We start from the raw sequence: 72089 nt of genomic DNA on the forward strand, positions 1-72089 counted from the left end.
TGCTGAATGTCACTGTTGTTGTTTAGAGCCCATGGATGCACATGGTACTGTATACTCCAAAGCCATCTGAAGGAGTTAAGTCTTAGGGGATCCCAAAGTGGGCACTTGGAATTACTGAAAACTTTTGACTTTAGCTTTCTCTGCTGCAGTTTTCTGTCTTTAAAAGAGGTATAATAGTACCTATGTGTTTGAAACCGTTGTTATAAAAATAAATGCATGAATGCTTATGAAGGACTTGAAATACAGTAGAGATGGAAATGCTGTTGAGAAATTAACAGCTCACTTGTTACACAGAAGTTACAGAGTAGGTATTAAATAAAGCATCAGTTCATATGCTGAAAAAGGAGTATAGGCTAACGTTTCATTTGAAGATCTTCTTCCACTCTCATGGGGCAGGAGGGAAGAAAAAACATTGAAAACAATAAAGACTGTAGATATGGTTTAGATATGAAATGTCTATTTTCAGCCTACCAGGACAATTTATCTTGTGCGTCAATTCCCTGTAGTCATTTCTGGTGGAGGCATCTTCCCCTCATTTCCATGTTCCCTACGTTCAAACATAATTTGCTTGGAGGACTCCCAAGCTCAGGAGAGATGAGAAGCTGTGTCCATGATTAATCCCTGCCTATTTGTGTAAAAGGCCATGATAAAAAGAAAGGCTGTGACAACTACTCTAACACTTGGCATGCCAACCCTGACTTCCATACTGCCAGAGCACTCCCTGAAACTGCGCAAGAATCAGGCTGCTGCCCAGTCTCTTGCCCAAGAGCTGATCTGCATCTCTGCAATAAATCTGATGCTGTTAGGAAGCATGTGATCTACTGTCAAGTGCAGAATATAAAGAGATGAGGTGTGCAATATATCTGGACAGGAAGTAAGCCACAATATATGCTCTTTCCTTGCCATGGGCAGAATGTACATAGCCTTCTCATCTGTAAGGGTTAGCTCTGTTGGCATAATGTATTGGAAATATGGACTTTCTGATTTTTTCACTTTACTAATTTAGTTTAAATTTTTATATGCAATATGCTTTTAAAGATAGTATGGCTGTTTGCCCATAAGAAAAGTACAAATGAAATTATGGAAGGAATATAAAAAAAGTTTTGAAAACAGCAGACACTCTGCTTCCCTCAGGGTTGTTATTGCTGAATACTGTAATGTCTGTATTCTTTCATATTTGCTGCAGCAGATTGGATTTATAAATACTCCCACTGTCTTTGATTGCAGTTAGATTGTTGTGTTGATTAGATGAATTTGGCAGGCACACAGCAATAAGCAAAGTACAAGCTGAGCAATAAAATGGATAGCAACATTTAATTTAAAAGATGTTTTTGACTAAAATCAGTAAATTAAACTTATGAAACATACGTGGATTATGTGCTGTGTAATTTGAACCGTGTTGGCAATAGGCAAATTAAAAAAAGTAATGATTTGTTGTAGATAACTAATAACATTACAGATTAAATTTATGTAGATGACAGAGAGGCTTAGAACTATTTCTAGGAAAGAATTTGTTATTTTCTCAGATTACAAGTAAGGAAACTGAGGCATAAGCTGCAGCATAAAATATGCTTAATGGTCACTTGATGAGTCCAGCAGTTGAGAAAGACCATGAATCCTAAGAAATACCATTTTTTCCCTTTTGCTTTTAGCCTTAAGTTTAGTGTCTAATGCAAATTATAGAAAGTAAGGCTATTATATTTGTAATTGAACACATGGTGGTAAAATCCTTATTAAGGCAGTTGCATTATTACATTCTATTGCTATGAATATATCTCAGTTCTAGGATTTATTTTAATAGGGCTTTTTGGTAGAGGGTTTACCATCCTTATTACAGTGAAGGGGTCAAATTATGACCTCCATTTTATACTGATGTCAATACAGTGAACTTCCTTTGAATCAGCCCTACCATTTCCAAAATTAGCACACTATGTTTGTACCACATGAATTAAGATCTGTGATCGAATCCTCTGTCATTAAAAACTTTAGACATTTCATACCAACTGAGATGAGAATTAGGTCTTGTGCATATATTAAAAGCTATAAATTGCTTATTTGTTCATCCTGATTTTGGTAATGTTTGGGGAATTGCTGCTTAGAACACAAAATGGGCATGTCTGTCCATTTTACAGTGAGATGAGTCTTTTTTGTATGATCCTGGAAGGGATATGCTGGTACTGCCCTAGGCTATCTCCAATCTCTTGCAGGAAAAAGGCTTTAGCTAGTGTAACAATACCTAGAAACTGTTAAATACTTAGGACAAGTTATTTTAATGTGATACTGGTGTTTTGCATTTTCTGGCAAACCCTTAGTGGAGAGTTGATATAACAAACATGAGACAGACAGAAACACCACAGTGTGAAGAGAATTCAGAGGAAGTAAAAATGTGTCTTCAATTTGTCATCAAAACAGATTGCACACCCAGGGAAGAGGAAGGGAAGGGGACAGGATGTCAGTCTTCCAGAATTATTATCAGCTAGTCTTCCACAGTCTGCTTAATTTTTTTCCTGCTATATATTGGTCCTGCATTGAGTGACCTCAAAACTAAGGAAGTGTGTGGGGGGTAGTTGATGACATCTTTGTACATCTTGCTTTCTACTTCAGTTTTAGTATTTGAAAAGTCTGCAAAAGCTTGTGAAGGCCAAATTAAATTTAGAATAAGGGTAGTTTTCTCTTCATGTGTGAGAAGTTTTCCAAACTGTTGGAAGTATTAAAGAGTATGACTGTTAAAGGGAATGGAAGCTAAAAAATCAGTATCAAACCTCAAACTTTTGTGCAGTGGCTTCCATTTGATGTCTGTCTGACCTAGATACTGATTGCTCTGGTGGTGACTGAAGTGGGAACTTCCAGATCTGTAAATGTCCGTATCTGTCAGTAGACACTCAGCTTGTATCATATTCACATCTTTTGTGGATTTAACATACCACATACATTAAATGATAGGTTGATTTTGTCTGATAAAACCTCCCATTTTGACAATAATAGACTTGCACAGTGCAAGTTTAAACAAATGAAAAATCTGAAGAGCCCAGGTTATGCTGAAGTTAAGTACCCTTCCTCAGGCTGTCATTGTCATAAGGAGAAATTCAACCATCAACTCCAGCAAGTCTGAGTACAAGCCTCCAGCATCAAGATATAGAATTTCAAGCCGTTGATATCACATCTGCCATGAACGTTAATTTCACTTGAAGAAAAAAGTACCAGTATTTTCTTATCGGTAACTGGAAATTTTATTATATAGAAATGTCCAGTCCTCAAACGTTCAATAATTAAGTGGAGCTGTGCAAACTTAGAATATAAGTGAAAAGTGCCTTTCTTGGAGAGTGAGCCATAAACCTGTTAAAGTAAATGGAAATATTCCTGTTTATTTAAGTGGACTTTGGATCAGAGCCTGCACAATCACCTGAGAAGAATTTGCTACCTGGCTTTTTCACTGAGAAGACTTAAAAATGCAGCATATAGTGTACTCAGCTGGCTACCTGACTGCATTGAAGCTAATAAGCGTTGCAGTTTTGTGTTCAGGGCTCATTATTTTAAGTCATATTTTAATTAAAAAGGAATGTGAAATAACTTAGTCTGTTTTGGGGGAATAGACACTACTTTCAGTGTTTTAAATACCATCTCATAGGATTAGAGCTCAATGAAGTGTGCTACCATAAAAGCGATCATTAATTTTTGAGCTGATTCTTGATTACTAAGGCATCAAAGTGAATATTCTTAAATCGCTGTTTAAAATTGCACTTTATAAATCATTAGAGTATCTTGATAAAATTTCTCTAACTAGCACTGCAGAGGACTATCAATTAGCTCATTTTCTGTGACACCTTTACATAACCTTTAAGTCATACACTCATGGAGTAGCACATATTTCATGAATACTTCTCCTAAAATGAATGTGCATATTCACATAGCAAGGTTACATGCGAAATTTTCCTATACTCCAAGAAGCCTATGATTTTAAGATCTCTTTAAGTATATAACTTAAAATCAGACCTAACAATGCATTTTCAGAATGCTAAAACTATGAACAACTTAGTTTTATTATCATATTACTGTTTTGATAATCAGAGCCGTTCCATCTAGATCAGTGGAGGAGTCTACTCTGGGAAAGGGATTCACCATTTGACTTTCAAAATTAATCTCATTTATCTCAATCAAAAATGTATAGATAAAACTTGTCACCTAGGCAGTTTGAAAATGCTTCATGTGTCCCTTTGTTTTCTGCCCTTCTAGTCTTTCAGTAAAGCTTACTGTGACACATTATGCTAGGATCCTCAGTATGTTCTATCCAAAAGAGCATGAGCCCCCTAAAACCTTTTGAACTTTTCCAGGTGAAGATATTTCCATTGAAGCTCTTACCAGTGCTCTGTTTAGCTGTTACACTACTTCCACCAAAATATACGTATATCATAGGATTCTCATGACAATTCAAAAGGCCAAATTAATTCTTAATTAATTCAAAGAATCTGCCAAGGACAAATAATGTATTTTAGTACTGGCTACTTTCTTATTTCCTGATACTGTATTTAGAGTCTGTTGTTAGGTAAAGTCCTTGCTTGGACAATTAGACAGGTCATAGTTTTGAACTATAGTTTTTCATTAAAACATTGCTTTTGTTGGGAGGCTTATTTTATGGGGGGAAAAAAGGATTCCTTTTTTTTTTTTTTTTTTTCAATCACTGTGTTTTCTTATTAACACATTAGATATTGAATACTGGAATAAATATTAAGCTGAAGTGTGTCACATGCTGGATCCTATAAAGTGAGAAGACTTTTAAGATTTAAATACTTTGTTTGCCTAAGCAGTATTAAAATCTAAATGTTCATCTCATTTTGGACTAGTAGTAGCAGTGAGGAAGGCTGTGCCAGTCATAGAAGAAAGTCAGTGAAGGCAGATTTTTTTTTTTTAATTCCATTCCCTTCCCCCCCAGCCCAGGATTTTAGTTTAAGGTCTTCAGGTCATGATGTAGATTTGTGATAGCTTTAATAGAATGGTTTTTATTTGTTTTACTGTAGAAATGTAGTGATGTTAGTCTATTACCTTTAGCCACCTTAAGCAGGAATCTTTCTGAATGCATAATTGAATCCTACCACTTACCATTTCATAGAATTAATGATTCATATCCATATTCAAGGAAAAAATCAATAATCATGCAGCCTGATTGCAATCCAGAAAAAACATGCATGTTGTTAAAATTTCATTGGACATCTGGACTCTTGTCTGTCTACATCCCTTCCACTATATTGCTATTGATCTAATGTGGTATCATTGTACTCTATGTAATATCAAGATTCAAATTTGCTGAGACGAGTAGGTTTAATTGCAGCATTACTGAGCTGTTGTGAAACCTCTGGCCGGCCATGATAATCTAATGCATGTCTTAAATGACCCAAATTAAAATACAACGGCAACCAAGTACTGGGCACAGTCACCCTTATGTTAGTGTACTATTAGAAAGATTTGACTCTCAAGAACTCAGATTAATTATTCTCATTTATGTTGAGGGGGAAAGTTGCTAGTGACTTCAATGAAAGCCCCAAGAACTACGTTATCTGTGTGCACTTCAGAAAACTCCACATGAAGTCCCACACAGTGTCAAACTGTTATTTTTAAGATCTGGAGTTTTAAAATTAGCTATAAACTTTCCACTGCAAAAAAATGTTGATGACTTTTTTTGTAGAGTAAAGAATAGAATAAGTTAGTAAATGTTATGAGGCCAGTGCAGGACAAGTATAATATGTCTGAAAATATTTGGTGCTTGCGGAGTAATTATTTAATATTTAGGACCATGCAAACAAAGCAAATTACTTTTGACCTTTCCTTGAAATCATCTGACTGATTTGCATTGATGTCATGATAACATACTTCAAAGGTTGATGCCTGTGAAAAGTCCAAGGACACATACCTTGTGACTCTACAGCATGTTGCTGGAGGCCATTCCAGTTGTTCCCATTGTGATGTGGGGAGTCTTCTACATCATTTATTTTTTAACTGTTAATCTCCAAAGACTTTTGTTTGCATTTGTTTATTAAATTGCAAACTCAGCTGTGAAAATGGTTTTTATGGTGTTATTTCATTATGATTCCATTTAGAATTGGAGCTGGGCACATACATGATAAATATTTTTCTTTGTGGAGGCACACATTGTTGGAGGGCCATTGAAATAACATGAAACTGGAATTGTTTGTTTACGAGATCAGATTCATTCATTACTTTGGTGAGGAGCTGTGAAATGTAAATCTCACATTCCACTGGACAATAACAGCACCAGCTTGAACTCATTTAGAGGTGTGATATTCCATTCAAAGGACGGCTGTTAATTTTATTGACCAAATTTTGGAATTGACGTAGCATTGATATTCAGGAATGCTTCTGAATTGCTTTACTTCTATGGCATTTTGCTTATCTTTGGGAAGGAGAGGGCTTTCAAACTTTATCTAAGAGTATTTCTATATTGGAAAAAACATAGTTTTATTGTTATTCTTTGTTAACATTCTCCCGTTTAACATTTTATCATCTTTCTCAGAAAGTGTGTGTGTGTGCCTGTGTGTGTGCAGGGTTATAAGGAATTAATATAATAATAGAACTAGTGTTCATTTTCTTACATAGGTTTGCACTTGTGTACATTTTACGCTGGTATAATTTAATTATTTTATCAAGGTTTTGATCAATTAGAGAAAAAAGTTTTAGTACTGGTGTATAAACTTTGTAAAATAACACTTTAAGACATTTGAAGTAATATTTAAAAATTATTTTTAACTTAGTGACTGAAACTTCAATGGTTTAAGGAATATTATGGAATTGAGTAAATTCTTTAGGCAAGACTTTAAAGCCCAGCCTGATTTATAATATACATGAATAAGATTAAAAGCAAACAAAAACTGGAGGCTGACCTTATTTAAAATTGTTACCAATTTCAGCTAAAATTATTCAATGAGACTAATGACTCAGTATGAAATATTTTAAATGTATAGGATATTTAACAAGTGGGTATTACACATTTTTCTAAAATTGCCAGCTTTATTCCTTTTGGTTTTCATTTAGCACCTAAAAACCAGGTACTCAAAGCCTCTAATTAGCTAGAAACAAGAGCTGTAATACTATCTATACACCTATGTCTTGCCACTTCCAAGTATTTTTGCTTTATGAAGGAAAGGAATAAACATCACTATCTACGGAGCTCACTTGTCAGATCTTAAATAGGAAACCCATCAGATACATTTTGTGACTGCTGAATTTCCTTTCCTATGTTTTGTTACTGTGTATAACATGCTGCTGTTTGGATGTGACATTGATACAAGCAAAGTAAAATCAAAGAAAAACTATCAACTGCTACTGCCCAAGTAGCCAATAGCAGCCTGAGTTTATCAAGGGATTTGATACAGTGCTAACCTTGATGTATTCCAGATAATATGTGTCTCATATAAACATTAGTAATATGGATCCTTGATTATTTGGAGAGAAGAGTTGCAGCTGGATCTACCTTGTGTGTGGATCCTTATTGTTAAGTTTTTCCTTTTTTTTCTTTTTTTTTTTTTTTTTATCTTGAGAAAGAGAATATTTACTAATGTTTTTGGGGAAAAGAATGCAAGTTTGGAGTATTGAACAGTGGCATATAAAAATATCAATGATGTCACAAAAGCTCTGACATGAAGACATTTTATTGTTGATGAATTGCAAGAACCATCTGGGTACTATTCTAATGATTCAGAGACCTCTGTATGGATGGTACAGATGCTTCTTTTGTTATTGATGTGATCTTGTAAATAGTTAAAATATTTACCAAGGCACCTCTGAGCTGAAGCTATACCATTTTATTATTTATACCTTTTCAGAGGGACAAAAATGGAGGTGTCCACTAAATGTGATGGATTAGGCTTATAAACAGCCATTATTGCCATCAAACCTCACATGTCAGCTCCCCCTTTTGTGTCTGTGCATTTCTAAGCTAACCAGTGATCCATGCATAAGATAGAAGGTTAAGAATGTGCAGAGAGAAAGGGGGTTGACTCCAAGCAAGATGTATCTTCTGCTGATTAGAAATACAGCTGTAGAAAGGGGAGAGAAAAGAGTTTTTGCAACATGACACTCCCCTTTTCATTTCACACATTCACTGTTTAGAACCTGCAAATCACTAACTAGCAGAGTCACTTTGCTGTTTCATGTAACTTAGTGCAGCTGCCTTTTGTTTTCCCAAGATAAAAATCAGGAAATGCAAAAAATTAAGCAGGACCAGAGAAGAGAAATAGCAGAGGGAATGAGAGGAAAAAGGTTGAGCAAGTGACTTCACAACTTGTTGACAGAGCAAAGTACCATTTTGTTATAATTAAGTATGCTTTAAAAGCTAGACAGAGGGGAAAGCTAACGAACAGAGTTTATTCAATATAATCCCTGTCAATACCTTGAAGTGGAAAAAGTCATTCCTACTCCTAATGCGCATGCAAAAGGAGGAATGACCTTCAAAACTAGTAATATATCTTTTAAAAATGTTTTCCTTCTTTCTGAAAATGTAGAGCAACTTTTTCAAATGGGCATACTGTGTCACATGATTTTTTTTCCTTTTTCTTCATGAAAAATTATTTTTATGCTAAAATCTTTATGAATATGAAAATTCTTTTTAAACTTCAAATTAACAAACCCACTGCATTGAATGTTTCTTTTTGGTCTAATAGTTCAAAGTAATGTGCTGTAATTCAATTGTTTGTGATTTATTTCTTGTTATTGTTAAAATTGTTTAATATGGCACTATGTAGCTGCTGAAAGAGGAGAACTGATTAGAAAAATCACATTTCATGTTTTAGAGGAATCATGCAAGTTCAATGGTGATTTATTTAGGCTTGTTTTCATGTTACTACATAGCTAAATTGTCTTTTGTATTAACCAGAAACTGATTGTAGCAAACTATTAGGTAATTCTTATGCACAACTGAAAACCATAGAGTTGTATACTCATGGGCTACCAAAAAAAAAAAAAAAAAAAAAAGAAAAAAAGGATAGAAAATGCTTGTCTCCTAATATATTGTTTGAGAATTTCAAATGCAATCCCACTGTTAGAGCAGCTGAGAACTTTAACAGTGAATTTACAATACTGTCCCTTAGAAGTAGGTGGTGAGACTGGAAGTTATGTTTCAATCGTAAAATTACATCAAATGGTATTTTCTGATATTAAACTTTGGGTTTACTTTTATTTATAAAATACTAACAATGGCCAGTCTAGCAGTCAGATGCATTAGTATGCTGGTGCACTGACCATCTTGTCTCTATAAGTACTGTGATCTGAATTGCACAACCAATGTGGCAAAGGTCCAGATTTCAGTTGCCACTCCCACTGGGAAAGAAAAAACCAAGCTTGTACACAATTTATGTCTGCAGTTGGTTCACTGTATACCTTGAAAAAAATCTAGTCAAGAGAATGGCATTCAAACTCATTTTGGTCAAATGTAATCTGTATCTGCAACATTCAAAAATGCTTAAAGAAAAAGACGGAAGGTTTTTTTCTAAAATTTATTATTACTTTGAAGGGGACATACAAATGTAGATGCTTTTGCATGCAATAATCCAGTTCTACTCTTCTGCCTTGCTGTTAGCTAGCATCTCCCACAAGAGAAAAATAACAGTAAAATGACAAATGCTCAATAAAATTGAATCTAAAGTAAAGGGAATATTCTCATCTCTGACCTCACAGTTTATACAAATTTCTGCAGGTTTTGAGCTAACTCTCTGGAATTAGCACTTGGGAATGTGAAATTAACTTACTCAAAGCAGAGAGTATGGGAAGACTTTCAAGACGCAGCTAGTCTTAATTAGTGTTTTTATTTTTGTGGGAGTTCTGCTTGATAGCCTGATAGCTAAATAGGGAAAAAAAGGTAAATGCTATGCCCCTTGAATCAGATTTTAATTTAGGTTATAGTCAGATAACAAGAATCACAACTGTGCTGTTTAAGACTGTATTACTAGTAAAGCTCTAACTTTATTCTGTACTCATTCTGTTTCTGCAAAACATGTAACGATGTTCTCGAATACCCTTCAGAAGGCCCCAGTTTTGTGGTGATTACCTGCAGGTAGTTCCATTTGGTTTGTCTTCTGTTAACATCAGTGATAGGATACAGAAATTCTGCCTGCATGTATTTTTGCAGGATTAGGTCATGAAAGACTATTGGATTTCTAGCCTTTTTAGTTTCAAGGAACTGAAATATATGTTTTGGTTCTCTGTGTGATAAGTGTTCTCGTTAACATCTCCTAATATCCAGACTGTTCAATTATAAATAAAAAGTAAAGTACAAAACAAAAATCTAGGAATGTGCATTGTAATGCACATTTGTTTGGGATTTTTTTTTTCATCAGGCAAGAGGCATACATCACTGCACTGATTTGTAGCTCTGCTTTCTTTGAGAGCTTGAAAAATGTTAAAACAAATCCTTTACCATTGTCTCTTTATGGCCTACAGAGCAAATGTTGGGTTATTCAGTGCCTTAGACCTCCCATTAGCTGGGCAGAATCTGGAATTCTTCCTGGTTATGATTCAGTGATCATACAGGCAAAGTGTACATTTAACTGAAAGGAGAATTTTATATACTTCTCAGCCTTGATGCTGTTACTGATGCATTCTGAATATATGAAGGGGCAGAGGAAAGAAGCTTTTAAAAAAGAATCCCAAATCCAGACATTCTTGTAATCTTGTAGGTACCAATGACTAATATCTCCTGCAGACAAAAGCTAGTTAAAACTGACTTGAGATAAGCATTCTTCTGCAATGACTCATCTTCCCTAACAATAATGGAAATGTAGCCCCTGTTTATGAGATAGCTGAAGTGCAAATAGTAGTGTCCATGAAGCTGAGGTTAATTACAGGAAGGACTTTCATGGTAATTGCTAATAAACAACACTTGTCCTCCTTTGAATCTGTATTATTCTCTGCAAAGGAAGTTAGCTTCTGCAATTTGAATAGAATTTTGAACATTTGCTCAGGAGGTGTAGGCAGTAAGAGGCAGGAGTGAATAATAAAAGTCAGCCATAAAAGGGTAAGAAGCTGACCGCATCTGACATTTTCTGTCTTATAAAATGTAGAATTCTGAACGGGTTACTAAATTCCCACACATCATCACTGTCTCAGCATGTAATGTGGTATGACCAAAAAGAAACAAATGCCTGCATCCATTCAGAGATTAAAACTGAAAACTAGTCAGTCTGGGAGCAATCATGTCTGCAAAGGGACAGTAAAATATTCTTTTAAAAGCTTCTAGTTCTCAGGGGTGTCTAGAAAACTGATTTCTGCTTTAAAGGGTGTGTTCTGTGAGAGATTAAAATGGATTATAAATCCACATAGAAGTGAAATCGTAGCAATTAAGGTTGGAAGCATACCGCTAGTATTATTTTAAACTGTAAAGAAAGTGACTATGGAAATATTTGGAAGTTTGTGATTGTGGTACTAATTTGATAAAAGAACTTAAATTGAAAATCCCCTCTCCTGTGTATCATCCTGCTTAAAATCCTGCATATCTCCTGTAAAGTCTGGTCCTTTCACAAGAAATGTCTGCAAAGGTCTGTATTGGGAAGGTGCAGAAGGTGACCAGATCTTTGTCCGTGCTCTTTACAGTACCACATAAGTATCTTTATCTTATCTATATTCGTTAAATCAATTAAAAGAACATATGGAAGTTAATCCATGGCTGACTTACTTTTGTAGTGTGACACAGTATGAACACATGGGATTTCTTGTTAGTGCAGAAAATACAAAGTAGCTTTTTGGTAAATGTCAGCAGGTCAGATCTGTGGCTGTGTAGAAAACAAGACTTCTTTCTCTTTGATAAAATTATTCAACATTTATTTTAGGTGGTTAATGATTTAAATTCCTTTTTACCACAAGTATTACAACAGTAAAACAAGAATGGTATGCAGCCTTTTTGGAGAGATGCAGAGTTCAACTGGCTTAGTGACAGAGTTGCTGGAACTTATTTGAATCTTACAGTAACTGAAAAACATAGATTTGGTGGTCCAAAATTAATCTGTCATAATTCTTATTTCTTCTTCATCTGTGTGCAGTTGCATTTTCTTAAAAAATTGAAAATACAGATTGCGTTTGTTTAGGCAGATTTGTGCCTGTACCTTTTATTACTGAGGGATTGCCTTAGGCTGGAGATACGGGACCCTCTTCTACTTAATCAAAACATTTCATGTAGAATGCACCAAAATCTGCAAGAGGTGGAGCTATACACCACAACAGGATAATTGGGGCATTCTCAGGAAGTGGGAAAGTTAGGCATGTGTTCTCAATGGGAGAAGGGAAAAAGAAGTGAGGGAAGATGGCTACTTTCTTTTAGTCATCTTTGTGAATGTAGTTTATCATGTCCCTTGTTTCCCTCATAAGTCTCTCAAAATGAAATGTTTTCCTTGGTCTTAAATAAAGAATTTAATATCAAATATTTTTTTTTGTCATTGAGAAGATGTAACTTGAGCCAATATTGCAGGGTGAGTTCTAGCGGGTTTTTTATGGCCTGATTTTTTGTGGTAAAGTTATAAGTGACTTTTTATAAAAGTACTAGGCAATGCAGGGCACCTCTATCAGTAGGAAATGAGATTGGTGAGTGCTTTGAGGTCTAACATACTCCTAAAATCCATCTGCAGACAAAAGTTTTGCTGCAAGCCATGGGTGTAGTTGCATAGAGATCATAAACATAAATCATAGGTGTGTGTATGACAGGAGCCGTGATAATTAGTGGGGAAAATCAGGGCTATATATGCAACAAAGTACATGGGATGCGGTATTGTTTAGGATCCTTTGTGTGGATGGATGCTCAGTGGATGAATAAAAAGGAGCCTAACTTTATCTACATTAACTTCAAAAAATTACTGAAGTTTTGGAGGTTGTCCTCCTTAGATTCCCACAGAGATGCTTGCCAGGGAGCACAGATATTGAATAGAAGACAGCGGAAGAGAGGGAGAAGGCTTCTGGCCTTTGCCTCTGCCTGGCCCTCTCCTGGAAGGGCTTTGCTGGGGGGTATCAGACACCCACCCCATGTTACCCAGGGCATATGTGTTGCAACTCCCAACATATGCACACATGGCCATGCTGTTACTAAGGCACTGAGTCAGAGAGAGTATATTGTATTAGTATAATTACCTCTATAATTGTAAATTGCTCTCCAGCAGGATTTCAATTTTCAAATCATAGATAAATCTTTTAGTTTAGTAAAGGCATCCCTCTTATGCTAAGCACTGAGAATATACTGTACGCTTGATTACTTCAGATTTTGTAATAATATTTAGTTCTTCAGGATTGATCACATAATTGGCCTGTAATATGTGAAATTTTGGTTTCCTTAAGCCATCAAGAAGTTTCAGTGTGTTCTGCCTAAATACATATTAAGAGTGATTTGCAAAATTACAGCTACACAATTGTCTAGAGCTGCAGTGCCTTCTAAAAAGCATCAAAAAACCCCCAAGATCATGAGTACTGTACAAATATTTATTTTTATTATAACCTCCTTAACAGTGCTAGATTTCTAATATTTTCTCAGGTTTTTAAGTTTTCATTAAAGTTGAATGGATATTTTAATGAAATAATTCCTGTTTCACAGAAATAAAATTAACTACACACAGTTGTCTAAAAGATGTAAGTGGAAGCTTCAGCATGAAGCTTGGAAAAACAGATGTTTGTGAAGCTGTTGCTCACATCTTAATGCATTTATTTTTGAAAGAGATGTGAAGAATATGTCAGACTCCTGAGCAGGCTGTTCTAATGGAGTTTGAGACAATCAAATATTTTTATTTCTTGAAATAGGTATATAATCATCTTGTAAACATGGTTTTACTTAAGATAAATGGAAAGTGGGTAGAACAGAAGGATAATTAATAGTGACCTTGGAGAAAAACCTTCAGTTTGTCTTTGCCCCTGTCACATACCGGGCCTGTCTCACACAGCCAGGCCAAAACTCCAGGTGGCAGAACACCGGTTTCATAAAACTTATGTGACTCAAATCAGTCACATGCTACTTTTTTTTCTAAATCACATTTGAAAAGACAGACTTTCTCAGTGCATAAATCTGGACAGAACCTGAATGTAAAATCTTCTTGTGTGTTTTATGGTGCAAACACAGAATTGTCTGCTCCAATAATACAAACCCCCATTTCTTATATCTTTTGAATGAAGTGAATTGTTTGGCATCTGAATAATGCAGCAGCAGAGCCAAAAATAACTCCTGTTTCACCAGAAAACTTGTTGCTAAGAAGTTGTCATATCGCATTTGACTGTCAAATAAATTGTTTTAGGAACTGCTCTTTGCTTTTACATTTATAAACTTACCTTGTTATAAAAAGGAAAAGGTTCTGTTAGACCCATAGAATTGAGAAGACCCAGTTCCCACCGGTTCCATAATAATTGGCTGCCATTATCATTGATTGTAATTGGGCAATATACCTGGCCTGCATCTCTTGGTTGAAAAACCTAGGGGGACTTTTTGGAAAATGAATTAGAGTTCAGAATTAATTGGAGTCATTAATTTAACCATTAAGTTTATAATTTAAGCAAATGTATAAACTGGATAAAGTAAAAATACAGGAAAGTTCAAGGTTAAACATCTCAAAATAATTGGAAATCATTTCAGAGGTATCAGTTTTATTTTGTAAAATGTCAATAGTTTTAATAAAATTGATATTTTTATGAAACGTTGGGTTCTGTGAAATTTTTTATAATTATGGCAGGGATCAGAAATATAAGGCTAGCTTGCATCTTTCTTATATTTCTTTGAATCTCTTTTTCACCTTTCCATGACTGAGTATTGATATTTACCAAGAATTTTAGATAGTATAAAAAAGCCCAGGTGCTTTTCAGTAGAGGACTTCTTTAGACAGAGTTTTATTTGCCTATGCATTTTCTATCACATTGTAAGTGCTTAGTAAACCTATTCTGCCATACATATGTCCTAAATTTATTTATTTATTTATTTATTGTAAAGGTTCTGAAACTAGTTGAAATTTAAGTGCAAAAACACATGATTAAATAATCCATTCTACCATGTTTTTCTCAGTGTTGATTGTCTGGGTCATGTCAATACGGTCTAAAGATGCTGCTTCTACCACTGCCACTGTCTTGACAAAATATAATTTTCTGTATACAATAGATGAAGCTGAACACTGTGAATCTTGGAACCCAGAGTCTGATCTCTTCATTTAGCTTTTCAGAAACTGATTTTCATAACAGAGTTATGAACATCTCTTTCTACTGACAGTCATGCTGTGTGCTCAAATATCCAGGCGAGCACATAAACAACATTAAAAAACCAAACCCATGTACTCAACGGTTACGTGAAAGCACAGATGTAAACACATTTCTGTTTTCCAAGCATTTATTAACATGCATCTTGTCTTTATTATAGTCTAATCCCTTTTGAATTTTCTCTCATGCTGGTGTACTTTCACTTCTAAATGGCTTTCATTGCTCACAACCTTATTCTAGTTCTTTCTTCACTACTTACCTTTTATAACTTCTAATATTCATACATTTTGGTACATACCTGATTTATTTACTCTTTCTACTAATTATTGTTTTAATTCTCACTAGTGAAGGTAGGAAGGGGGGGAAGTGTTCACAGGAATGTTTATTTTTGCTTAGCAACTACCTGTTCCTCTGTATTTGTAGCCTTCCTCCATTATCTTTGAGAAAGATTATAATATGTTTATTTAATTTATTTGTGTAAAGCTGCATAGAATTGAAGGAGGAAGAAACCTTGTTCAAAGAAAAACACATGAGACCATGGTGTGCAGATAGAATATAATTTGAAAATATTTTCTGTACTTATCTAAACATGATATATATTGTCCAGTAGAATAAAGCCTTACACAGAGACACTAATGCAAATTTCTTCCACTATTTCTCCTACTATAGCTACTGTTATTTTTTCTTTTAAATTGTGGTCTCAGATTGTTTGAGACTATCCAGTACAAATAAGATTTATCTGTTGATAATTTTTTACCATCGTGGTTTATGTATATATATTAGATTCATAATCAATTAAAAAAAAAAAAAAAAAAAAAAAAGAAATCCTGTTAAAAATAGATTATTTGTTTAAATGTATCATAATTTAAATAAGCGACACAAAATAGTTCTAATGTCAGGGAAAACTATTAACCACCAGTGGGGATCCCTTCTAAATTTTAAGACGGGCATGAGGCCCAGATAAATTGTCAGTGCTTTGATTTCCCTTCCTGACATTTCATCTGTGTGGTCTTCAGGCCAAAAGAGCATGCCTAAAGTGATGGGATGTTGCTTATTTACTGCAGTGAAAACAAACAAACAAAAATTATAAATTATCAAAAGGATCAATATATAGCTGTTTAGTTTCACATGCGTAAGCAGAACATAGTTTTTAGGACAGCAGAATGGGTGTGGAGTGGGAATTTCCCGAGTTTCAGTCCTCAGCTTCTCATTGCTTTGACTGATAGCCCTAACGCAAACGATGTTAGAACCCAAACTGAACAACCCCTTGTGTTATGAGAATCCGAGGCAGGGATTCCACATTGGGATGGAGCTTCTCTAAAGGGCTGTCAAGCAACCTGCATTTTGGACTTTTTTCACATATTTATGACAGACCCTAATGAAATTAAATTTTTCTGCTTTTCCACAGGACTTTGAAACCTTTGTGGTTTTTTAAAAGGATTAGTAAGAATTTTCATCAGTAAGTCAAGAGATAGTTTTATTTGTGTTATGAGATTTGTGAGAATTAATATATTTAAACCTAAAAAATACAGTTTTCATTTATAATCTGGGATGTTCACATTAGGCATTTGGTAATGACTTGAAAACAGTTCTCTTTTATTTTAGAGGTTAGATGTTATTCTTCAGGTCTCAGAGAGATGCAAGGGTACATCTAAACTGTTTCTCATAAGTGGCTGCACAGGTTTTTTTAAGATCAGTCTTTTCTGTGCAGTGTTATTTCCTTAGCTTTAGACTGGCTTGATCTTCAGGTACAGCTTTCCTGTGCTTCTTTAAAATAAAATAAATAAAAAAACCCCGAAATGGTTCCATCCGTATTTGTTGGCCTCTTTCTGAGCTGTTTAATGGACAACTGGTTTGTTTTATTTATCTGACAGGGTTTCTTCATATTGTTTCAGGTTATCAGCACTCTTGCAGATCATATTACAGCTTGTGCTCGGATTTGACCCTCACTAGGGTTCACTTTAAATCAGATCCTTATCATTAATGCAGTGATAAATAGAGATGCTTTGGAAGCAGTATACAGATTATTTATTTAGTGCCTCTCTGTATCATGTTTTATACAACCAGGGATCAATGTCAGACCTTTATGGATATAGCTTAGGTTGCATTCAGTAACTACAAGCTAAAGCCCTTTAAATAATGTTAACTTAATAGCTGACATTTTTATGAAATAAGTCTGCAATGGGGGGAAATGTAATATTGCTCTACAGTGAGGAAGATTTTGATTTTTAGTTTCATCCCAAACCTAGAGGGATGTTTTTAGTTTAACAACTGCCTCTGAAGTCCCCACTTTAAAAAATAAATAAAAAGGGAGACAAATGCTTTTAAGGAAAAAATTGAGCGCTCTACCACACGGGTGACCCTGGGTTATTGCTTTTGTAATGATACTTTTTGGGAGGCTCTAAATAATTGTGTGTTTTAAACTCTCTCATTCCTATGTTTTTCCCCTTGTAAGTCTTGCTGGTCCTCTTACATCATAAGTGATTCTCTTTTTTGTTAGATAAATTTAGGCTGAATTAAAAAGTATTTTCCCACTTTCAGTGTTAATTTTGTTCATAGTCTTATAACTTTTTGTAATACTTGTTCTCAAGTATCCATCTTGCTCTGAAAGATGGCAGATTGATAGTCTGTGTATTTCCTATCTTGGTTGTATTTGCATGGGTTTTAAAGTCTCCTTCTAAGCAGATAGCATGTAAATCTAAGAAGGAAGAAAACAAGTTTTGCTATTAGAATTATCATAAGGCTATTCTATGTAAAAGCAAATTGAACTATTGCTAGGTAAAATAAATAACTCACTTAAACTTCCATGTTTTTGCAGACCTTTTTTTTCAGATGATTTTTTAAATCATTTTAATAGGCATATAAATAGAGGAGAGGTGCCCAGTGGAAAGATGTTTAAGCAGAGATTTATGTTTTATCAAAAATCAGATACTTAGATTTGAAGTTGTATCATGGGTAAAATTGGATTCAGGTAGTTATTCTGATAAAATTTCAGCCCATACAGTAGAAATTCTAAGTATTCACTGTATTCTTGAATATTTTCTTCCTGCTTGGAAGTAAAATCTATATGGGTGGGTTAGGTTATGTGATTCAGTTAGAAATCACTCTGAAAAGAGAAAATAACAGTAGTATTCAGAACTGTGGAATGGTTTTGAGATTTTCAGAGGATATATTTCTTCTTCCACACAGTCTGTTACTGTAGAAATGTGCTCTAAAGTATTAACCATTTGAGGTCTAGCATGTTCAAGAAAAGCAGCTATAAGGATTTTGTTACCTTTTCTTTTCTTCCAATTGTAATTTTAATCCAAGCTGGTCATTGTATGGCTAAAATGAAGGCAAAACCAGAACTGAAACAAAATTCAAGTCCTTAGGAGATTTCATTAATCTACAAGGCCTTCCATCATATTAGCCATATCTATTTAAAAGCTTATCAGAAAACCCATAACCTCCCTTGAAGGCTTGCTTTTTCAGGAGCTATAGAGTATTCAGCATGGTACATTTTAGCTCATGCAAACAGAGATAGTGACTGTTGCAGGGAACTAGCTCCAACCTACCATGCTCTGTTCAAGAGGCAGCCAGGGAGCAGCTATCCTTGGGAAAATGTGATGGTGTTAGGTGACTGAACTGTGCAAGTGATTTATGGTGTAGTGATGGTCTTCAATATGTTATGCTGACACAACTGACACAACAAGATGCTTGTATACTTATAACAAAATTAAATATTCACTTAATTGCAAAGTTGGAGAGATGTTTGTATTATTTACTTTGAATGGCCTGTGTAAGCCCTCTTATAATTTTGTTTTGCTGTAATAGCAATACTAACAAATGGTAAGAAAAAAGTCAGATGTTTATTACAAAGCTTTAGTTAGTTTGACTTGCCTTTTTTTTACATGTTAATCTTAAAATTTGTTAGCCATTCCTTTCTGGAGTCTTGGTTTCTGTTGTAATTACTAGCGATATAAGAATATGAGACTGCGTAGGATTCTGTGGGACAGGGATGTTTGCGAGTATTCACTTTGACTTCACACAGAGTGTTTGAAGTTGTGTCTGAATTAGAGTGTATTTCTTTAAAAGGGTGTTTGTACTACTTTAATAGATTAATTTATTTTATTGTTTAATTGGAGATCTGTTATTGGAGAATATGTTGGATATAAGTTTCGGTCTTTATCTTGGAAAGGAAGAAGTGATGCCTTTCAAATGGATCCAAAAAAATGTAAGAATATTTTACAATATAAATTTTTTAATTGTTGAAGCACATTTCTTTATAAATGAAAAAAAGAACAGCTGGAATTGTGCTGATCCATTCACATACTCAGGATTTAGTTGAAATACTGTATTCCTCCTAAATAAGAAAATTGAAGGTACGTGATTGATATGAGGTGTTTAAAGAAAATTTAAACAGAATGCATTCCTATTAAGCAAAGTGTTAATTCATTTGTCTGGAAGTCATCCAAAAGAAACAGCTATCATCTTGATTAAGTTTGTGGTGATACTGTAAACTGTATTATTGCATGTTTGTGAATGAGCTTAGTAGTTTACTCAACTGGATTACAAAAATATTATTGAAATTACTGCTTTATTCATTTCTCTGAGTTGAAATTTCAAGATGTCTTAAATTGTAGGGTTTTGGGGAGTGGTGGTGGATTTGTGGTTTATGGGGTGTTTTGGGGTTTTTTGTGGGTGGTTTTTTTTTGTTTTGTTGAACCTCAGTTTTCAGAAGAGTTCCCTTGCCTCTTCCCATCTCTATTTGCCCCTCTAATAAAAAGTATTAATTAATTCACTGTGTCTCATCTTGCTTACATCCTTGAATATTATGGTTAAAACAACACAACAGCACTTACTTTTAGTCATCAGTGGTTTCATATTATGTCATTCATCTTCATAAGTCTCCACATAAAGCTAAAAATTACTCCAGTGATTGATAATTCATATTTCAAATACTGTCTTGTATAAATGCCGCTTCTAGGTCACTATGAATAAAGCATGTACCTGTGTGGAAGTACACGTCTGTCTCTGCTGCTGGCTTCTGTACATGCTCAATAATACCAAGCATGAAAGGGCTTTACATGGACATTTAACTGTTTTATCTGTACTTGTTGACATGTTAATTGGTCTTAATGGATCTTGAGAAATACTAAGTTAATGATAACTGAGTGCAACAGATGGATAATAAAGGAGTCTAAAAACCTAAACCCAGATTTTCTCAGTAAAGACTAAGTTTAGCATACAGTAGTCTGCTTCTATTACAGATCACTATTAGATGAAATGCTACTGTTAGCAAACCAGCATTGTTCTACTTTTCCTAGCATATTTTGTTCATTTGGAGGTGAAAATCATACATGTTGTATAAGGCAAGGTATTTTAAAATGAAGAGGAAAATATAAAATCAGACAAGGATTTTGTGAACATTTTGGTTTTGAGTATATTTCTTGTTCATAAGACAAGTTTGCTCTAAGAGCTTATTATGATATGTTAATTCAAATCTTACACAGTGAAATGAAAGAACATCCTTAAACTTTCTTGTTGCCAATCACCTGGAGTAGTTGTGAAAGTGCTACAATATTAAGAAGTGGGAGATACAATCCCAATTTGCAGTACAGACCTGTCTTTAAGGTGAAAGATGTATTGATGGGCTTTAAATCCCACTTTAAAGAGGATGAGGTATTTAAATCTGGATGCAATGGGGAAGGACAAGAACTTCCCCTGAATGACAGTTACTGATATTACTCTGTTATTAGTGATTACTTTTACTCACACCCCTCTGTGAGAACGTTAATATTGCCCTGTTGGTTTGTAACTGAAATACCCATAAATCTCCATTTAAAGGAAACTTTCTAAACAACAAAATACAGAAATACAAACATTTTCATTCATATCAAACATGCTGTGTGGCATGTTGTTTACAGTGCAGTGCTAAATGCTGAAACACTTCACAAATTCATTTTAGGGACTCTTATGATTTGCAGATTGGAATAAAGTGCCAGAAATTCGTGTTTGAATAGAATTAGGGATTTGACAGTGGTTGACAATAGCCAGGCAATTCTACATTATCCTACATGCCAGCCCACATCATGCAGTCTTTGTGCCATCAAAACTGTTGCTGAGCTCTAAAGAGATCTCGTCTGCTTAAAACCTGGCCTGTCAGACCATCTCAGGCTGGGCTTTTCACCGGACTGTATAAGACTAGAGCACCCAGTTGCTATTTAAAGATCTTTAGCTATGTTCTGCATAGTGTTTGTGTAAGGAGCCTGTGGCTCGCAAAAAAATTTTGCCACCTTTCTGAATATGCCTGTCAGATTTACAACTAGGTACTGCATTCCGATTCAGTCAACAGAGTTAGGAGGAGAAGACATGGGCCCCATGAACCCTGAAAGTAGCTGGGAAATGGAGATGAACTGTGTACTGAAAGCTGTGCTCAAGGCAGAAACCAACTGACATGGTCTGCAACTGATGAGTGGCTCCAGCTTGATTAAAACCTTTGAATCTGGTTTTGGTTTTGCTCGCATTGGTATTTACTTAAAATGTCAATATGAAAGGTTGGTGCAGATTAAAGGTAACAGAATATAACATACATGGAGGGCATTTGTTGATATGTCTGCAGAAATTTTAGAGTGCTTATCCAGTGTGCTAAATTAAACCTAGTGTATTTCTGATCCATTATCTTCTGTCTGACCAGAGACTTCAGAAGTAGGTGAATGAAATGCACAAGCCCTCTTATGTCATGGCAGTGGCATAATCTCCGTATGGAAAAAGGGAAAATCTTTCCTAAACCCTCAAAGCCAGTTAGATTCTACCTTGATGATTATCTGGTGACCCAGATCTTACATCCTCAGCTTACACCATATGAATTCCAAGCAGGTCTTCTGGTTTTAAGTTACTCCTGGGCACACTTACAATATCGTGTCTGAGTTATTTTCAGCATCTCAGGTGCATTTTCTGTCTCCTAGTCTCTAACATAATCTCTTCTGGAAGCCAGATCTGCAAATTCAGCTTCCCAAGGTAGCCAGAATTTGATCCTAAGTGTGACATTCCTATACAATTCACAAATTCACAGTATCTTTGGCCAGTGTCAGATGTGAGAATACTGATTTACAGTTTACCTCCTGTACTATGAGAACGGTTACAGTATAGGTTCAGCCTTAGCAAAAGCATTTCTAAGAGCAGTCACCTGATCTCCAGCCCACAAAAGGGGTCTTTAAGGTGATTGATTCTGAGCAGAACATTGCTGAACTATAGTGATTTTTAATCTGGTGACCTTAAGAAATATTAGACTAACCTAAGTAAAAATGATGGTAGATAAAGACAACAGATCAAAATTTAATTTTACAGCTGAATTCTCTTTGAGTATATACACAGAACCTTCACAAAACTATACATTGATTTCTAGGATGTCATAATCCTAGCAGTGCTCTTCGTTATGTTCCATTTAGAAAAAAAATTGTAGGAATTTCACTTTTTTTTTTTTTTCCTGTAAATGTGATGCTTTTAGAAATATTAATTCTGAACATTTTCCCCCTTTTCTACAATTATTGCTAAAAACCCCCCAAACAATTAATGAACTTGAGCCTTCTTTTGCTAATAGGAGTTCAATAAATCTTCTTCTATCTAGAGGTGTTCCTTTAAAAAAATATTAAAATTAATACTCAAACTTCAATGGGAATTTTTTCCTGTTTCTTGAAATCAAAGATTCGGAAAATGCTACTGATTTTATTGGGATTAAAAGAAACTTTTTAGGGTCTTATATATGTATGCATGTACATCACTCACTGACTCACTGGATTTGCAGGGTAAACACAATCAGGTCTCCATTTTGAATTAAGCAGAGTAATTATTCAAAGGTATGCCTCCAAAAGTTTGTGATTATCCTGGGTATTCCTAGCTGGTTTGGAGGTTGTTTGCATCTGCCTTGGCATACAATACATGCTGAGAGATTTTCCTTGATTAAGACAAGAAGTAGCCAAGAATTTTCAGGTTTTCCTTTTCCCCTAGGGGAAAACATAACAAAACAAAAGATTTTCTCAAAGAAATTATTGAGTAATTAAAGCTGAAAGTAACATCTCATTTTAAAGAAATAATACCTCTTACTTCAGAGTGGCTGATAATGAAAGAATTAATCTTTCTGGTTCCACTAACCATTCATATACATATACAGTTGCAAAACAAATTAAGAGCATACTTGGGGAGGTATTTCAGCCTTTCTCTGAGTAGTGTATGAAACTAATCTGGAAACCAATTAATTGCTTAAATGATCAATTTTACATTGATACCAGTTTTGATATGAAAAATTGTACTTCTTTGCATCTTTTCTAGATTTTATATTCAGATTGTCCTGACAAGTTAGTGCTAGATTTTTGTATCTCTTGGAACTGATCTAACAGATACATAAATGTTAACATATTTTTTTGGAAGAAAAATATTACATGGATTACTTTAACAGCTGTATAATGATGATTCAATCTTAAAGGTTTTAATCATGATTTGTATTTTATATGTACATAATAATCACTTTTTTCTTCATTATCTTCCTTTAAACGTCTCTCAAATGCAATTGTGCTACGTACAGGTACTTTATTTTACCAAATAACCTGGGTTTATATTTTACATTTGTAATTCTTTCTGACCTTAATTTTTTCTTTCATGTTCTTCCAGTTTCTTTAAATAGGGCCACCTATGAAACTGCTGGCAGGTAGTGAGAAAATGTCTTTAATGAGTGAGGAAACTATTATAGTCAGGATAATAGTCATATTTCCTGACTATAATATAGTCAGGAAAGGGAAATTACAGCATATATAAAAGGACAATCATTACTTTTATAAATTTCAGTATGAAATTTTTAATGTCTCTTGACAGTTCATTAGTAATTAAGATCTCATCTTGATTGTCTTTCTTTTAACATGAAATGATGGTTAATATTGTTTAAATCACGTTACGTGAATGAAAAATCATAGTGTATAATCCTCTGGGTAGTATTTGTTAGAGGCTTTAATGTTATACTCAACCCAATTTAGAAATGTTCATTACATTGTGAATGTAAGTTTATAAAATTGAAATTGCCTCATGGTAATATTACATTTATCTAAAAAATATACATGAACACACATTTATATACTTTTATAGCTTTTGAAAAATATATAAACTGTATAAATAAGGCTAATTGTGTGATATGACTAAAAGCCAGACTTTCAGACTAGTTGATAATCCAGTGAAAGTCAATATGTGTTAAAAACTTTTGTAAAAAATGTAATTGCTCAAAAACATATTTGTGAGATAAGTAGACAGTTGTTTTATCACTTTTGTAGCTGAGATAGCACTCGCATTAGATATAATCTAGATAAGAAACATCAAGGCAATAATCATGATAAGCAGGTGCTTACCTAGAGGATAAAGGATGTCTTGAAAATTAACCTCCCACAGAGCTAGAAGAGAAGGGTTTACAACTATATGGTCTTGTGATAATAATGAAGGACAGACAGACACAGCCCTCCTAGCTAGAAAAAACCCCCAGAAACTTACTACTACCCAGAGAACTGTAAAGGACACATTAACAGAAATAATCCTAAAATATGAAAATGAGCTAACATCAACAGAGAAGATTGGTTCAATTCATTTAATTTCATAAAGAACAACACAAGTAAGGTCTTTTGGTAAGCGTACTGTGTTTAGTAAGTTAAACTTATGACTGTTGGCACTTACTCTGTGAATTTTGGAAAGTGATTTGGTGCTAAAATCTGCTAGAAATTCCTACTGTCCTCAAAAGATCTAAAATCTGCTTCTAGATTTCTGTGGTTTAGTTCCCCAGGCATAAAACAGGAATAATACCAATTTTCTGTCTTTAAGGCTTGTCACAAGGATGAATTAATTAATTTCTTAGCTGGTATAATGACACAAGCACGTCTCTACAGTATGACAAAAAAGTAAAATTTTAACAGATCATTTAAGAAAGAAAGAAGAAAAATTCAGTACTGCAAACTGAAAACATTCCTAAAAGAAAATTATCAACTGACTCAGTAAGTTTATTCCTGGGATTATTTAGTGATATTGTTCCTGAAGCAACCCACCTGCCACTAATCACACTGTTGAATGCTGTTGTATGTTCTGTTCGAGCACTTTTCAAATGTCACTGACATGACTGTCCATGCATACAAAAGCATACAAATTATTTAAAAGAAACCCCAACACCTCTAATTCTGATATTTTGCATTTAATTGCAAGGTTTTTAAGAGACTTTTCCATAACTTTGATCCAAACACTCTGTTACACAACAGTGAGCACATTCTCAGATAAGAAGTGGAAAGCAATGAGTGCTCACAGTATGTAAGGTACATATGTATAAAAATCAGTAGGGTTATTACCAAGAACATACAGACTTTCACTATCAACCATTTAAAATCAATTTGAAGGCATTTGGAAAGCATTTTTAAGAGCAACTAGGCATCAATAAAATTTAATTAATTGGTTCTATGGATGCACATGTAAATTGAGTGTTAATTGTGGTAGCAATGCTTTTCCATTAAAAATTAAACTCATGATTAGTAAGGAAGAAAAAAAACAAGACACTGTTGTTCCATAAACAAATCTCATTTTCTTTAATTGTGCCCGTACTTTAGATAACAATCATAATTTTCCATTTGCTTTGTTAAATGTGAGCATCACTACAGCATGGGAAAGACAGACTGATTGCAAGTTGTTTTAAGATATCACAGAAGTATCATTCAAAACTTACGATGCAATGTTTTTGTTTAAATTGCCTTATCTCTCCTTTGAGCAAGAATGGGAAGTTCTTTTCTCTTAATATCAGGCAGACTATTTAATGTATTAAAGAGAAAAATAAGTTTGTCGACTACATTTTTATAAAGAAGGATTTAATAGTAATGTGGGGCTTATTGGGATTATCTAATTTAGTTACCTATAGGTCTGAGTAAACACAGATGAGAATTAATATGAGTGTTAGTTCAGTCCAGGATGTAGGGTTTTGAAGCTTCGGTTCCATTTCTGCTTCTTTCACAAACTCTGCCCATGTAACTATGCTTTAAGAACAAATACAAATCAAGGGAGGAGGGGGAAAGTGTGCTTAGTTCTTGGAAGGGAGTCAATAGATTTCAGGAGTGAGTGTTAACATCTAGAGCTTGTCAGACAGAAATGCATCCACGCAAGTTGGACTGAGACTTATACAGTGTGAGTTTTAAAAGCAGGTCCTCTCTTTGGACAGTGCTGTAGTATCTCCATGGTTCTGGATTCTGTTCCCGGGCAGTCAGCTGGGAGTTAGGAATTGGAGACCCTGAATTTTATTACCCAGTTCCTATGAATGATTTAGGCACTCATTCTCCAGTTCCTCCACCAGCAAAATGAGTATGTCTTTTCATTATTTCTCTATTGTAGAGATATAAACACCTTAAAAATTGCAAAGTACTCAGGGATGACAAAGACGTGATTACCACATAAGTAGAGAGCAAATTATTATTGTCTTTGAATATTAAAAAAAATAAAAAATAAAAGATAAAAAGAAATATTAAAAAGACAGGAAAACCGAAATAATCTGAACCGATACACACTGAGGATTGTGAATCTAAATCTTAACTCATCCATTTATTCACACTAGATTTACTGGCAAAACATCACTTAACCTGTGGAAAAGCTCTTCTTAGTTCGGTTTGTGCCTCCATGTGAAGAAAAATGTTAGGACAAAACAGCATGTGACCCCACATTTTTCATATTAATTATTAACTTGTGCATTTTATCTAGAGCTTCGATTGTGGATGGACTTTAAAGTGATACTGTTCTAAAAGGATTTGAAGTCCAAATCAGTTAAACCAAACAAAGTAATGTCTCACTAGAATCTAAGCAGATAACAGTGAGGAGTCTGTTATGTTCTAGGTTTGCAGAAGATCAGTCAGGAATATTTACGTAGCCATATCAAGGGACCTGAATAAAAGGTTTAGGAGTATCAGGACAGTATTTTACAGATAATGCAAAATCAATCGTAATATGAAGAGAGTATTTTATAGCTTCCACACTGAGCTTTGAAATTCCTCATTGTCTGCTGGACTAAGGAACTGCATCTCTCGGTGTAACACCCTCATTTCTCAGAAGCTTCTTTGACACTGTTGAGTAGAAAAACAGGAAAAAGAAATTTTGAGAAATATCACACTCATCCTTCTATGGCCTTGTATCCCTTTGCAAAATTCATAACAATGTAATCCGACAGCTGGGAAACAAGGTTGTTCCATACTTACATGCTGAACTAGGCAAATCCAGTTCAAATTCTCCAGTGTCAGTGTGCAAATCAAGAAAATTTGTTAGAAGCAAATTTTCAAAGGTGGAGAATTTATTTTCTCTCTTGTTTTTGACAGTGTTAAGGTGTCTGTCCCTTCCAACATCAGCCTTCTTCCTCTGAAACACCTCATGCCCATTTGGTTGAAGCACTCTGCGCTGCTTGTGCTTAGATTGTGACACACATATTGGACATGCTATTTAGTATCTCCAGCGACTGAAATAATATCATGAAGTCGTGTAAGAGAGCAGTGTTCTAGTTTCATGATTGCTTCAGGACTAGTTCAGCATGGGTTGATTTGCTTTTCCAAACTAGTATGTCCTATTAATCCCAAGAACATCTTCGGACCAGAGCCAAGGAAATGAGTGCACAAATTTAGTGGAGTAAGTGGCCAAATCATGGTCATTTTGTGTTTGTCCATGCATTTTATTTATAGCAGCCATAACAATGTACTTCTTTGAAGCACATAAAGATCTATAAATTTGTGGGTCTAATAGATTTTATACTTTGAAAAGTGACCAAAGTGCTTACAGATAGTATAATGATTATATATTTCATGTAGACAATAACCCCAGGAAATTTGTGCCTGTGAGAAGTGGCTTGTGCCTTTTCACTATGGTTCAGAGGACAGAACTTGCAAATTCCCTGTAAGTTATTAGAAGAGAGGACAGAAGGCAGCATCAAGAATAAAGTGAGCTACTTGAAATCCTGGCAGTCAGGTCTGCGCTGATCATTTGTCTGATCCCAGAAATGTCTGCCACTAAAAGATTTTCAGTGCACATAGATGTTCAGGTAGGACTGGACTGTGTTTTTGTCTTACCTGCTCAGAAAAGTAAAGGCTCTTCATACTGTGCACTGCCTTGCACCTAAGGTACAGAGCAGATCCCGCTTTTTTCCCACTATTCTGTCATTCTGTGACTTAATGCTGTGGTCTGCCATTAGGTGGACAAAGTGGTCAGGAGTAACTTGTTTTTAAATTCCCTCTTGCACTTGGTTGCAAATAGGGAAGTGTCTTTTGGAAGGCAGTCATAGCTGACTTTGTTAGGTGCTGGGGGGAGCAAAGAAGGTATTTCAGCACAGGCTGAAGAATGCTGGGATCCTTCAAAGAATCCCGCTTGTAACTAACTGCTCCCTCCTCCCATGTCAGATAAAGTTTGCAAGCATGCTTTCAAGCAGCTTAAGTCTCCTAATCTTATAAGAGAAATTGAACTATTTGCTGTTGCTTGTATCTACAGTGATTTCTGTCTCTTCTGTCTGTCATGTGACCCAGATCCTAAACCTCTTTGTAAACTTCAATTAAATGTTTAGCCACAGATTGGGGGATGTTTCATACAAGCTTTGGTCAGTGTAGTAGCATGTTTTGAAGAACAGTAATTTGAGATGATAAAGAAACTCGATGGACATTGTTTTCTATTGGACTTCCAGCTGATCTGATAAATTCATGTTTTCGTACACCAGTTGTATTTTTTATGAGTGAAAACGATTATAAATTCAAAATTTAGGACACAAATTTAAGTCTCCTTTTTGTTAATGTGAGCTTAGTACTCATTAGCATTCAGTCAGAATTGATTAGGAGGTGGGAAAGGAAGGTGAGGCATGTAACTGTGCTAAATAGCAACAAAGAGATGAGTAACTACAGTTTTGGCTTTAGGTTTTGAAGTTTTTGGGATTTGGGATTTTTTTTTTTTTTTTTTTCTCCCCAATCTGTTAGTCACCTTTGGGTTGAAATATCATTAGTCTGGGACTGTGATGTCCTGCCTGAAGTCTGTTCACTTAGGGCAGATTTACAGCACAGGGAAAGGGTTGTGTTTGAACTGTCAGATAACAGAGTTCTGCTGCAACTTCTTCAGCTTGAACAAGTTATTGCCACAACCAGCTATACTGATTCTTACACAGCTGTGAGCAAGCAGTAGTTCCTCTTTCCTGCACATCTGGACTGTTTTTTATTATTTGAAAATTTTGATAACTGTATATGACTGGGTTTGGCAGAATGTTGTGAACAGATCTGTTCTCTCAGATGTGGAGCAAGCAATTTTGTACAAGTTGCTTTACTTCCTCATGGACATTTTTACTTTCTATTAATTGTGAGGGCACTTATTAAACTAGTAGTGATAAATCTTCCAATTCCATTTCTAGAAACAAGTTTCAATTTCTCGAGGTGAAAATGTTGAAGCAGTTTTCCTAGATAGCAAAGTGACAAGAGCCAAAGATTTAGTTATTCTCAGCATAATGTACTATTATACAAGGCTGTATCTAATTTATTTTTGCCTATATTATTATTTTTATTTACAGTATAATAGACAATATAAAAAGGCTCATCATGAGGAATACATTTTTTGCCCTTATCAACTAACAAACTGACTGAGTTTCAACAATCCTAGTAATTTCCTTGATAACTGCACTATATTGATGGTTGCTTGATGCTGTTCTGCAGGTGGTATTCCATCCTGGTGATTCCTCTCATCTGAGCTATTTCTAACTTATTTCTGTATTATACTGTGGGTTTGGATAGTGTTAAAGTTGATAATAATTTCCCACTATTCTCTGACCTAGAAGGCATATTACCTTTAAGAGGAAAAATCAGAGCTTTATGAAAGCTAGTAAGAGGAAAATGAGAGGGAGGCAAATTTTCTCATGTTTGTTTTTCTCATGCTGCTTTGCTTGTGTCACATTTCAGGCCTTGAATGCATTTTGGTTTGTCCATGTACTTTTTGTTTGTTAAACTTCATGTGCTTATCTAACTTCCTAATCTCCTGTGGGGATCTGATAACCTTAGTGTTTTTCCATGCTGCTTCTAGTGCCTTTGCCATGATTAATGGGATAGACCACTAAACTGGCCACCTCCAAAATTATGGAATGTGTTAATCAGATGAGCAGATGACCTCAGGGAGTGCAATGACCCTTAGGATCAAAGGTCAGATTTAAACAATATGACAAATACAAGGATGTTGTCATTTCAAACTAAAAAAGGGTAAATAGATAAAGGGTAACTTGAGAGTGAAGTACATATTTCTTGAAGTTTTTATGTATACAAATTGTCTTTTACCATTAAATAGCAAGTAATGTATTTTCTATGGCTTGCTGTATGAGGTCAAAGTTACAAGGGGAAAATTATTGGTAAGGTACAAGATTTGGTTTCAGTTTCAGTCTTTGGTGTAAAACAACCTGTTATCTCTGTGCCTTCATTTTCCTCTCTATAAATATTACAGAATATGATCCTTTGTGAAACTGCTCAAAAATCATGTATTCATGATACTACAGAAGGGCAATGTGGTGTTGCTACCAGTGCTGCTGTTGAGTAACTGTTTCATATATTATCCCTTTAACTGGAAACATGACACCATATGGTATAGTTAGTTTTAGTATGGAATTTTATTTTTCTTTCTTAATTGTTAAAGTAAAGTGATCTCTGTGGAGTTGTATTATAGAGGAAAAAAAAGGCACAGTCTTCAGCCTGGTACAGCTGAGAAGAAAAAAACACTTAACACAAATATGTGATTCCATTACACTGACTGGCCAGATATGAAACCAGACTTTGTAGTAATTTAAGATAGATCTAAATTACACTGGTTGAATAAGCTAGGAAACTGTCAGAGCACTGTATGATTTTTCCTAAACATGAAGTGAGTTCTGCCCAGTGCTTTCTCACCCAACCTACTAGGTCTAGGAAATAGCGTAAAAGTTCTAATGTTAAGGAGAATCATCTGTTGCTCTTCATGGTAGCTTTTTAGCTACAGCTATACAAAGCAGATCGAACAGGAGTTCAAACAGGAGTTTGAAGCTAAAGTGTGTTGAACCAGTGAAGCATCAAGCCCACAGTCCTGTGTCTTCCATAAAGCTTCTATTCATCAGGATTTGTAGTGGACAATATAGCCTACAGTACCTATATCTTAGTCCAGTTATACATTTGTTTCTTTCATAATGTTATCATTGTCTTAGCTGTGATGGTCCAAGGACATCACTAAGCCAAGTTTTGTGCTGGATCATAATATCTTTTCTTATGATTAACATACATACTTAGGCTTATTCTCAGCTTTTTTATTCTTTCAAAGTTTGTTCCTTCTGTTTCAAACTTAAGAATCAGTCAAAAGAATCCCTGCTGATTCCACCCCTTAATTATATGTTGGCTGGCTCAATAAAAAAATTTCTGCTCCCCAGAAGCCTAGACTTGCCTTAGGAAATTCTGTCATGAATGCCCGGATGCTCTGCTACATGTTGGTTGTATTGACATTAAATGAGACAAAGCAGTGAGGAATAACTCATAATCCATCAATTCACCTTTATTACTTAGATGGAGCTCTAACTTGGTTGTGGCAGTGTGACTGGGTAAAGAATGTAGCTCAGCATAGAAAGTAAAAAGGATGAGGGCAGGCTGGAAAGGTAACACTTTTGATATTTTCAATTAATATTCAACATTAATAATAATAAAAAAAAAAAAAAAAAAGAACAACCTGCCTGCTTGAGAAATGTTTCCTTAATATGTCTTCAGATTACTTTTGGTTTGTACATAATAAATGAGTTCTACTAAATATGGTCAATAGAGTCTGGGGATGGAATGAAACATTCCATTCTGAGGGCATATGTATCACACAAAAAAAAATGTTCAGAAAAAAAAAAAAAAAAAGAGATAAATCTTTTATAACAATAATAAAAAAGAAAAGAAACCATTTTGCATGAAAACATGTTTTAACTGTATTTGTAACACTCAGTAAATAAATTACAGGTTTTATATCATTCAGAAAGAGCTGCGAGTGATTTATTCAGTTATTAACTTCACACGCTTGGAAGAATGAATTAAATACCAGTCCTTGTTGAAGGCTTTTGGATTATTCTGCCAGAATATACCACTTAAAAGTTTTGGCAGCTCAGTGTGTGTTGCGTGATGAGCAGGAAGATTTTGGTGGAAGCTAAAGCAGATGAGTCTGTATCCTGACACTTTACAGCATCTTATAAATTCCATAAAATGAAAATGAATTATGTATTATTGGGTTTACATAAGGTCACCAGATGAACTCTGACCCTTCTCTTTTCTCATTTGGCTCAATTATTAGATGAAATGACAGATCTGATCTCTTTTCAAATTGTATTAGAAGGGGCCTCTTTATTTTGCCCTCTAGCAGCAATTCTCTGACAGAACTAGGCAAGTGCATTAATTATGATTGATTTAGTGCGTCTATAAGGTGATTATTTCTCAAATTCTACTTCTGTGCAAAAACCTTTTGACCTCTCTCAGGCCACACAGCAAATGAAATCCATAAGAAGATTTAAGAGGGGACTGGCCAGCGCTGCAGTTTCCTTCTGCTGTTTGAACTCAAAACACTTTGGGACACCCAAGCAAATCCAAAGGATTGAATTACCAGGACATACTCTGGTTAAAATGTTTAACAATTTGATATATCTGTTTAAAGAAAATGGCATGAAATTGATCACAAGGGGAAAAAAAAAGTTCCCTTTTTGGAGGGGGGGAAATGGCAAAAAAGATTTTTTTGCTTTATAAATTAGACACAATAAAAAGTTCAAGATGCCTCATATCAAGACTCTGCTGGAGTGTGTTACATTGCAGTGAGAATAGAATTTCAGCCATGTTCTTGCGATAAAATGGCAAAATATCTTCAGAAATAATTTTAAGGGTCTACTTTTTCTTGGTGTGACTATAAATATTATGGATTGCATGTGTGTATGTGTGTGTGTTTATACGCACATCTATATAAGCATGGTAAAGAACACAGTTTGAAACCAAATCTGAGTTCAAAAAGAGAAACTACTCTCTATACATTTATTCCTAACACCGATGCTTTGTTTATAGGCTAATAGAACTGTGAATCATGTTTCCAGATAAACTACTTTGTTTTTTGCAAGCTCAATTGTCTGGGAGGCCTGAAGTAATATACTGTACAAGTGCAAAGTAATAATGCCTTTGGTATTAACCAGTTAGAGAATATGTGCACTGAGGTAAGTTTCTTGGGAGCAATGCTGACTGGCCCTCAACTACCAGCTCAGATCACTGTGTATCCACTCTGCCTTTTCCATTTTGCCTGATCTAAATTTTTGCCGAGTTGCCTCTCCCTGTAACTGATCTCTAGAAGTAGAGGTAGGGAGTGTAGAAGTAGGGCAGTAGAAATAGGATTAAATATGCTTCTCCTTGATATCCTGGATTTCTAGCTTTATTACTGGAAGAGTCAATGTCTTGGAAATATGAAGCAAATGCATTTTTTCTTTTGAAAATCAGGTCTTTGTAAGATGATAGTTCTGTAATCTTGTTAACATTCAACAGTTGAATCAAATCTATATTCATTGAGCATATCTGTTGCGAGATATTAATTAGGAATACTGTAAATTTGTTTGGGAGCTTTTTCATATACTTTGTAGAGAGGGCTGTAATTATTCAATTAGATCTTTCAGAAACTCCTGAGTGAAAGTCTGAGACACCAGCTAATCCAGATGAGATTTTAAAAGTTGATTTTAACTTTCTAAATGTAATACTAAACAAAAAGTAATCAAAATAATATTAGAAGAGAATTTCAGACAGATTTCAGTACCCCACAGGTAAGGAAGCTTTGCCTGCAGTTTAACATACTACAGTAATATAATTTAGTACTATGAAAGCGTGATGAATTTAAATAACAGCTTAGTTGCAAAGTTCTGTGTTGTTCCAAAGACATTTTAAATTCAGCTTCGTATTGTTTTTCTTTGGTTTACTTGAAAAAATATCCAATTGCGAGTCTAAGTAACTGGAAAGTGCATAGAGGTGTTATTGATGGAGAATTAGTTAGGAAGATACACTTTTAAAAGTTTACTTAGTGCTCATTTTAGATTACTGTGATAACACTTCAACACCTCTTTGTCACAAAATGTAATGGAAAATAGCTTAGAGTTATAAGATTAATGATTAAACCTAGCAAAAACAATTTTGCTAGAGTTTCAAATTACCAGAAGCATGACATTCTATTGGAATACATATTTTTCGACAAAGTATTCATGAAGCACAGGGTGAACAGAGAACATGTCTGATGCACTTTAGTGTGGAATAATTTAGGATTGCCTTAGAATGTAGAAGATGCATTCATGTCCCTTCTCTGCTTGAGGTAGGGTGATGTGAGATTAAAATCTCTGCTTTGAATCAGGCAGAAAAAGAACATGACCTGGCTCTTGCAATACAGGAAGCATCCCTGCTGTTCAGTATATGCATTTACAATAAAAATGGGAACTGTGGAACAATTCTTTTTCTATGGAGCTGTTCAAAGTAGCATCTGTGATACTCTAATGCTAGTCACAAACAGTGTTGGTTGTACTCTAGTCAGATCTGCTAGTGACACCATTTCATGTAAACAAAAATGTTTGGCAGTTTTCAGCCGGCCCGTGTGACGTTACACCAGGGAGTGGCCTTGCTTCTTTTGGTAGCTGTTTTCCCATAAAACTGTTGTTCCTGGTCAGCATTCATTTTCAAGTCTCTTTATCGCTAGTAAATGATACATGGTACCTCACCAGATATTTTGCATTTTTTTACTTTCTAGCATAAATGAGAACACTGCCAACAACATCATTAACATCCTTTGCAGTGAGCACAAAATATTTATATAGTAAAGTTTGTGTTGAGCAATTATTTGGGAGAAAAGTGCCTGTTGAACATTTATTACTGAGTTTTAAGGGGGATTCCTTACTGTCTGAATTAATCTCTTCAGCCATGCAAATTCCTGTGCTGGAGCATGTGCAGAAGCAAGAAAAGCACAGCAGTTGTCTTCGTGTTACGTATCAGTTGTTCTCGCAGTTCTCTGCAGGAGATCTTCACACAAATCCTGTTGCATTGAATGGTTTGGCTAGTTTATCACTGTGCTTTGCCAGTAACCTTGGTAAAGACATAACACCTGCATTAGTCAGCGCTTGTGACTCTGTTCCTTTCTAATGATACTACTTGTATTGAACTTAATAAGGATATAACTTTACAAATTCTCTTGAAGATTTGCTGTCATAGACAGTCCAGTTCTGAGATAGTATTTCTGATGTTTAGATTTTGGTCTTGTATTAAAAATTAGATAGAAGTCACAATGTCCAATTTTTTATGCTGGAAAAGTATAGTATGTCCAGTGAAAACAAGCTGGTAACTGAAGTTACACTAATGAAATAGAGAACCATAACAGGGGTTGATGTTCAAAATGCTGGCTTAGAGCTGCGCTGTATGTCTTGGCATTGTGTGGGAAGCTCTAACAGTGTCTTAGCTGTGCAGATTACCAGTAGCTACTGTTTGGTTTATAGGTAAGTGAACTTCAATAAATTGAAATAGTGTGATGTAGCAGTGGGTCAGGTCAATCATCTTGCTTCATTTTGAGTTCATTCATGAACTCTCATGCTTCAAGTATAAGATGCTTTAAAATGCATAAGTATTTCAAATGCTTCTCAACTGTTGATGAACTTCATTGCTTTTCAGAAGGAAGAATATAACTAGTAAAGATATTTTCAAACTTTAGACAAGATTGAGCACTGATCTGGAAAATAGTTCTTCATTCCTTTTTCTGATTATTTACTAAAATTATTTGAAGACATCAGTATTTTGAAAGTTGAATGATTTAGAAAATCTGACCCTGAGGTTCCTGAATTCTTTTAGAGGTTGGCTCAAGAAATTTTTTACATCGTTCTGGGTCATATAGCTTTGTGAATAGTGTAGAGTATAGTAAAGTTGTTCATTCTCAGAAACGATAATTTAGACATTCAGTGCAACCATTAGATTCTTTCAAAAGATCTCTTTATACTGTAGTAGAATATGAATCAGCTTTTTTTTTCTAAATTATACAAAATCAAACCCAGAGGCATTCTAGTTCTTTTAAAGATGGTAATTATTTCAGCTGCATCTTTTCCTTGCTGTAGCTAGAGCTGTAGCAATCAAACAAGTAAGCTTGCTTATTGATCTTTCATTAAACAAATAGGAGGTCTCAGGCACTGAAGTTACCATCTTCACCCATTTGTAAACAATACTAATGCTTTTCTTCTTGATCTGTACCCTGTTCTGCTGTTGGATGACAAATGCTCACAAATAAGAATTCTATAGAAAGAAGTTATCTAGTCAATTTTTTAGACACTGGGAATTTCCCATAGGATATTTATGACTATTACGTTCCTTGAGATATAAAATAAAGGAGATGGAAAAATGGGGAAGTCTGCTCCCACATTGAAGGTGAAGTACATATAGACATTGTGAAATTAAATTATGTTTCTAGGCATGGTTTCTTATTGGTTTCTGTAGAATTCTTACAGAGAATATACTGCTGGGCTTACCACATTTGTGAGTTAGTAATTTTTTTATAGTCTGAAAGTTTTAAAAAGTACACAGAGTTTACCTGTGATTTCTTCAAGGATTTGATGGAAGCCTTTTTCCAGATATGTTTATGTTTATTTTAGAATAATATAGTATGTTTGATTCCTCTCCTGATAGGTTTCTGCTGCTATGGTTGCTATGTATTATAGATATTATATGTTAAGACATTCTAAAAATATCTACGTAGTAAAAACAGCCTTTGAATATTGCATCTCAGGACACCAGTGGCAACTTCATATACCAGGTCCCACTTTTAGCCAACCATTTGTGTGATGTTGGTCTGTCTCAGAGTAAAGTCCTGCAGGCATGCTTGAATTTTGAGATGTCCCATCATCACCTTCCTTTGCACCCACTTGCCAAAATCGTACACATTCAGTCTATTATCTAAAGTTACTTTTTTTCCTGTAACTTTGTTTGTCATTCTTCTGTACAGAAATAGACACTGATGTTTGATGTATGGATAGAAGGATACTAATGTGGGTTTTATATAGTATTGAGCTGTCCAGGTACACAGACTCAAGAATTGTTTACATGGATTCTGCATAGCTCAATATTAATTTTTGTCTTACTACACTGATAAATTAGATTTCTTTTTAAGAAATAAATGTTAATAATTCTAGTGTCTTATTATGTCAGACTAGGCTCCTAAAAGCCTTGGTTTTACAGTTTATAACTCCTTTGCAAATAGGAATGTTACTTACAATAATGAGTATTGTTTATTTGTGAGCAACTTGATCTTGGATCTGAGCTGAGGCCATTGTTCTCAATACACCTAAGAGCTGGAGCAAATTGGAAATGACGTTCAAAGGTTACATTTTAATCTCTGAGTTCCTTCTGCCTTGTTTAGAGATAACTTTCTGTTCAGAAAGCTCTCTTCACTTGGCTTGAATCTGAAAAGAAAATGTATTACATTTTAATACTGACACAAACAAATGAGTTGGTTTTAGTTTCTGTCATCCACAAACCACTATGTTTATAATACCACGAGTATATTAATGGACAGATTTAATGATATATATATTATTTCTGTCAGGATCCTCTAAATTACTTTTGCTACCACAAGGCACAAAATGATGATGTGTTTCAGTGAACAAAGGAAGGTAGGTTACACTTCTAGTGCCCATAAATTCTTTGTTTTAAAAACATCAGGGCCTTTGATACAGTACAGTGCTTTTCAAGAGATTTACTAGTAAAAATTAACTAGTGGGGTGGAAGAGGGTTTCCTGATGTGCCTACCTGTATCACATTTTCCCAGCCCATTTTCTTCCATTCTAAAGATGTCATTGCCTGACCTCCTGCTGCATTACAGTTTCTCAGTTTTGGTGGATGCTGGCACAGCTAATGTGTTAGCATGAAAAACATGCTAAACTGTGGAATATCATTATGTTTTGGGGCCAGAATCACCTTATCATAATCTTGGAAATCTTTTTCTGTCGAGTGACTTTTAGGGTTTTTTTAAATGTACTTCGCTTTGTAAAATGCCTATCATAGAAGTTTGTGCTCCATATTTTAACAGATTCCTATTTTCACTTCTGATAATTGGCTACTATCCTCCTGCTACTGTTGTGGGGTTTTTCTTCTTTCTGGAAGATGTTTGGGGAATGGGGGGTTGAGTGTAGGTGTAAGAGATTCATTTTTGTATTTATTATGCCAGCTCTGTAAGACACTTGATCACTTCAGCATTTCACCATTGGTTGGCAGCTCTGTTGCCATTCAAAAGCTGGGAGCATTGTTAGAGATCAACAGTAAATTCAGAGGCTGTAAATCATGAGCAGAGAAGTATTTAATCTACTTCTAAGAGTTTCAACCTGAACACCTGTGTAAAAGGTGTGTAGTGCTACCAAATCAAACTTTCAGAAACTAGGAAGAAGCAGTTATTCTTTACTGTACTGCCTCCTCTTTACTGTACTGCCTCCACTTAATTGCTTGGGAGAAAAATAGTATACACTCATGAAATTAATATATAAATAGACAACTTAAGGTTACAAGGGCAGCTTGGTATTGCACAACTATTTAGTACTCAAAAGCAAATACTTAGCATTTTGAAAATATATTTTAGTGTAGTCTTAAAACAGAAGTTGATTTTTAATTGTATCTCAGAATTATATTTCTGCCCTCATTTCTTCCTCTGTTGTTGTCATGAGCAAGATTCAAATATTCTCCCCGTAGCAAAGATCTCTCCTTTGTGAATCAACAGGAAGCAGATAGAAGTAATAGGCAGTTTATTTAGATGAAGCTAAAACCAAAGGTACACCCTACAGCAGTCATGTAACAGTTTGCAATCACAGAAAAATAAAATTTCCGATTCTCCTTTCTCTAAAGTTACTGACAGAAAAAATTAGTGTAGCTGTGGTCATGGTGTACTTACTGCTGCACTATGTTGTGTAATTGTTACCTGTACAAGTTTGTTTTGTTTAGTTTAGCTTTTTCAGTCATAGATTGGTACAAAGATATCCAGTCTTTAAGAATGATGTATGTTTCAGTGATACTGTGCTATAATTAGGTTCAGAAATTTAGAAAGTTGATTTGGAATCAGAATGAGCCTTCATAATTTATCAAGCAAAATATCATCCAAAAAATAAAAAGTCTATTTCCAGGCATCCTGTATACATGCTTTTGCTATCAGAGATAAATAGAAAATCAAATCTCTAGCTTCTTAAAGATGTCTTTACTCCAATATTTTAGCAAAGATTTGGGCTATTTGATCTTCTCAAAAGACCTTGGTTTCTTTCCTTAGACTTTGCTTCAAGTAAAAGAATCCTGAAAAGAAAATGGTCTCCTGTGAATGCATTGCAAATAGTTTCCTCTTTCTATTTTGAGCTCTACATCAAATAGAGTAATCTTAGACTCTAGTTTGTCAGTACTTTCTAATTATTCTCACCAGCATTATCTAATCTAACCTGAGAGCATTTCGGAGAAGGGGACATCAGATGTCTTGTACTGTTTTGGTTTTTATTTGGTAGTTGTTTTGGTTGAACTTAAACACTTGGTGGATTTTTTTTATTTTTTACTGTGGTACGAGTAAGAATGTAGTGGTTGTATTTTCAGCTTGATACATCTTTAATTTATGGCAAAGACAAGTAGAATTTAGTTTAGCCTTCTGTTTGTGAGTTGTTAATCTGAGTAAGTAAAATTTCAAATAGTAAATAACAGTTGAAGATTACAGACTGTGTGCAAATGGAATAAATTTGTCAAAGTGTTTTAAAAATGTAAATAATCAATTTGTAAAAGCAACAAAAAAAATTACCTGTGGGGGTTGGGGGTGAGGGTTGCACGTACTAAATTATTTCCTGCAAGCTGTTTACTTATGTTTGTTCATGATATAATCTAGTGTTTCAGACCAGGTGCCATTCTTCAGAAAATGAGTTAGATATGAGAAAGATTATTTGGATTTAAGTTGTACAGCGGGATGGCAATTACAATTGGCTAGATGATTAAAAAGAAAAAAAAAAAATCTGAATCTAAACAAACAAGATAATGCAAGTCTTTAACAGAAAGGGTGTTGAACTGTTCTCACAGTGTTGACTGACTCTGGACAATAATTTGCCTCACAGGTTTAGCAATTTCACGTAGATCTTCTTTACTCTGTCCTGCAACATTTTCCTTGTTTAGAAGTGTAGGAATCTCAATAAAAGAGTAGAAACACCGCAGCAATATAATGCAAAAGGGGACTTGGGAAAAGAATCTGGACAGTTTTATATTCAATAAAGAAATACAAATCCAAAGCAAGATTCTGAGGAGGGGGAGTAGGGGAGTAGGAAAAGGGGAAAAAAAAAAAACAGCCCACACCACAGATTGGATAGAATTACCTACAAAGAGAATGTGGCATTTTAACATTATACAATCATGTTCCTCATGGCAGGTGACATCTATCTCCTTGACGGAGACTGTATCTCAAAAATACATTCACCGAGCTGTCTATAAATTCAAATAAACCCTGCAATTTAATTTTCAACGTATCCATATGTTTGAGAATCAAGCTTTCAGCAGTTGAGTACAGTTTGTGTTGATACTACTGTACCAAATGAATAAGGAGGAAACAATGCAGTGCCACTGGAGCTATAGCCAGGTTTGGCAGGGGGCTGCAGGAGAGAAAGGATTCGTCCCAGTGTTCTGGGTCTAATTCAAGATCCAATGAATAGAATTTCCCAGAAGTTCATCCTTTCTTGTTTGGTCAGACGCAACCTTTTTCATGGTTTAGAGGAACTATGTCATTACTTAGTTAGAAACACAAAGAAGCAAATGTGTCATTGTGTAGCATGGAAGTGCAGCCAAGAATCTTTTAAGATAAAATAAAACCTTTAATTCTTTAAGAAAAATAATACAATAGAATGCACATTCATTTAACTTCTTAAGTACATATTTTCAGAATATCTGATCAGTTATTTTATATGCGAGAGAGAGAACACCTGAGCTGCTGTAACAAAAGGAAAAATGCAGTAGTTATTTTTCATTTTTCAAAAAGACATTTCTAAAATAGGTCTCATTCCTTTGCATGTGTCTGATTGTATTTTTACTAATGAAAAATGTTATCTTCTTAGAAGCTGTATGAGGGCTGAAGGAACAGCTTGAAATAATAGGCAAACAAGTTTTTAACTGAGGATTCGTTTGCTCTTCTGGAATGTGACAGAAACTGTAGCTTGAGAAATGTAAGTCTTATAATGGTAGATCTATTCACACAGTCAGTGGGATCCATGAGGCTGTGTTGGGATCAGTCATAAAACTCCTAATAGTTTGAAGCACTTGAAGATACTTCTGATAGTAATCACCAGCAGAGCTACAGAATATTGGTTGTGTTATCAAGTGCTCAGTGGTTTTATTCCAAGTTTTTGGTGCAACCCTTGGCTCTATAGTGGTAGTGTGTAATTTTGTTTTGAAGCATACCAGAATAAAATCTGTTAACTTGACTATCTATTAGGTGTAGATTGGGCCTGACACTTCACACCTGAAAGGGGAAGGCAAAAAGTCATGCTGCACATCTTGCTCTACCAAAATCTTACTGTTGGGAGGACATGTGAGTTCAAATCAGTTCGCCCACTTGTGTGCTCCCAACACAGATAACCATTGACAGAGTTTTGACTACACTGTGTGAATAAAAATGGAGCAAGGAACATCCACCATTCAGTGAGGTGAACTGGCCTCACTAGGTCTCAAACTTTATTCAGTCTGAGAATGTCAGGTTCAGTTAAACTTGGCAGTTAGGAAGCTAACTTGTGACATACGGTTGCAAAAGTGGTTTTGGTGACATATTTAGCTTTTATAGAGCTGGCAAAGTTTTGTCTCATATTTTGCCACTGGTATTTAAGGTTTCTGTCTGCATTTGCATGCTTCATCCTTTCAAAGGCCAAAGTTGGCATGTGTCAGACTTCTAGAACAATGAACATTTGTACAACGTAGAGTGAATTTGGGTACTAAAATGAGTAAAAGTCAGTAGTCAGGTTCTGCAGAGTCAGCTCTTTTCATCAGGGAGAACATGATAGTCTCCCATCAGACCATTAGTAGTTTGTTACACGATAGGTAAGAACATACCAATTTTTAACGTCTTTGATCATATTATACTATTTCTGTTCTTCAGGGACAAACTTTCTGAGCTGTCCAAAAGTGCCAAAAGTTTGTTACTGATAACTGTCAAGACAATAATGGTCATTATGTTCAATAAGTTTTCCCCACCAGTTATATGTTTAATCACTTTTATTTTTTTTTAATAGAGGAGAATTTGGTATTGAATATTTTGGTACATCTAACATTAAGAAGTTAAACATATATAGCTAGCTAATAAATTATGAAAATGCATATTTATATGACCTGTTGTTAAGATACATGCTTTCATGTCCTTTTCATACTCTTATTGTGAGGCCTTCATATTTGAACCCTGGCCACTGATATATTTTGAGATAATAGAACTATGTTGACTTACCCTGCCAAGCATATGGTCCTTGAATTTGTGGAAGTTTCTGCATAATGTTTCAGCAAAATTTTTACTGGTGTTAGAAGGATTTTGCTGTGGAACAACTACACAGGATACTTTATCTTATTCACATTTAACACAGAACCTTCTTAGATTTCTTTTTCTTTTTTTTAAAAAAAAGGTTCTGAATTATTTTAGAATAAATTCATTAATTGTAGTCCTTGAAAGCAATCCTGTAATGTGCAGTTATGTTCTAAATCAGCTGCAATTTTCTAATCTTTCAATTTTCATCAGCCAGGATCATCCCTATGTGTAGGAATTTTCTTAAGTCTTCTTTTACTGTTGTTTGCTTTTTAAAAAAAATATTTTAACTAAAAAACAAGGGAGCAAATGTTTAAAAAAAATGCAGTTGTGTAGCTTTGAAAATTTATTGCACAGCTGGGGGCATTTAAAGAACTTAATTAACAAGCTCCAGCCTTAACAGTCTCTCTCTTTAAGAGAAAAAAAAAATCAGTTAAGGTTTGACCAATTAAATTTTAGAAGAGTTTGTTGATAAAAAAAAAAAAAAAAGCTGTGATTGTGAGCTTACAGTTTAAAAAGAGAAGCTCCAGAATAATGAAAACTTGCAAGCTGATTAATTCAGTGGAAAGCTGTTCTGTGCATAGTTTCCACAAACTCATAAGCACTTGGGCATTTTTAGCCCAAATTTAATTATAGCCTTTGATAATCAGGCTTCGCTCAAAAGAAATCCCCTTCTTCCCATAATACTTGATGATGTAATGCTCTATTATAACTCAGAACTCTTCCCCCAGCACCAAAAACAAGCCGTCTTCATGTCAATGGAAAAAAAAGGTGACCTCTCCTCTCAGAGTTTTACATTTCATGTTCTGCAAACTGATATAGATCATCCAAGGCTATGTTGGTTTTGGGGTTTTTTTTGTTCTGTTGTGGGGTTTTTTTTGTTGTTTTTTTTTTTGTTTGTTTTGTTTTGTTTTTTGTTTTTTTTTGAATTTGCTACTGGCTGAAAACAGCTAATAAAGGCTCAGTTCAAAGCCTTCTATTTCTTAGTGGGGGGGAAAAGATGTTATTCTGACATCATTGCTCTGAATGAGCAGCCTGCAGTTCATACAGTATACGCTCCCCTGGAATGACAAATTTTCTGCCTTTTTCTTGGGGGGAATGTTCAGGCAAAGGGAAAAAATGCATAAGAGAAGCAAAGAAAATTCATTTGTATAAGCTGGCCCCCCTACTGTGGAATTTTCAATTATATATATCTAATTATGGCTGTCAGTTGATGAATTGAGAAAAGACATTTTTTGTCCCCCCTCCTTTTTTTTGTCTCTTCGTCATCTCTTCTGTTAGAATGATTATAGCACACTTACACAACTAATTGCCTTACTGCTTATTAGTGATACAATTATGCAGGCCAGACTCCTTGTGTGAACAACCATCTGCAGAGAAAAAAAAAGTGACACTATTCAAAACTATCCATAATTTAACCAATGTTATTCCAATGCACTGAGCTCAGACAATTGTTGGGCCTTCATATTTCATACCCACCCTGGAAAAAGAGGGTTGTGGGGTTTTTTTTCTTTTTTTCCCCTCTCTTTCTCTCTTTTTCTCTGTGCACTGATTCACCTCTTTAGACCCACTGTGAATTGGAAAGAAAGGAAGAGAAAAAAAGTTCTTCATATGTCAACAAAAAGGAGGGAAGTGAAGCATGGCTAATGCCCATTCCTCCTGTGGGTAATTTTTCTTCAAATTTTATACTAATAGGCATTTTTTTCTGCTTTAGAAACAGTTGAGAAAGTGCAGATGTCCTGACCACAGAAATCTGTGTATGTACATTTGTTGGCTTTTAAATGGTTTTAAAGCAACTGATGTACAACACAGAGCAGAGTAAAAAGTTTGCAGTGCATGTAATTGGTTCTTAGGAGAATGTGAAATGAATGTCTTTATGTTGCAGCTCCCAGAGTGGTAGGTGTTAGAAACCAAACAGGTGAAAATGCAGGAGTCAAAACAAAGCTTTGTGTGTTGCTGATTAAGCTAATGTGGAATATTTAAATGTCTAAAAGATACTACTTTTAAGTAGTAGCTTAGAGATAATATCAAAATGGCTGCTGGGGAAGGAGGGTGGACAATAACTTTATTTTTGTCATTTACCTTAGTTTCTTTGTTCAGTTGTATTTGTCAAGTCTCTGAAATATCAGTCTGCTGTTACTGTATTTTCAGAATAAGTAGGAAGAAAATAAGTTGTTGTGGAAGCCAGAATTTCTTTTTCTGTTTTTTTAAGTCAGAATGAGAACACCGAAACATACTTAGGAAGAGCAAATCTTTGGTGCCACTCCCTCTCAACATGTCTTGCAGAAGGCTCGTAATTCTTTTGGCTTACTAGAATGTAGTCTGACTGTAAAATAAAGAATGAAGACATTTACTATCATTCTTTGAGGTACAGTTACAATTGTCTTGGAGATACAGTTAAAAATGCACTGTTCTTATATTTCCAGGCTTTTAAAAACATCAGTGTCTGTGTCAAGGGGAAGCCATCAGATGGCTTGAAAGAGAAAATTTGCCATTCCCTCATCATTCTTCCCACTCTTTCTAGTGCTGTTTGACTGTCATCTTTACAGCAAATATAGACTGAATTATGCGTGTTTATGCATTTGCTTGTATTTCTAGAACTTTTTGATTCTGTAGGTGAGTGTTCTGATATAAGCTTTGGCCTGGATTTGGACCTCTGGATCTTGGAGGCTTAGGGTTTAGAAATTTAGTTCTTCATCCTGATTCATTCAGAGTAAGTGTAGTGTCATTTATCTGTAACAATTTTCGTGCAGTGCCCTATTATTGTGACCATGCCTATTAGAACAAGAATGAGCTCTATTTGTCTTCAAATAGGATTCCTGCAGTTTTGTTCATGGAGTCTCTGAGGGGGCTCCTTTAATCTCAGTGATTTAAATGCACGCTCAAAACTGAGAACTCCAAATTCCTTAAAAATGGCATACTTCTAATGTCCAATTTATATGAGGGGAAGTTACATATCCATCTTCTAAAGATTGTAGCACTGAACTTCTCAACCTTGAGTCAAGTCAGCTATGAAAGGAAGGAAGAGAAGCACTGTCTTGCAAATTTGTGTTTTACTTATGCCCCAGTTTCACGGAATGGACCATTTCCAGTTTCAAATAATTTTTTGTTTTTCGGGACATGCATCTAAGTGGCATAGTGAAGGACTGTGCTTCTCCAGTTTGTCTGGTGGTGGTGTTATCTACTGTGGAATTTCTTTTATCTTCACTATATCAGTACAAGTTCCTAATAATACCAGTAAGAATTTTGCATTGGAAAAGGTTACAGGATGGCATTTAATGTGTTCTTGAGGGTACTCAAGTTTATCTCATCAATACTATCTGTGATATGAAAGCTGAGTGACTCCATTTTGGTCTTTCTTTTCTGTTTGGGAAAGTAAACCCTCTTTTTCTGCATTCTGAAATTACAGCCTAAATCAAAGGAATAATAGTGGACGTGGTTAATTGTTCAGTATCTCATAAAATACTCTTATACCAAAATACTTTGTATTTCTGACTGTAAAATTTACTATTAATACTTCAGTCAACCTGACCTTCTAAGAAGTTTTACAGATTCACTTATTTGCTTAAGTATGGATGACAAAATATCTTTGAGCTGTCTCAGCTCTTTGATAACTGGTGCACTGCTTTCAGCAGTTAAGAGTTGTGATACTGTATGTTCCTCTCAAAGTACGCATTTTTGTTACTCTGTAGAGAGAAAAACTGGCAATCTAATTGTGCAGATTAAACAAAAACAAAAACAAAAAATCTTCCAATCAACATGGTATGACGAAATGTCTGGAAATCATCTGGACATTGCATACCTGAACACTGGAGATCCCAAAAGGCAGATTAAGACTTTCTGATGTTGTAGTGTATTTCATAGTTCCTGGAACCTTCCCCTTAATGTTATGGTGGTTGTAGCAATAAAAAATGCATTGAACAACAACAAGGACAAAAACGCTGGTAGTGTTTGAAAATTGTATCTGCCTGCATGCATGAAAGGCAGCTGAAGTATGCAGAGACAGTTTTAATGCTGGCATATCCCATACTTTGTGTGCCTTACTTAGTATGCTTTGGAATTTTCTGGGATAATTTCTTGTGTGCATGTCTAGACTGACTTGAAGCAACCTAGCACAGTATAATATGTAACTTCACATAAGCTTATTTATCTGCCAAAAGCATGCTCTCCAAGTAGATTATTTTCTCTTTACTGGTTTTATCTGTCTCCTTTACCCAGTCCTAAAAAACATAGAAAGCATGCACAGGCTTAATAGGTGCCAACTATGGGGATGTGTTAAAAAGTACTACTGCAGCATTTCCTTGCACTTTGTGAAGTCTCACAGAAAATGGTTCCACAAAGGGGCTGGAAGTGTGACAATCACTGAAGGACAGTTATTTTAAACTTACTCAGTATCTGTGCTACTAAAATATTTATTGAATTTAAATACATAGAGACTGTCAGGAGGAGTTAGCCATAGGAACCTTCCCATTTGCAAAGAACTTAAACCAATAAAAAGCAAACAAAAAACAGGAATGAGAGAGAGAAAACAAGCATGAAGGTGCATATATGCCTGGTATCATTTCAGATAGCTCAAGATTTTTCAGAGGAGGTCTCCGTGTATTTCAGAAACAGTCTATAAAAGTGGATAAGGCACACTCTCATGACATGAAAATTATTAGAGGATTTGTTTTTTAATTTAGGATGTGAACTTCCAGTTTCTAAAATTTCAATGAATATCAGTGAACACCAGGATGTTGAGTAGGCTATGAGTAGTCATACTTTCTGTCAGTTTTTTCATGGTAAATGACAGAGGTATTAGTTTTGTTTCTCACTGAAAAACAGCATAATTTAAGGTCTTAATTTTTCATGAAACAGATGCCTCGTTCCCTGCTCAGCCCTGCTGTTAAGGAGGTGTGCTTCTTTTATGAGTTCCATTATCATCCAAATGCCTCTTCTTGGGTCTCCAATAATTTCTGTGATGCACCCTAATGATTTTCTGTTTTGAAGAAATCCAGTGGATATTCATGGAATTCATAAATGCACTTAGCTGTTCCTGAAAATCTAACATTTTTTAAAGGTGGTTGAGGGTATTTCCTTTGCAATCCACCTCAATTTATGGAAACTTTCATGGGAAACATTCGGTTGTAAGGGACCTCCATTCTCTTCAGCTTGAGCTAGTGAGTTGGGAACATACGGGAATAATCACAGGCTGATATTTTACTTGCCATTTTCTCTGCCTCTGTAGTTAATAAATTAATTATCTATAAACCATGTTTCACAGTCCTCCTAGTTTCTGATATTACACTGGAAACCAGCCTTGCAAATGCATAAGCATTTGCTGCCTGCTGTTCTGAACTTTTACCCACAGTTTTTGTGCTTCTCCTAGGGAGCTCCATGCACTGGGTAGTAGCTCAGTTACATCAATGGGAAACACGTCTAGCTCTGTAGAATTTTCTTACCCATACTGCTTCTCTGTGCTATTTGTGGGGATGGGTAGTCATACTGGGAGCAAGAAAGTTTGTTTTGACACTTTACTATGAAAAGCTACTGTCATAGTTTATGATCTGGTCCTACATAATATATTAGAGTAATTGGGAAGTAGCATAAAAATATGCTTGGTTTTGTGCAAGGAGAAAAAAAAAAGAATGGGTTTTGAGATAAAATAAACTGCTGAACCATACAAAAATCTCCATCTCTTTTTACTCAAAATCACTAAAATTACATAGAATGTGAGAAGCTCAATTTTTCTCTGATGAGAGGAGAACTTTCAGGGGTTTACTTAGCTTTATGGAAATTATTCTAAAAAACTGTCACATATGTACACATTTTCTGAGGTGAAATTTTGTATTTCTCTGAGTTAGATCTTGAGAGCATTTTTATGATTTTTTTTTTCTTGCCTTTTTTTTTTGTCGGCTTTGAAGACGATCAAACAAATACATGAAATAAATTGATTAAACAATATTTTTTTTTCCACCAAAGATGAGAACTTTTAAGAACAGTTCTTATGCAAGAAGTGTTCAAGAATGTTTCCCATAAATAATGTCAAAGTGACTTGAGGTAGGTATAAAGTAAATAAAGTAGCTGACAAAAGACTGAATGTTAGAACTTGGGCAAGAAAATTCCAGACGTGACTCTGCTAGCAGAATTGAGTCTTTCACTTCAGCAATCTTTTTATTTATAATTTAAATAAATAAATAGATATATAGATAGATGATAGATAGATAGATAGATAGATAGATAGATAGATAGATAGATAGATAGATAGATAGATAGATAGATAGATAGATAGATGATAGATAGATAGATAGAGATAGATAAATGTTACCATTGCCAAGTATCTATCCCTCAGAGTTTAAGTGAGAGTCCAAACCTTAGAGCAGAAGCACAGAAAATTGATTGCTTTAACTTTGTCTAAGAAAACAAACTTACTGTTACCTGCAACTATTTTATATATTTCAATATGTCAACTCTTCTAATACAAGTTTAAAACAACTCTTACAAAAGCTTTATGTGGTATTATTTACAAGTACTCTTCTTGTTAAAGCAACTTAATCTAGGACTAGAAGAAATTAAATTGTACAAATTCACATGTACTACCCAGTGTCAGAGAATTTAAATGAGGATATTTTTTGTCTGTAATTTTTTGTACTGATGAAGTAATTCTACAAAAACCTCTGGAGCGTGACATTCAAAACAAAATTACATTAAGGTAATTATTTTTACTATAAGAGTTATAACATTTTACATAAGCTTTGAAACAAATTGTATAAAATTATGGGAATAAACATATTCCAGAACTATTTTGAGAGATACATTACCTATATGAAAGGAGACTTTTCTAATTTTTAGTTTTTTAAGACCTTACAAAAGTGTAGCAAGATCCACTGGTTGGATATTCATCTAAACTGAAGTGAAATGAAGATTAGCTGTAAAACGTATTTTTTTTTTATCAGCAAGATTAACTGCTGATGCAAATTTAGCTGTTGACATGGCAGGTTTGTCATCACTTCCTCAAAATAGATGGTCATGACAGTTCATTTCTGACTTGTAAATATATTAATGAACCTTTTGTAGGAAAGATCTCCAAAAGTAGCAGCATGAAAAGACTAAATATTAGGGGAGGGGGGAGGGGAGAGGAGCGAGTTATAACTGTGTGTATATATGTCTATACACATAGTCTGGATATGCATTTACATGTATATGCACAACCGTCTATACAGTATTCCCCATACGCTGCCTTTAGCTTTTCACCTGTGTTCTGTTTTTTGAGCTGGCAGTCTGCAGACCAAATCAACCCCAAGTGAATTTGTATGAACCTGCGTTAAAGCTTTGAAAGCATTTAATAAAAGAACAAACAAAACATACACAATAAACAAAACCCACACACTCCTCCCAGAATCTCTAATATTAAAACATGTACAGTGTGATGCCCTAGTTACTTTTGGTAAGTCAGACATTGTAATTCTTTTTCCCCAATGTTTTTGATTTTCATGTTGACTGGATCTAATGTGTGGACTGACATGATTATACCAACACAGGGACCTTAAAGAAGTCATGTGCTGTCACCAGTATTAAAGTGGAAAAAAAAAAATCATAGCAAGTGAAATAACTTGCTTTGGTTAAGAAATCACTTAGTCTGTCATTATTTTACACAACCAAATACAGTGCTGGCCATAATCTGCTGCCTTTCAAGTAGGAAAAAATACATTACTTATGCAGTGAATGTTTCTAATGTAACAAAGAGAAGGAATAAAAATGCCTTACAACAGTTTTATTAAAAACAAATTCCCACAGTAAATACATATACACTCTGGTACCATGGTGAAACAGCCAAAGACATCACTGTTAAGTGCTATGGGAAGTACTTATAAATTACTTGAAATAAAAAACATTGTTGCCTGGACATCAGGGTTGAAATGCTGCAGTTTGTAATAAATTAACACAGAACTTCACTTCCCCTCCTCTAACAAAGCAGCCATTTGTCTGAATAACCCACATTCAGCTGTGAGTTATATTTTCACAACTGCAACTGCATTCATTTGCAAATCATTCTCCAGTTTTAATGCTCAAGTTTTAAATACCTTAAGAACTAATAAATAAAGCAAAGTAGAGCAAACAGTTGGCTTGTAGCCTAAAAACTGGCCTAATTTCTGGGGGGTTTTCTTTCTTCTTTTTCCTCTTTCACAGTAATTTTGTACATGTCTGACATTTCTTTAAGCTGTGTTTTGTTTTTAGTCTGAATGTTTTTTCACAATATTTAAATTTAGTGAGAACATTTCATATTAGCAGCAAAAGTAAAGACTGCAGTTATTCAGTTTTGAATATTAAAATGTTTGTAAGGATTTCATTCCTGACTAGTTTAGAATAATCTTTGAGTTACCTTGAGATTTTTATGCTGTAAATCACTTTTATCTCTTGCAAACAGGTTTTTATTTTTATTGATCCTGGGCTTTATGCAGAAGTTTTACTCTTGTGAACGAGTCTCTCATTTTCCTAGATTAAATATAAATCAGAGAGCTGTCCTCTATAAGCAAATCTGCTTTCATTACCTATTGGGTAAAAATGTAATGCAATACTTCATGGATATTTAAATAAACTCTTCGAAGTAGTATGATAGAAACACTTATTTACAAAAGTTGAGTTTTAAGGTTATTTTTCTGATATAATTGCAGGCAGGTTTCTATAGATGGAATCTTGGGCTTTGTTCCACTTACTCATTTTGATTTGAATAAATTCCTGTGGACATGCCTGAAAGAGTTGGGAGTCATTTTCAGGAAGTGAAATTTAGGGAACAAAGTTCCTTGCAGAGGCTACTTTGATTTAGAATTGATCAAGAGGATTTGAAACACTTCTAAAATTTCTTTTCTCCTTTTGTGAGGGTAGCCCGTCTGCATGGTGAAGTGTTTCTTAGTATAAACAGTGCCCTATGACTAGAAGTACACAATTTTAATGCAAAGCCTTAATTTACAAAAATGTCTTGCATTCATATTGGTTAGCATTGTACTCACTACTATAGAGCTAAGAGTATCAAGGTCGATTATTTGAAACTATTTCTTTTAACTGTAACTGTTTGTTTGTAAAAGATTGCAGCAGTTTTTGAAGAAAAAGTGTTCGGGTCCCAGTTCCTTTCTGCACATCCTCACCCTACCCCCCACTCTGATTAAATGTATGTAAATCGACTGTATACATACCAAACACCTGTGTGCTTAAAACTTTGAAATAATCTCATCTCTCTTCAGATTTAAGCAAATAGGCTGCAGTATCTTATTTCACATAACATCTATGCTAATCTGAGAGTGAAGGAGGCAGTTCTGTATACCTCTTCCCTCCTACTCTCCATTTAATTTAGAGATAAACATGTTTTCTTGCTGATCCAATTAAAAGCTATTCTGTTTTTCCCCATCTGAAATAGAAAAGTATCTGCATTCTACTAGATCTCTCCTGTTGAACCAAACGGAGAAGGAAATGGCTTCTGTTTAACCATCCGTCCTATGGCCTTGCCTCTGATAAATTCCAGTTATATTCAGGGCTCTCTTAAGCAGGCAGTATTTTCTTACTAAAGAAAATGAAGGGTATACAGGTATCCTACTGCAACCACATAGTGCAGATCTCTGTAAAGTGGTACAGGCTGCCATGTGTACCGAGTATCATTTTAACCTGTGCAGCAGTAACGTGCAATGCAATTATTATTCGTATACTACAGAGTCAAGCCTTGCTCGCTTAATAAAACCAAGTAGTTCCTTCAATTTAAACAGAATTATTTAAAAGAAGTAAAGCACTGCTTGTCTATGAATTTTGCAAGGAGCTTTTCTATTGCATACTATGAGTTACTGAAAGGATTAAACCCCTTCATGTGCACCTTTCCTAAATTCTTAGCAACAAATAGTTATCAAATGGCAAGTACATTTTCATTGCGCACACAAATGTTCATAACAACCAAAAACTGAGTTTCTTTTACTTGAGAGATTTGTATGAGGATAAAAAAGATTGGGGTTAAGATTAAGAGGTAATGATGTGGCAGGCTTTAGCTAAGACAAAATCACTTCTCTAGTTAGCTGAGTAATTTCAGCAATACATCTGTAATTTTTTTTAATCACTTAGTGATTACTTGTGTGGTGCTATTTGATTCATTGACCATCAGTACCTGATTAAGATGCCGTGCTTAGGCCATCATTACTTTTCAACAGGCCACCCATATGGTGTTAGTGTTGAGCCAGTGCAAATCCCTCAGCTTAGCACTGTATATTCTGTTAAAGAAGACTACGTGAAATGCTGACATTAGCATATGTTCTCCTCTTATTCTGTTGACCTTTATCCATGGCATTACACTAACACTGGATCTTTGGAGTTGGTCCAGTAAGAAATTGGGTTGAAATTATAAAATTAGCCATCTGTCTATTAAAAACTTTACTGAGCCAGCAAGTTGGAACAAAGGAGCACACTAATGCAATGAAATGTAACTATCAGATATTAGGTAGGCTTTGAGTTTGATTTTCTGTATGTTTCCTTTTCTTTCAATTATGAATGGGCTTTTTTTCCATAAGTCTTATATTGTTATTTCTTATAAGAATACATGCATGGTTGATGAGAGCCTGTATCTTTAAATTTATTAGGTATTATTTTTTCTTCCTATATGTTATTTCCATTTGATATTCTGAAAATCTCCTTCTGATCATTAATAATAAAAGTATTTTTTTTTAATTAAATGTTTTATATAAGCTTGATATTCCTGACATCTCTCTTAAGGATGGGTGAGTTTTTTCCTTTCAGACTGATTTTTATTCTAGAAGTACTGCAGAAATATATGGTAACTTAAAACACGGTTGCAATGGTGATAATTAGTTGTTCAAGAGCTACAATTTCAAAGAGCGTGAACACTTCCCCTCTTTGATTGCAAGGTCTCTATTAAAAATAGGAACTACAGTAGCTTGGGCTATAAACAGCCTAGTGGAACATTTTTGAAAAATAATTAATTTACTAATTAACAAAATAGTGTTTGTTTATTTACAGTACATAAAATGTTTCTATCAGGAAACAGCCTGCTAAGACTCTGCAGCTAGCCTGCTGTGCTGACAGCAGAACATCTGCAGTTTAATTTAATACATTTACTAAATGAAGTGGGTAAATAAAGGGATGTTAAACAGCTACTTCCCAGTCTCTGATATTTTTACTTTTCTCCAGAGGTCAGAAGCACTGATGAATGATTCCCCTTCTTTCCATTTGCCTTGTGTACAGGAGGCTCCCATGTACCAACATTGTTTCAAAGGGTGCCATGTCGCAATTGTGATTGATGAAATTACATTGGCCCGTCATACCTCACTTTATCTGCTCATCTATCTCTTTAAATGCTCTCTATGTTACTGTCAGGGATTATTTTACTCAGAGTATTACTTTATGCCTTTCTGAATGCATTTTTTGAGTGTGGTATGTGGTCATCAGTCACAGCAAGCGGAATAACTGAAGAATGAAGGCTATGTATGTTTTGCTCAAATTCTGCACAAGTGAAATCTCATTTCAGTAGGTCAACAATTCAGTCCTAGACAAAAATATGATTACTTTTTCTTTCATAAAACATCATACTGATTTTGGTTTTTTCTTAGAAATTATCATAAGTGAGGATCACATGCTTTTTTAGATAGGAAAGTATTTTCATTTTCTAATAAAGTGGATTTAAGGGATAATTTGACACTTTTTCTGAGGCAGTTGTGCTAGCTTCAGTCACTCTTGGTTCCTCATCCTGTTCTAGCCTTTGTGTAGGGAGATGATAAACCCAGAGGAAGGAACAGATTTGGGTTAATAATATGCCCAAAGGTGGATATTATACCAAATATGGTGCTTTAAGCAAAGGAGACTTTAAAATGCTTATCTTTGTCTCATCATTTTAAACCCAAATCCAGTTTTCCAGGTGAATCTTAGAAAAAGATGTAACCATAATGAAGCTATTGAACTCACTAGTAAGAAGTGCTTGAGCCACTGCTTCTTGCCAGAAAAAGCCTCATGAATTTATGGCTTGAATTACAGATTTATACAACATTATACATGAGCTCTAGGACTAAGCAAAGAGAACATAGTTTTCGTCCTGTCATGTACCTTAATCAGAAGTCCATTCTTGTTATTAAGTGTTCAAGTATTTTTCATGGAAGGGTTAAAATGTCCGTTTATCTAAGGCTGGGGTCTTTCTTTTATGCCTTATAATGAGTCTTGGTAATTAATTCCAAATATGATTACTTATAAACTTTTCCTATTGTCCATATGGAATGAAATTCTATATTCACAGGTTTTACAGGTAAAATCCAGGTACTTCAGTTAAACGTGGTAATGGAGTGGTAGACATTATAATGATACTCATTTAGATGAACTTGTGGTAACTGATTTGCTTAGCAGGTACACCACTATGACTATCATTTGTGGACTTGGTGGCTAGGAGTCTATTAGGTAGAGGAGTCCTTGTCTCAAATAGCACTTTCACTGCCCTGTGGCTGAATCGTGGTACTCTGATGTTAGTTCCACATTATAATGGCTAGAGTCTGCAAAATAAAATTTAAAAGTTTGTAAATTTATAAAATAACTTGGAAACTTTAGCAACATACCTTAAATGGATGCTGAAAATACTGTTCTGTAGATACTAGGTAGATTAAGCCAATAATGTACGAGCTTGCAATAACTGTAATTAAAAAAAAAAAAAAAAGAAGAATAATTAGAAATATCTATAGGAATACACAAAATCTGATTCTCTTGTCATGAAAGAGTAAGCATGTTAATGCCTCCTCCCCTCCTATTAATCAATACACTTAAAAGGCTTATGAAAGACGTCTGTTCTTGATAGATGGTGAGCAGGATGAAAAGCAGGTATTTTTTCATCAAGTAATACTTATCTATTTCTATGTCATAAGTAGAAATAATTAAAGACTATATATTATGTCAAAATACATATATATTGGATGTTGCCAACAGTTTGTGATTAATCCCTGTGTGTCTCTGGAGGTTTACATGTTTCACTGGTGAGGTTGAGCTGAGAAGAGATACACAGCAACATGTTCACTGCTGCTTCTTTGAGGCTCCTGTACAAGGACTCACCTGTACATTTAATATATAAAGGTCTCATGAACAGTAGTTTTCTGGGATGTCTAATGAATCAGAACTCACACAGGCATGGCCTTTTCTCTGGCTACCACACCCCTACACCAGGCAATTTAGTCCCTTGGTACAAAGGGGTGGTTCCATCAAGTTTGCTACTAGGTCAGTGCCCTATATTGGCTTGTTACATATGGGACTTCCCAGAAAATTAACTGCACCATGAATCAAGTAGAGAGTGCTTAACAAGGCTATCTATTCTGTTACTGGAGCATCTGTTTGTCAGAGCAAAAATAAAAGTTATTTATTAGCAAAAAGTGACGTTTACATATTTATAGAGAAGAAACGATTTAATTCAGACTCTGCTATATGCACACACATACCTATATCAAAGATTCTCCAAAACATGCATATGCATTCTTTTTTATTTTAAAGGAGTGCATAAAAGTTTTCTAACCATGCTTTGAACTTATTCATAAGATTTTATGTGTCTACCTGGAGCAGATTTGAAATTGCTTTTTATAAAATATGCTGCATTTATAAAATGCTTTTTTGGATGCCTTTTTGTTTTTCAGTGTTTTTATCAGCCCCAACTCTAGATTTCATAGAGCCTGGGGAATTTACAAAGGAGCCAACTCAGAGTAAACTTAAGTCACAGATATTATACATACAATAGTCTGTCTGCTGACGCCAAGCCTCACTTTCCTCCTCTGCTAATAAAAGCCAGTAACAGTTGTCTGATCTTTTGCATCAAAGACAGTGTTTATGAAGTGGCCTGTATCGTTATCTTAAAATATACATATAATTCCTGCATTAAAAGCTTGAGAAGAATTATGAATCAACATTTCATAGTAAATTGTACACAGATTTGAGGACTGAAATAATATGTTTCATTCATGAATACTGGACCTTCAAAATAGGAGCACCCATGAAACAGGCTTTCCTCTGACTAATGATATTTACTTACCTGAATGAGTTGGGGGGGAGGGGGGTGTCCAGTATTTTAAAAACTTAAATAATAATAATCCCTAGTTTTCCTGTTCACAGACTTTGGGATACTGGGTAAAAATTTAAGTGAGGTCCAGCTCTTTACATAAACAGCTTTCAGCTCCAAGTCCTCTGATTATTGATAGAGAAATACAGAACAGACTACAAGACTGCCATTCCAGCAGCATATTGCAAGGCTTAGGGGATCTTTTAGACCACCTAGAAATAAGAAAGCTCTCAGCCAGTTGGGACTATTCAATCTGGCTGGCAGCTTACCTTATCGTGAAATTCACAAGACTATGGGCTACAGTCTGGGCAAATTGTCTCAGTGGTTGGGGTCAACTCCTAGCCTAACCCAGACTCCCTCCTGCCCCTTGTTATGGAAATGAGCAATGTACATGGTCCAAGTTCGCTGTGGGAGGAGACTTTGGAAAGAGAGCATCAGGCAGCAGTTAGCCAGTCTAATCACACCTCCAGCTGCAGGGTCTCAGGGAGAAGGGAGCTAGGAGTGGTTGGCATTGGTGGCCCTGTCTCTATCCACGTTTTTAGGCACTCCCCGTGTTGGAGCATCTCAGGAACAGGAAGAGGGGCTAGAGGTAAAGCCTGTCCTGTGAAGTGAAGCATACATTGCCAGGTGCTTTCTGTCCACATGCAGATGCTTTAATAACAGATCAGCTCCTTTGGAGACACCTGCATGAACAGTAGGTTTGAAGGTGAATCTATGGATGACAGAAAAATTCTGTAGTTTATTTCAAATATTATTTTTGTTCTTCCATGATGACTCTTAAAAATACACAGTCTAAGAGGCTTTACTTGGGATCCTTTAAGTAACAGTAGACATCTGGATAACTTTTCATTGGTTGGTTGGTTGGTTGGTTTGGTTTTGTTTTGGTTTGTTTTTTTGTTTTTTTTTTTGCCTGGAAAATACCAGTGCATTGAGCACTGTGATTCTTGGCATGTAAAAGTAGCGATGAATTCAGGCTGAATTCAGTGAACACGTTCAAGTAAAAAAATATGTTGAATTATCAAAATGTTGAGTAAATTCTCTGGTATATTCAAAAATTCTGATGAGTTTTGCCTGGGTATGACAAAATATGTGAGAATGAGTTGTAACATTGTCATTTTTTTTCTATGTTGAAGTGGGTAGCTGGTGTTATGGTACATATAGGAGCAGTATTTGTGAGGAACTGAAGTAAATGACAAGGAGGCATTGCAGCTTTAGACATCCTGTTGGCCTCATCTAGAACATAGGCTTTGAACTTTTATTTCCTACGTTTACAGATTGTCTAGGGTTCTTGGACTTTATGAGTTTGCCTCCTTCCCTCTCTTCATGTATCTAGCCCCTTATTTCCAACCTGCAGAAGCCTTTATGTTTAGCAAGCAATTAAAATGCTCCAAAGAAGACATTTAATTTTGTGCCAAACAGACATTTTGGTTTTTTTTTTTAGTTTCTGGAGATAAACACTATTGTCTAACCTGTATAGTCTAAAAAATTAACACAGTTCCTGAACTTTGTTTCTGGAATTCAGATTTTTTAAAAGTATCATGCAGGAGAGCTGCAGCTAAAAAATCCAAAATGTATTTGTTTGAAATTGAAATTTGACTTGAAGGTGGAATAAAATTAATGTTTTGGAAAGCTTGATCTTTATTTACTTTGATAGTCACACTGTATAAATGAGGTATTTTGAATAAGCTTCAATGAAGATCCATTCTGAAAAGATATACTAATTTATCATCACAAATACGATACCTGCTGAACAAGTTTAGCAGTGCTTTCAAAAAGTCTTCCAGAAACGTTCATATTTTTTGCCAAAGTTCTGCAAGATCTCCAAGCACTTGCCTTAGCCAAGAGAGTGTATCAAGCAGCACAGGGCAAAACAAAATAAGAGAAACTAATGTGCATGAGGGAAAAAGAAATATCTCTCTCACTTTCCTGTTTGCAAAATATTGAATTAGGAAATTTGTTTCTATACAGGGGATAGTGGGGAGCAGAGGGATAAATCTAGGAAATGTATGTTGCTCCCTGAAGTATAGCAAAATAGCTATCCTAGAGGCTATTTCCCTACAGATTTCTAGGCTACAGAGTTTTCGGCTGTATGCACACACTGAAAGGTTCCAGTATGTAATCAGCTATTTCTATTTCAGTTTATGAACCATCTTAAGTCTTTCATTTTTGTCACAGTAAATGCAGTATTTTTAAATAGAATGATTTTTAAAATACACTTAGAGGTAGAGAGGATAACTTTGATCACTTACATAGTATATATAAGTATATATTATATCATCATATTATATACTGATATACATATAATAGTATATATTTAGTATAAATATTCACAAAGTACTATAAATTTGCATGCATCTGGTGTTCTTGTTTCATAGCTCATGTTATAGTTTACTTATGTCTTATTCAATTGCATCAATTAAATTGAATTGGAATATTTTTCTCCTCCTACTTTAGCCCTTCATCATCAGCTGTCAACATGCACATGCCAGTCAGCAGTGTAGCTGTCAAAGCTGACATCAACATCTGTAGCTGTATTTTTCTAGTGTCTATATCTGTCTTATTCTGAGTATTTCTTAATGTTTGTTCTTGCTGCTAATAAAAGAATTTGCAAATAATTAAGTTTCTGCTATCCCCATCCCTAAGGGCCAGTGGAAAATGGGATTTTACTGTGGCAATCTGACTTCAGCATTTACTCTGTTCTCATCATTACGGTCAAATTCTGGAGGGTTATAAGCTTTCAGTAGTTTTTTTTCTTTGCCATCAAGAAATCCTAGCTTCACTGAGGTTAATAAAAACATATTTATTTAAACTAAACCAATTATCTCATAATTTCATATTCCCAATACTTCAGCTAACACAAAAAGTGTGATATTTATTCTGCAAAGTAAAATTGGAGAGCATGTTGATAGACAAAACCATTTATGGAAATATTCATAGTAGTGTGTAGTGATGACACCAAGTTGTGAGTACATTATTGCTCAAAATATATCCAACTGATATTCTTTCATTGAAATGAAAAACTTTATCATTTTCTTGAATAGGTGCAATATTTGTGTGCTTTACAGATCACTGAATAAAAAAAATGAAATATTTCACACTTACGATTCTTCTTGTACAGCGTAGAAGAAAATATTACAAGCAGCTCAGCAATAAAGCTTTTATAAATAATTAAAAAGCACTTAATTTTCAGAGCAAATGAGAGCATACGATGAGTGATGTGCTCCTAACGAGTACTAAAATGCTTCCAGTGTAAATAAGCAGATGGTTAAAATACTTAAGTTACAAATTTTTCAAACCACAGATACCTAAATCACAGGTCTGTACTACAGATTGCAAAGGAAAACTTTGCATCCAACTTTTCCACAATGTAAACATTTTCTTCCTTTACACAGGGAGATAATAAATTGGTACTTACCTCACAGGAAGGTTGTGAAGCTTGTTGAATATCTACATTTTTGAAACCTGAAAGGTGCTCTGGTATAGCAGGTATTACTAATGCAGGAAGCCAGGAAGTTTGATGTAAGGATTTGTCAGAAGAAAGTAACTTTAAATATAATAGTTGCAAAAGCAAGTTGTGTCTGTGTTAGCTCTGGCCCCAGTGATTATCTTATTGACTTCCAGAGACATACGGTTGATGTAGAAGAGTGTTGGGAGCCTGCTTTGAAAACTAGATATTTGTGTGAAATGCATCTCACTGTATGTATTAATTTCTGAGTTGCTGCATGGCTTCATATTAAAGACAGCTCATAGCAAAGTCACAAATACTTCAGAAAATAAAGGCAACAAGTGTGAGATGTGGTTACATTTTGTTCTATAATTAAATATTGATCCTCAATGCAAAGAGAAAATTGAAAGGATTTTTGTTATCATGATTTAGGAATCAAGTTACAGTTTACACAGAGAATTATCTGTAAATGTCAGGAGTAGTTCAGAAAACTTTTATACCTTTAGTGAGTTTGTGGAGATCAAATCCCAGTCTAACATGAGAGTATTTATTCATGGTAAATTAAAATATGGATGTATAGATTGTATTAATAATTTCATCAAAATCTGTTGCAGGTAGGCTAGATCTTAACAGAGACTTCCTTTTTCTGTCAGGCAGCTTCACCCTAAAAACACTACAATAGATCTGTACTGATCAGTTCAGATATCCACATCAGCTCCAGGTCTCTGGGATAGGAGAATCATGTATCTGAAAAGACCCATGAGATGTCACCGGTGCTGTTCATCTGCTCAGAGACACTGTCAGCTAGTGCTGGATAAGTGTCTATCGCATTCCTATAATCCAGTGACAGAGACCACACAGCTTGTCTCAGCACTCCATCACATTGTTAACTGTAGCTGTCCTTTCATAATGTTTTGTCTCAATGTCTATCCTAACTCTTCCTTTTTGCATAAGTTCCTGACTTTTCTCCTATTTCCCATTAAACCAATTGTCTCCATTTCCCAATATCACCATGTCCTTTGCAGTGAAGTTTTATGGTTTTGAAAGCTCTTCACCTGTCTCTGCTACTCTTATCTAGAATGAATGTCCCCCAGCTCCTTCAGTTCTTCCTCTTGAATCTTTTAGATGTCTGATTATTAATGTTGTATTCTCTGGGCTGCCTGTATCAAATTGTTCCATGTATTTAGTAAATTATGATGCTCAAACCAAAACCCAGCTGAAGTCTTCCAGGGCCAAATAGATAAATTCATTTTTGTTACACATGACATGTCTATGTGTTCTAGTATGCCTTGAACATCTACCTAATAATATGATATATTCTGCATTGTTATTTATGGATTTTAGCATATTTCAAATTTTGATCAAGAAAGAAATGCGGGAAATCAAATAGGATTTTCTTTCAATTTCCAGGACTGAACCCTCAGTCTTATGCCTTTGTGGATCAGCAAACACTGTTTTCCTCCTTTTACTAGCAGAAACTAAGAGTGCCCCAACATTAGGGGAAAGGACTGATTGTTTAATTTGGGGCTAGCCAACAGTGAGTTCTCAAGAGATCTTTCTCACGTTTTTGCAACATTTTGTGTTTGATGTGTTCCAGTAGGAAAAATGGTAGTAGGAAGCAGTTTTGGTCACTGAGTAGTTATTAAGATTGATGTTTTGACTCAGTTGTTCTATACACAAGGTTAATTTTCTACATACTCCTTTAGCCAAAATCAGAAATGAGTGACGTGTATCTAATAAAGTTGCTATTTGTCTTGATTTGTTGAGCAGATCTCAGTAGTGCTTAGTTCAGAAGAGCCCAAACAACTCTCAACGCTTACAAGTAAATTCCTTTTGTGTCAAGTAGCACATGAATGCCTTTTTTCTCTTCCCAGGTGGCTGATGCGTTAGTATGAGAGGCTTTTCCTAGCTTTGTGGAAGTGACAGTATAGCTACTTTGAGTTTACATGATGGGGGTATCCTGAATGGGTCAGATCCTGTCTCTGCTTCCAAATCCTCTTCCAGAGTTTCAGATCTGCTCTTGGTGCTGATGAATTTCCCCCAGTGTACTCCAGAAACATTGGGAGAGTACAGAGGAGGCAGAGTATGATGATTAAAAAGAGTGTGAGGGAGCTCTGCCTGAGGAAAACTTAAACTGTTTTGTAGTTACCTGCAAGTAAACAGACTAGAGGCTTGCACTACATAGAGAAGTAAAGCTTTTTGCTTCACTACCTCTGATAACCAGATACTCCAGACAGCCTGTTGTAAATGATTCAGTAGCATCTTTGGCTCCCAGCAGGAAAACTCTCTGAATTGCTCTTGGTAATAGCTTCAGGCCTGCTGCTCCGACAGGTATTTTTAGGTCTGTCTTGAAGACATATCAGCTTCCATAGACTTCAGCTTCTTTGTCTGGAGTCACTACAGCTCCAGACATATCATTGAAATGGGGTATAATTGTGGTCTCATGCCTTCTCAATCCACCCACCAATCTCAACTGCTTTAAAGGAGCCTCCTGCTGTGCTACAGGGAGTATTTAGAGCCTAAGCAAAGCAAACTTGAACTGTGGGTTGTGCCCGAATTTAAAGACTACCTTGGAAAGAGGAGGAGTGAAGATGCGTTGTGAAATCTCTTCTTTAGAACAATATGATTTATAATTGTGGAACACTTCAAGCTATGAACTTCATTGAAAGTGTATGATTTACACACCTTATTGTTCTGGCTCACTGAATTTTCAGTGAGCATTTTCTGTCATTATAGGAAAAATGTTAAGACTCTATAAGGCTGATTAATATTATAATAGAGGTCTGCTCCATACTGTTATAAAAGTGAGTAAGATTTGCTGAGTAGGAAAACAATCCAGTAAGCAGCACATAAACGTTCAAAGAGAAATTTACCAAAAAGGGCAAGAGAGAGCAGAAGCAAAGCCCCTTTCACTGCTCCTTTTAAATCAGGATTGTGTCCATGCTAGAACACTAGAACACTTATTCACAGAAATAATCCCTTTGAACCCAGTAAGGCTAGTAATTGAAGTTTTGTGTACAGGCTGCATGCAGCTTCACTGGGCAGCTGCTGTTTATCTCATGCCGTTTCAGTTTTTTCCTTTCAACAACTTCAGGATGCTTTATAGATGATTCCCAATAAAATGGGGAAGGAGAAGAAAGGAAGGGTTAATAAGAGGGTTGGGAAATCTAGAAAGGAGACTGAGATAGGAAGGTTTTTTTCTTATTTTTACTACTTTTGTGCAGCTCAAATGATAAAATCAGCAAGACTGGAAAGTTTTTCAACTGGTGCTGTATTCTTACATTTAAAATACAACTTTTAATCTTATATAGCTGTTGAAAGATGTGGCTCTGGCTGGCTTCTTGCTTCTAATCAATGAATAAAGTACAAGTACCACCAAGTCTGTCTTTCATCATGCAAGTGAGAAATCTGTATGGTCACTCTAACACATCTTACCAAAGAGCAGCTGGGATAAGATTCGTGCTTTGGCAAACTGAAGGTTTTTTAACTGCTGGAATAGAGCTGGTTCAATTGTTGGCTTTTTGCAATACAAGTTTTTATGACTTCTTCTAATATAAAACAGAAGATAAGGAGGAAACAATGCAAAATAGTATATCAACAGCAGACAATCTTAACCTGATAGTATATTCTATTGCATAGTTTCAATAAATATTTCAGAATAGTAGAAAAGACTTTTCCATCCATTTTAATCAATAGTTGAACAAAGCAGTATTAAAAGTCAGAAAAAAATCAAATAGAAGTCAGTGCACTTAATATAAATTACAAATGGATGATAATGTTGATAAAGTTTTCTGAAGAGTTTAAGGTATAGAAGTTATTCTCATAATTGAGATCAACTCTGTTGCAATCAAATAAGGCTAATTACTTTTTGGAACAGTAGATTAAGAGAGGGAGAGAGCGCAAACATGATGAGAAGCTGGTAAACTGAAAGAGTAAAAGGACAATATATATTTTTCCAATATGGAAAATTTAAGTAAATTTAGCTCTTCAGATCTTTTCAGAACTACAGCCATGAAGAAAACCAAAAAATCAACAGTAGCAACCCCAGTGATGTCTCACATAGATTGCAATTAGTTTGTTACAACTAAACCTGAACCATTTTTTTCAGGAAGTATTCTGTAGAAACAAAAACAATAGAAGGAAAATATTTACTCCAGGAAATGAGTTCATACTCATTGTATGAACAATTGAGTTGTTTAGCTTAATTGGCACAAGTGCATATAGGGAATTAAAACTATATCTATCAAAATTTTCCACAGAAATAATAACACCTACGCAAAACTGGAAAAAAAATATGAAGTAATTTTGTGATAAATATTATGTTCACCAATAGAGGTACCTAAAAAAGAAAATGCTTTTCTTATTTGAAGATAAGGTAACATCTACTTCCTACTGAGGTAAATTGCCTCTGTGCAGAAGCCCACTGTGCTCAGTGTTAATCTTTCCATATGTTTCAATGGGCTTTAATTAGACCATAATTTTCAGTTTGCCTGTCTGCATCCCTTTGTCAGCCACTGGTCCTTTGTAGCACCTTCTGGGCTTAGTTTATAAAGGTTTTCCAAATTTAAACTGGAAAGATAGTATTTGTTTAGATCCCCCATGGCATTAATGACAATTCAGCTGGAAGCACAGATTCAGCTTTAATTCTGAACTTCCCCAGACATTGCTGGGCTGTTTTCTGGATCAGGGGAGCCTGGACTCTCCCAGCTTCAATCTGCTGTGACTTTAGCTAGCCTAGTTCCAACTTCAGCCAGAATATAAATGTTAAGAAACCCTCTCAGTGGAGTTGCGTTTAAGGCTAACAAAATTGTCAGCATCGCATCACTCAGAATCTATCTCTTTATTCATGGTTTTTCCCTTTAATATCTTCACTTTGTAAGGTCTCCCAGGTAGTGATTACTTCTTTGTGTAGGTGTATGTGAGATCAGAGGGGATAGTCACTACAATAATGCAAATAATATTAATGCAAAATTTAAAATAGAAAACTATGCAGTGATATGAATTTGGGGAATTTAAAAATAAATAACAGTTCCAAAATAATACATTTAAATTTCTCCTCTAATAATACATCAGTGGTTACATGCAATATAGGCTGGGTAAATGCACATTCTGTTCTTCCTTGCATGAATTTAAATCTAATGCAAAATGGACAGATCCATTCATGCCTATGAAATTAAATCCAAATAGGCTTGCATAAGCATTAGGTTTAATGATCACTGCAAAATATAATTAAAAGGTGATGTTACCTGAATATCAGATTTTCTGTATGCATGTTTATTTGGAGTTTTAATTTAAAATAAACAAAATCAGAAATGCAAAAAAAAAAAAAAAAGTAGAAAAGATGTGTGAAATGTAATGATAATGGTTGACTTCTAAACAGCCAAGGAAATTATAGTCATCTTATGTGTGGGACAGGAACAAACACCTCTTAATTGCACTTCATTATAACGTACCTTTCTCTTCTCAGTTGTATATATTAATTATAAAAATCATGTTTCAGAGACGAAAAGCTGTACAATAGATTTTTTTTTTCTTTTCCCTCCCTCCCTTATGCTGTCTGCAGCAGGATGGAAGAACAATATCAACTGTCATCCACAGGAAGAGTTTAAGAGCTTTCAAAGACAAATCATAAAAAGAATGAAAGGCTATTATAAAAAAAGGAGGAAAATGCTTTGATTTGACAGATTTGCTACTTATTAATGTTTAAGGTTCTCTCTTCTTTTTAAAAGTATCTTCTCATATTGTTTTGTATGTGTTATGTGCAGGTACATCACTTTTTGATGACTATATCACATGACATGTGGATTACGTAGCTCATTATTAACAGATGGAGGTTGAGGGGATAAGATATGGGAAAAGATACTATAGCAGCCCTCCAGGACTTGTATCAGTTCTTTGACTAAGATGTGAAAGACTTGAACATGAACTTCATGACACAAAGTGACGTGTGTTTTGAGTTTGTTTTTTTTTTTCCATTTCATTCATGTGTATCTTTGGAGCAATACTTGAAGACCATTGAAAAGCAGGGACATGGTTGTTTTACCTGCATTGTGTTTACCTGGGACTAAACTTTTTTGTACATGCAGATTTCTCGATTTGGATTTTCAGTTGTCCTGTTTCCTATATGATTAGACATGATGTTTCCTTAAAACATACATTCTAGTTTATAAAGCTGAATAGTCTCATTGGCTTTGTTGAATCTAGGAGCTACCTTACCGATGAAAATTTTGTGACTGCTGAATGTATCCTTGCAGTGTAACTATCTGCATGAAACTTGATATGTTAATACATGGACAGTAAAGCTGTGAGCCATTACCTAGTTATACTGGGTTTTAGAAGTTTTTACCATTTCTTCCATTGTTTTTTCATTTTGCTGTAAACTTGAAATATGGTTTCCTGAAGCAGGAGTCTGTGATGCTAGGTGTCTTGTGCTCCCAAAGGCTAGATGGTTTGTTTCACCCGAGCTCCTGCAGCCTCTGTGGATCTTGCAGATGCAGTCCCTCTGCCAGAGTTGTAGGCAACCCATTTTTTTGTTTCATGTATGGCCTGTTGATATCAGGTGAACACCAGCTATTGTATGTATGATGTGTGTAATATATATATTCTTGGTGGGGATTGGGGGGGAAATCAGTGAACTATTTTATTATTAACTATGACTGTCAATGACTCCTGAAAGGGTAGGTACTCACAGATACAGGTGTTTTGGTTATTCTATATGATTTTCTGTACATGTCATCCAAACTTTTAAACTATGTCTCCTTTAGAGAACTGTGTCTCCTGTCCAAATGGCAAGTTTGTTGCTTCAGTACATTCCTGAAAGGTAGATGCTGACTTCTGTCAGTTAAAGTCTCCCTGTTAATGCATTCAGATTTAAGCTGTTGCTTTTTCAGAGAGATCAGGTATCTCCTCCCAAAGCTGCAATAGCCTTGACTAAACCTTATGTTTGTTCTAGTAGGAGGGAAATCCTCCATGTGCAAGAACTTGAAGCTTATTAAATTTGAAGTGGATGCAAAATATGTATAAAGGAAATGGGTACTTTCTATAGGTGCTATGTTCAGAATACAAACTGTAGCACTTGTTATACAGAAGAGTTCCTTTTTCCTTCCTCCTCTGTCACCCCCTGCCCCCCAAAATAAAATAACCAACAATTACTAGTGAAAACCATGATAACTATTAAAGGTATGACCCCTTTTCCTCTCTCATGAACAGTTGCAACTTGAGTATTGTTTGAATGTATTGGTCAATTTATTAAAAACAAACAAACAAACAAACAAACAAAAAAAACCAACAAAAGCACAACCCCAAAACCAACAACAATAACAAAAAACAGCAGAAAAGCAAAGAGGAGTTCTTTACAGAACTGCCCTAAATTGTCTGTAGGAGCTAGACTGGCCTGCAGATCATCCTGAGATCTAAGGATAGAAAATATATTATTTTTTACTTTCTCTCTGTATCATGTGTAGTTCCATAAAAGCAGTTTATGCCCCTCTGAATGTATTTTCTTCATTCTTCCTATTATAAACTTCGGTCTGTATTATATGTCAGAGTAATTCAAAGACACAATGGAATCAATAGAATTTCTCTGCACTTCTCTCTTTTAATTCCTCCTGTGATGAAGTAGTTTAACCATTAACATGTATAAAGCTATCTAAGTACATGAAGAATAATCACATGACACAATTTTTTTCTGAGGAAATATTAACTTTAAGCTGGGATAACCAACTTCCCAGAATTCACATAAAAACATAATGAGGTTAATATTAAATAAAAAGCTTGGGCAAGCTTGTGTTTTTACAGTATGTGCTAAAGTGTGCTTGATCTAATCATGTTTTGTTTATGATTAATGAATGATTCACCTTGAAGACCAAACTTTGATTCATATCTTAACAAGAATTTGAAGAAATCATGTCTTTGGAAAACAAAAGAAAGCTGCTTTGTGTGTTACCCAGTATTTAAAATTTAGCACAATACACAATTAGCAATAACACAGGGAATTGAAGCTGACAGGACATAGGAAAGTTTCAGTTATGACCCAAGTGTTAACATGTTACCAAACCTCAAGACTCTTCAGGTATAAATTGTGTAAATTCAAGACATGAAAAATTCTCTTCATTCCCTATGATGTTTTATTCATAAATGTAGACTTAGCAGATGAATTCAAAATATAAGCATGTGGAATATATTTATTTATTTTCAATATTTCTATTTATTTATAAGACCAAAACAAATACATTCATTTAAAAAAAACAACAAAAAAAAACAAAAACAAAAACAAAAAAAAAAAAAAAAAAAAAAAAACAAACAAAAAAACCACACCCAACAAAAAAAACAGCTGGAAATGTGACCATGTTGCTTTTGTTAAAGAAGCTGCGCAATTGTGCAAGTTCGGAGTTTACATTTCACTAGGGGGTATAGCCAATTCTGTGACACTTCACCTATATAAAATATTATTAAGTAACAGATCTGAGGAAAGATATGAAGTAAGCTGCAATGATAGTGAAAGTATTTGGCTCTTTGATATATGTGTATCAATCTTAACATGATTTTTTTTTTTTTTTCGGTGCTGATCATGAAGTAAGGATTACTTTGGAAAGATCCATCTTGGAGTGGGAGCAAGTAAATTTGCAGAAAGCGATATTTATAAATAATCCCTGATATAATGGGAACACTTCCATGTGCCAATGACCTGAGATATACAATGCTGTATGTTTTTTAATTTTTAGAGAAACACAGTCTGAAGATTGTCTGGGGTGGATAAATAATAGTTAATTTGATAGCCTAGGCATTCATTGTGTGGTATCTAACAACCTTTTCTGATAAAATAGTTTTATTACAGTGATAGACGGATGACCATTCTGGTGTTATCAGTGGATGACAGAAAATTGTTTATGCCCTAGAATAGAATAGTGTTATAACAAAATTATTGTCCAAGAATTAATGCAGAATTCGTGGCAAAATTCAACTCTTTATACTGAAACACATATTTCTCTTTAATTCTTCACTGAATAGTGGGGGAGCAGGTTTTACGTAGTGTTCTGGCCTGTGCCACATGTAGTTTTCTCAGAATAATTCTTCAGTGGTAATGATGCATGAGCTACAGGATGAGCAGTTGAAAAACACAGTGCAAAATCAGACGAGGTGAGTTGCAATTTATACTATAGTTCAAAATTTGTCTCTCCAGAGAAATGTGTTCCTGTTTTGCTGGTGGAAAAAATCCTTCTTCTTTTTTTTTTTTCTTCATTTACTCATAGATAAGTGAACAATCAGTAACTGATTTTAGGTAGTCTTACAAGCAGAGAATTATATAATTCAAGTTGATTCCAGTGGTTTTAACATATTACAGTAACATAAGAATAACAGAATTTTGGAGTTGATTTGCTTTCCTGTGAAATTTTCCTGATTATTTGATGTATAACTTGGCATTATACTCTCCAACTTAAAGGAGTTCAATTAAGAACTTCTGAAAAAATTTCCATTTTCTGGTTCAATGAGTTCACTGCTGTTCATTTAAACTCCACATGCTTTACTTGGCTTTTACATTTCATAACTCTTTGTGGCATGCATGATTCGGGCTGATTCACCTTCATGTTGGCAACACACAGAGTTCAGTGAGTTCTGTATGGTTTGTGTCACCACTTAAAAAATAATATAGCTCTGAGAATTTAGAGTGATCTTTGTCTTCTGTTTTGCTTAATATTGTGGTTTTATGGTTTTCTTATTTGTTCAGAACTATTTGTACTTTGGAATATTAATCTATAACTTAACGTTGCCCTCTGTGTTCACCCTGCTGACGATATTTGGAGCCAAACCAAAACTATTGTCCTTCAAATTGTAGAAAGCATTTATGTCGGTGTTTAATGTGAGTTTCTTCTTCACTTACGTTCTTTTTGGAAGTCAGAAGGGGGAAAAATTAGCATGGAGCAGTACTAGCACCTATGCTAGTTCTGTGTTTTTACAGAGAGAAGCCTTGGGTATCCTGCCTAAACATAACGGTAAATGCAATGCTGTCTGTCTCTCTCAATAGCAGTACCTCAAGCAGAGAATATGTACTGTCACTTGAACAATTACTGTTTGAAATGAACTATGGCCAGTCACTATGTGAAGTCGTTGTGTAAATATCAACAATTTGTAAGGAAATATCCTATATCATAAGGAACTGGTAAGGAAATGAACCCTAAGACACTGTGTCATCTCCAGGCTGTCTCCATCTTTGCCTCCTCCAAGATCTCAGAGAGGGCACTTTGGCATGGTCACGCAGACCAGCGTGCATTGCCTTTCAGTGAACTATCCTGTGACACTGGCTATAGGGGGGCAAAGTCCTTCTTCCACTGAGAGCTTCCAAGCCTTACTCACAGTCATTGCTAGAGCCTGAGCTGTGCATAATCAGGATCAAAATTTTGGCCCACTCAAGTTGTACAAAAGATTTCAAGCTTAAGAGTTGTTTGAAAGTTTGTACCATATTAACCTAAAAAGAAACAAATCAAGTGTGATGCCATAAGGAAGCTTTTGTTTGGGTTAAAACTTCGGATTTAGATGTTGTCTTCTGTTCTCAAGGGTTGTAAAAAAAATTTATACTCATCACAGGTAGACTTGAGAATGAGTTTCTTATCAGCCTCATGACATGAGGGCTGCATAGCTTCTCTGCTACTATTGTCACTGTAACCTGTGCCATTGTGAAAAGTAGCCTTAAATGAGAGAGTTATAAGATGGATATTTCTGTAGAGGTAGAGAACCATGTGATAAAAAATACATGATTCTTAATGAGCATGTAACGGTTTGATGTTAGTCATATAATGTTGTTTTCCTTTTCTATTTCACTATGGTACTGTGTGACAGATGGTATAAAACAGAGCACCTCAGCTTCCAAAAAAATTAATCCAGTTATGAACATCTGGAAGCACAGAATGTCGAAACATAGAGGCTGTGTGCAGTTTTCAAACAAATCGTGGGGAAGGGGGGGAAAGGGGGAGAAAACTCTTGTAAGTCTGCTTCGTTTGGTTGAAAGTGTGCCATATTATTGGTAAACCTTTTAACTCAGGCGAAATTTCAACTGCCATCAGTTTTTCTGAGTAGTCTGCATTACTTGATCTTTAAAGGCACTCAGCTGATTTCAGGGGAAGAAAGGAACTTCAGGTGCTACAGTTCAGATATCCATCTTACAAATTAAATATAAATGAACATTAATCTATGCTAGCATAAATGTTGAAGGTTCTTTATGAGTGGAGATTCTGCATGCTCTTTTTTCTGACTGCTGTCACTGTGAGAGAGTATGCCAACTGTGGACCAAATCTGTTTGGATAAATCTTTCTGTATGTGTATTTATCCTTAAGTTGCAAGTAATAGATTTTAGGAACATGTTTCCATTCACATCCTATCACAAATGTGAATGAAATTGAAGAAAATTTACTTGCTCACATTAAAGTTAATTAATTTGGAGACTTTCATCGTAGATTCTAAGTTATCAAGAAAATATTTTAAAGTGTAAAGGGAGTATGATCAATGTATTAAAATCCTCATGATCATAACTGGCATCTTTAAAAGAGTGGACTCTGGCTAAATGTCACCCACAAAAGAACAAGAAAAATGCCAGAGTTTCTCCTATTCTCATTCTTCATGATAATCAGTCCCTCTTTCATACTTGCAGAATGCATAAGTGAGTTTTAGTTCTGAAACCCATCTAAAATCAGATTTTTTAAGAATCCTGTACTTGATGTCTGGCAAAATGTATACTTATGCTAATATTTATCAGTGTGTACACACTAGGTCAAATCCCTTAGAGTTACAAAACATGATATAAATGGTAATTTGTAG

This window comes from Tyto alba, unplaced genomic scaffold (genome assembly GCF_018691265.1).
Source record: "Tyto alba isolate M040663 unplaced genomic scaffold, T.alba_DEE_v4.0 Super-Scaffold_26, whole genome shotgun sequence".
NCBI classification, from domain to species: Eukaryota; Metazoa; Chordata; class Aves; order Strigiformes; family Tytonidae; genus Tyto; species Tyto alba.